The following is a 69,094-nucleotide window of genomic DNA, read 5'->3' on the forward strand; positions in this document are numbered from 1 at the left end:
AATCCAATCTATGCAAAGATTATACTTTTTTAACCATGATAAACCTAAAATGATTGGTTTAGAGGGAGATCTAATTATATTAAAGATTACGCAACTACTATGACTATTTATTGCTCCATCTATAGGAAGTGTTTCTTGAGTAACATCTCCAAAAGACAACGGATGACGATTTATGACTTCTATATGAATAGGTTTAGTTTTTTGTATTAAATATTTTATATGATTTTTAACAAATTCTACATCTAAAAAATAAGTTGAGGCTACTGAATCTATCAAAGCAAAGGCTTTATAATTATCAAGTCCTATATGCACATCTATTATAAAAAAAGGAGATGGTTCTAAGAAGAGAATAGGACCTTAATTAGAAATTGTACAAGATTCCAACCACACGGTCCCTATTATAGCTTGATACATTATCTTCTTTGAAAACTTTCCTCCTCATTTTGTGGTTTTATCGCTTCTTTGAATAATGTTGAGCAGTGAGTTTAGATAATCAATAATATAAGTACAATCCTTCTTGATGGCAATGAGTCTTTTTTTATTCGATAAGAGGTTTAAAACATATTACATTAATTTATATATCCTCTAATTCTAAATATATGTATTGAGGAGATGTTGGTATTGCCATAAAATTATAGTAACGTTGAGGCCCACTTGTCCAACTCTCAGATTAAAATTCAAAAAGTCGATTGTCACACTTCACAAGAAAGCCAATTGCTTCACTCAATGTTTAAGGATTAGGTAAGTTGAGCATCAATTTCTTTACTTCATATTGTAATCTATAGAAAATTTGGTTAACAAAAGCAGCATCATTCCACTTAATATCAGTTACAAGTTGTCAAAATTATAAAGCATATAATGTTACAAATCAATTACCTTGTCGCAAAATATGGATCTTATTGGTTGCAATACGAATTACATCATGTTCTCCATATATGGACCAAAATTCCACCAAAAATACCTCTAGATTATCCAATATTGAATCTCATCATTCAAAAAAAGATGAAAACCATGATAATGCTAAACCTTAAAGAAGTGTACCAATGAATTTAACTTAAGATCCTAGAATTGAATAGCTTTGAGGTTGAAGTTCAATCACAAGTTGTACTTGATTGATAAATTCTTGAAATTTGGATCTTGTATCATCAAACTTCTCGAGCAAGGCAACTCTTGGTTTTCTAACACTTGAACGATGTTCCATCATAGGTAGAAGAACATGATTTGGTATAGATGTTGAAGTAGCTCTAATCATCTCTATATCTTTACTTCTTGACATTCTTGTTGATTCTTGTGGTGGTAAGCTAAGTTGATACATCGCAAGCATCAACTCCCTCAATTGTTCTTATAATTCTGCCATTGTATTCATCATTTCAACAAACTTTGTCATAATAATACTTAAAAAAATATCTAATACTACTCAAAATAAGTAGAAGAAAGGACTTTAAGACAAACAAAATACTAAGAACAATATTAATTTAGAAGAGTGTAATATACAACTTCTAATATGCTTATGTCTTATCATGAGAAAGGACTAATCCACTCTTAATCAAGGCAAGACAAAGCTCTGATATTGTAAGTGTATTCTTATCAATCTATCAAGGACATGAATTGGAAGATGATGCATAAGCCAATGAAATCCATGTCAAAGAAAAAATGACAAAATATAAATAAAAAAAAAATATGTATATTAAAAAAAAACTAGAATGACTTATTATCAAAGGACAAAAAAACTTGAGATTCTTGAAACTAGACTAGAAGCAAGAAAAAAATTGATAAGAGTAAAGAGAGCTTCACTCTTCTTTCTATATATACTATTTAACTAGGAGTTACATGGTAATATTCTATAGGATCTCTAATATGTGTTGACTTTGTAAGACACATGCTTTAGCTTATAAGGAAAGTTTTCTATGTGTAGGCCACATAATTAGCTTGTTCTTGAAGCTATCAACATGTGTGGCACATGGTTAACTTATTGATCAAGTTTCTAACCTAAAAATCAACAATAGATACCTATAAAGTCAAAGCAACATCTATGAAGCATTTATGAAGCTTCTTTAAAAGATATTATAGAATTAATTTACTTTTATTTACTTTTATCTACTTCTATCTATTTATACAGATAATTACTGACTTTCATGTATATGTCTAAGACACTTCTCTAGAAGATATTATAAAATTGATCTATTTTTATTTATTTCTACTTAATTATATAAGTAATTATTGGAATAAATATTTATGTCTATGAAATTATTCCTCTTTCTAGGGACAAATTTCATGACAAGTAATCATCATATGTTGAAAAAATTGAAGATGCAATAAATTATGTTTGTCACATACTTTGATCTTTGTTCTCTTTGAAGATGGTTAATAGGTCTTCTCAACCATCAATAGTATCTCATACCAAGGCACAAAGACCACCCTATTATTTAATCATTGTTAAAGCCTTCATAACTCAATTCAAACAAAATATTTGGAACATTATCAAGAATCATTCCTATTGCTAATAAAATCATCAAACATCAAGAGTCTCTTCTAAAGTTATGATATCAAACACATTATATCTTACTATCTACTTAAGGAAAGACATATTGTTCTTGAAGATCTTCATTTCAATTACATTATCTTGAAGGTTGTAACAATTGTAATATCTTATCTAATAAGTTAGCAAATGATAGCTCTTAAGTTGAATCTGCTCGATATTGATTTTCATTCTTGTTATTCCTACAAATATACAAAAGCTATAAATAAAGATAAAAATTAAAATATTATCTTTCTTGTTTCTTGATTTTGATAGATATTAACAATAAAAAGCTTCAACCTTATTTATTATATTTTCAAGATTCTTTGGTGGCTCCCATGTGCATTCACTAATATCATATCTGTATTAATGAACAAGATATTTTAATCTATTTTGGCATTGTTTTGAATCTAAGATTTCTTCTATTTCAAATTCTTTATAATTATCCACTTCTATAGAAGGAAGCGACATTTGTCTTCTTCTTGAGATATTCACTATCATATATGGCTTAAAAAGAGATACTTAAAATACATGATGGATCTTCATAGACTTTGGTAGATATAATTAACAAGTAACATGAGTGAGTTGTTTACAAATAATAATAATAATAAAAAAAAAAAAAAAAAAAAAAAAAAAACCTATAATAGTTCAATATGTCATAAGAACAAGTAGTCTTAATATTGCAACCATGTAACCATATCTTGTCATCTACCTTGAATTATATTTGTTCTTTATAATAGGCATCCACATTGATCTTTTGTCATTTTTAAGCTTCCATTAATTATGCCTTCATTGTTGCATGTAGCTCTAACAAATAACTTGCCAAATCTTTCATGATAAGATTATTAACTTTTAAAAAGTCAAAAGTATCAAGTTATAAATGATAAGTATAATTTAAAAAAATATATATTTGTTTAGAAGAAAAATATATCAAATTATTGTATACAATTGCCTATATCAATGATAAGAATTTTTGAACTTGAACAAACATCACATGACTTTCACAACCTTCCACATTTGCAGCCACCAAAAATCTCTAGATATAAGCTCAAAAGTCTTGTTGTATCCAAAATGTCCTATCATTGGAAAGTTGTGATGTGCTTGAAGAATATGTAAACATGCTTCTCCTTTTGGAACATATAGTTGACCTTCAAAATAGAATAGGTTGTTTTTGAATTTCAACTTGGAAGTATCATAAGACTTAGAAGTAGTATTTTTGATATTATGAATAAGAAGATGAGAGGACATACTTAATTGAATTTGCTTGACAAAGGTTGAATCAACAATCAATGTTGATTTTATTACTCGAAGATGAAATTGCTCTAGCTTCAAGACAACCATTATTTGTTAATAAAAAGTTGCATCTTCTTCTTTTGGTGCAAGATAAGGGCATTTAGAAAGTATGTTTGACAAACCTTGTTGTTTTCTAGGTCAATATGTCTTCTTAACATCAAATCTCAATAATGACAGGCTCCAATGAATTTAGCAACAATTCAACATCCACATTGACATGAAGTACTTGAGGTTCTTGTAATCTATATGATTAGATAAAAGTACATGTTGGTTACAATATTTTGTATAATATTTTTTTGTATGTTTTATATTATATGAATTAGAAATTTGATTATCTATTTTATTTATTATTAATTATTTAATAATCTATTTTATTGATTATCTATTAATTTATTTATTGTAATATTATATTATTATCATCAATTTAATATTTATTTATTTTAATATTAATTATCTATTATATTTATTATAAAATTTGATTATCTTAATAAGTCTTAATCTTTTCAATCTCAAAATGATTAAAACAAAGATACTAATCAAGTAATGAATAGATATATTTCTCTTTTTTATTTTGATGTAAGTTGATGTAAGTAACACATTATTGTGTATATATTTATAAACATATCAAGACATTCACTTAGTAAACAACAAAAGTCATACAAATAATGTAATGCAAGATTTACAAATGTCATTCAGCAAAAAAGCATGTTAACACTTGAAACTACCAAAATGTTAACTACCAAAATCAAAAGAAAGTTTTAATGTTTAAAACTTCTAATATATTATGTACTTATAAACTATAATCAGATTCTGATTATTTAAAATAACATAGTTAAGATTTTATTATTTTTATTAATGTTATCATTAAACATCTCTATCTATGAGAAACCGTTTTTGTGTACTTCAGCTATACAATAAAATTTTAAAGACACAAAAGAAATGAGGGAAAATAAATAATCAAATAAATAGTACATTTTTAAAAATCTAAAGTTCAATCTCTTACATGGTGGTACAAAATCATCAAAATCAAATTCTTAAAGCTGAATTTTATTTCACATGAAACATCAAATTGTCATAGTAAAATGAGTGTACATGATAAAAAAAATAAACAAGAAAGAGAAAAAAAACAACAACAACAACAACAACAAAATAAAATTACCATTATTTTTCTCTTTTTTTTTCTTTTTCTTTTTTTTTTCCTCCTGGTTTCGTAGATATCGTTGGTAGGAACCCTCCTTTAAAATCACTTGATTCATCCTTTTAACATCAAGTGATTTTTTTTTTTTCATTTTTTTTGTAATTTTAAGTTTTAAAGGAGGATTTCTACCAACGATATCTACGAAACTAGGAGGTAAGAAAAAAAAAAAAAAAAAAAAAAAAAAAAAGGCGGAGTTTCCAAGACGTCGATGTCAATTGCGGGAAACATCACAGACTGGCTAGAGACCCTCTTTCTGTGTGATTCAGAAATGTTCCTCGGCTTTTCAGGAGCTGACGAATTCCCAGCTTTCCTCAAGTCAACCCAGCAGCGATTCAGCAGCAGCAGCAGATACAATTCTCGATAGAATTGCTACGAAGTTCGTAGCAGCGAGGATAAATCCCCTGTGCACAGACTTCTCAAGTTCGTTGGAGTGGAGCCTTGTGTGGGTTTTTCCTGGGACTTGGTGTGATGTTTTCAGGCTTGAGTTGGAAGCGTAGGTGGGCTGTTGACTGTCGATTGAGAGAATTTCGAGGCATTGGTTACTGGGTACCAAACAACCTTCCCTGCAGTTTGCTCTAATGGATGATTGGAGAACGATGGTGCTGAATTGCGCAAGGCTATTGCGATTCTAGCAAATTTAGGGTTATGGTGAGTTACAGAGGTCACTTGGTCCAAGGATTTTGAAATTTGGATTGAACACATGTAACTGGGTTTATCCTAGAGCAGCATGTATAGGGTTTGGTACCGTATGTTTCAGTCTCTGCACAATGTTGGTTTTCTCAATATGTGACAAATTGCAAGTTTTTCAATAGAATTTGGTCGGTCTCAATACGCGAGACGGCAGTTATTGGATGTATTTTCTCTACTTTCTCCCAACCTTCTGATTACCCCTATAGTAACATACACAGAGCTGGATTTGTTATTTGAAAAGAAGATCATTTATCTTTTTATGCTGCTAGGCGAGGACAAGCGTCGAAGTTTAAAGATGAATCCCAATTCGGACCTGCCAGGAAAGGAGGCATACCGATCAAGTCAAGTCAATCTTTCACCGTATGTAACAGTTGTGGCTTTCGATCCTCTCATACCCTTGGCAAGGATCCCAGTACCTGCTGGGCAAGAGGAGGATCCTTCCAAGGGACCCTATGTGCTTGCATTCCGGAATGACGAGACGTGGCGCCAGTCATGGCGAACCTGCAAGGAGAATGTTGTGACTCAATGTGAAGCAGGAGCGAAAGTGGGCTGTTCCATAAGCGCTGCTAAGGCGTGCAGACAACCCTGGTGGAAGGCTTATCTTCCCTTCTTGGGCTCAGGTTCCTACTTCATGCATTCGTTCTCAGCTGTTATCATGTTATGTTATCATTTGCTAAAGTAAGACAAGTCGCATTGAATTTTGTCCCGAAAATGAATGAATATGTGTTCATCTGGTGGCCAAAGGTTTAGGGTTTTAGGGTCTGGGATAGATTAAAGGAGAAAGAGTTGGAGTCTCTAGTTATTTTTTCTCTAGTGAGTCGTCGTCTGCTTTCTATGCAATCTGTACTAAAAAGAACGATTGTTCAATCAACGCAGGGAGCGATGACCCATCCAAAAGGGAAGAATGCGAGAGGAGAGAGATGCGAAGCTGTCTGTTGTCATCTCACGAACGCTGCTTCACGTACGCTCGCGAAACTTGCGTTCCAGTTTACTCCAACATGAGAATCGCAATTCCGGGTACTCCAATTGACCGGCGCTTCAACGGCAGGCCTCTCCGGCGACCCAGAGTGACCCGCCACGACAAGCTCCCTACCCAAGCCTCGTCTCCTAGCAATCCAGAAACTGCTGGTTTGAAAGAAGAGGAGCTCAGATTAGCCAGAACAACGTTCCTAGGCCGAGAATTGATGCAGTATGAGCGTAGAGACGACTCGTGGGAGAGGATGGCACATTGGAGCTTTCATGGAGCTCCACATGAAGATATGATAGGGACGATTCCTAAGGAGGGTTGGGTGGGAGGCCTTGTGCATCCAGCTCTACGAAGTCCCTCCCCTCACATCGAGAAGGAGTATCCAACCTCTAAAGGCCCCATCTGTATTGCATCAGAGTGGCTGCAGAAGCTTCAGAGGTTTGTGATGGACAAGCTTAGCTCGTGAGTGTTTTAACGACTGTAGAAGCGGTGCAAGGTATGGTACATGTACTCCGTCACTCAGATTTGATTCAATAGTATATTGCTGTTTGAAGCTCACTACGAGGATTCTTGCTTGTAGCCCACTGTTTTGCTATCCTCTGGTTGAACTTTTCAGGGTCAAGGGTTCTGTTTTATGTGTGAGGATTGTGGAATCACCTTCCAAGACAGTGATCAACGTTTGCAGACGTTGTAAGCTATTTAAGGTCACGTCTATCTTTTGGGTTAGAAAATCGATCTACAGCTGTGTAACATGTATGTAATTGTACTACATTTGTTTTTGAATCCTGAGCTTGGCTCATTTTTCGTGATACCTTTTCAGTCGTTTCTTTGCCAAAGAGGACAGCCACGAAGGCGGCTTGTTCGTGTTTAGCCAACAGTTTACATACTGAGCGGACGTTATGGAAACGAAATCTGTTTACGCTGGTTTAGTGAAGCCTAATCACATGGAGGTGAACCTCTCAGTTGAATAGTAGGTCACACCTCAGCCTGAGAGCATATTGTACAATTGCAGAGTTAATTGAGAAGAATTGCTTATCCGACCATGTCAAACAAACTTGGAGATGATGGTATTCAACTTGGTACCTGGATTGAAAGTCTGGTTTGTTTAGGAGTAGTGGAAAAATTAGAGCACCATTTGATTATGCAGTCCTAGTTTCCCCAGTTCGCATATAAAAACTGTTGAATGACCATTGAACTGTGCTTATCTAGCCAATTGGTCTGGCATGCTTCTCTCCACTTTCAGCTTGGAATTTGTTTATGGTTTGTGCGAAGGCATCCCTCCAATTTGAACGCTGAGAGGGTTGTCCAGAAAGAGTGATGTCCTGTTTGCTTTACTTTGGCAAGGGGGTAGGGCATGCGAAGTATAGAAGCACGTTCTGACACGCTAGTGTGCGTCATTGGGTGCACGTCTTAGGACATGGCAGTTGTTAACAGGACAAGTCAACAGATACCGTCGCTAAAGACGGTAGGTTGACAAAAACGGCCTATTCATAATTGGGAAATTGAGATTGTTGCCTATGTGAGACTAAGTTAAGGAAACGCACCAACCAATCTAGAAACGGATTCTCACACTTACTCAGATGCAGCGAGTACCAAACCGTGATGCTGTTTCACAATCCACAGGAGTACATTAGCATGAAGATTGCTAAAGATCGAAAAATGGCAACCAGATGAATCTAAGGGCACTGGCTTGTGGATACAAACAGGGGAAGACTGAATAATCGTTCTCATGAGCTAAAGTACAGGGGCGCTTTTCAATCGAAGATTGTAACATGACGCTGGGTTTGGCCGGGTTGCAAGGTACCCTTCACCCTCACTTAGTGCTAGCAACATACACAAGGGTTGCAAGCCATCTAACCTCAGCATTCAGGGCTTCAATTTTTTTAAAAGGAGAAAAAAAATAACAATGGACCCGGGAATGCATGCCTGCAGTGTTTGCAATGATCGAATTGACTTCAAAACATTCCGAGCATGGAGCTAAGTTTTTAGCCATGGCAGGGCTAAGAGATAATCTCTCTAAGATCGCCAAAAAGGCCGATGAACGGATGCGCCCGTCGTCCCTTCAGAATCGCTTTCGGAGAGTGCAACAGAATCTTGCTCCTGCACCTGATGACCTTGCGAATTTCCGTAAGCGTGAGGTTTCACCTTAATGGTTTCTTTTAAAGAAGCAGGATTTGACTTCCTAAGCTGTAAACCGCTCTGCAACATTGGTTTCGGGCCTGCAAATGGGGAAGACAAGCGATATACTGGAGGTGAGGGTCCAGCACAACTCCCCACGCTCTCTTGATCGTTACGCTGCCTTTCACTTTCGTCATCAGCGAATTTGAGCTTCCGGACGCCAAACCCAGGCTTGTTCATGGACAATTCATCACTCATCTGGCTCGTAACACAACTGTCTACCGTGGTGGACAAATCTTCTCGTTTCTTTGCATGCTGAAACTGAGTCTTGTGCTGTGAATCTCTTTGGAGCGGAGTTCCTAGAGCTCTACTCCCATCCCCTCTTTTCCGTGGGGAAGGTCTTGCATGAGATGGTTTTGGTTGCAGCAGACCTGCAGCATGCTGTTGGCGCAGTGAAAGCGGCCATGGATAAGTCATTGGGCATCGGAGATCCATATCTGCACTCCCAAGGTCGGTTGTGCATATCCCCACCGTGCTCTTTACGGAAAGACTCTCACTTACAGGTTCATCTTTATCGAAATCGTTGTCAAATATCCTGTTTGGAGAATTGTGCGCTCCCATTCTTGCAGCTCGCTCCAACCAGTTCCACACCCACCCTGGCTTGTCAGGAAACGTGTTATCAACGATCCATGTTTGAGCTTTTTGAGATCTTGAACCTGTTTTCCAATTCTGCCGCGACATAGCATATTCCATTGCTCTCTCGCGCTTTAGGGCCGCCTCTTGCTTGCTTCTCAAAATTGCTTGACAATCCTGAGCCGTGCGAAGGCTTCCATTCCAGCTCTTGCTCACTAATTCCATCCCGGCTCTTGCTCTATTAGCTGTTTGGCGCTTCTGCGGCCTCGTTCTGGACAGCCGCGTGCTAACGGATGGTGCTTTTTCAAGCTCCTCTTCTGTTAACTCCCCGCTCAGGTTGTTAGCCCGGGCTAACTCAAGAGCATATCTTTTGCGGGCTACGTAACCTCGAATTGCAGCTTGGATCTTTACAGCTGCAAAGACTTTCTCCCTCTCACTGCAGCTCCTACCTTTTGGTATACTAACACTTCTGAAAGCCGGCTTTGCAATTTGTAAACCATTTCCCCTCAAATCTGGAGATGACGGAGTCTTTGCTGAGGCCGTTCTAGAAATTACCTCCGTTGGAATGGAAGAACAAAGATTACAATCTACCCTTGAAGTGCGGGATCCACGTGATCCCTTCCTGTCAAGAACAGGGGTAACCTTCGCCAGCTGTGCGGCCTTTTTCAGAGTTCCTTGCGTCACCATCCCCGGAAGTTTGCTGGTCGCAACAGCCGGAAACAAAGTTTGGGCGGAGGATTTCACTTTAGTGAACCGGTTTGTTGGAGATAGACCTCCAACTAGTTGCTTGGCTTTTCCACCACTGTGCAAAGGCCCTGAAATAAGACTCCTCCTAGCAGCAGGAGGGGATGGTGAGCGACTCAGAGGCTTTCGTTGCAGGCTTGGAAGTGGCCCCGACAGATACTTCTTCATCTTCACCGGAGAATTAGGATTATTTCCAGCTGTTTCCCCCTTCGACGACTGTCTCATCGTCGGAAGCGGCCCAGACTTGTGTAGTACTTCGGCCTTGGGAGCTTCAATGCGAGGAGGTAATGGAAGTGGCAATGGCATGGGCGCTGGCGTGGCCCCTGCAGAGGCTGGGACAAGGTACAGTGAGCTCTTGACATACTGCAGCCGTCTTGGCTTGAATGTTGAACCTGCACAGAGAGGAAGAGCGGATTCGACCGATTTTCGGTGGGGAGTTTGTGGCTCCGGGGTTTTCAAAAGGTTTTTCACATGAGAAACATTGAAAGATTTACGTCTGTAGAGAGACGGGAAAGTTGTATCCTTCACGGGAAAGGAGGTGCGAATTTCCGGTGGAAGCTCAAAGCTTTCAGAGATATCATCTCTGTCATGAGTCTCGAGTGAAAGTGTCTCATGCTGGCAGCAAGTTTGAAACTGTTTTCTCACCACCGAAGCCGCCCACGTCGTCTTTTTCCTCATGGTACCAGACCGCTAATACCTGTGTACGCTCATTTGTTCATGGCCCTCATGTATCTCCTGCATCCTGTTCTGTCTCTTCTTCCTCATCAATTACTGTGGCCTCATTTACTCAAGTCAGACAACCACGAAGGACTTAATGAAAGAGAATAAATTCTGTCTGGTATTCACCACCGATATAGCGACTCAAACAAAACCGTGTCAGATTCTCATCCTGAGTGTCTGCAGAGTTGAAGGCGGAATTTTTTTACTGCAAGAGTAACCGAGCCATTGATACGGCGAGGAGTTCGAGCAAAAATAACAGCGAAATGGGACGTGCTAGATAATCACCTTGATGGTCTATTTTGTTGATCCAGGATCTCTAGAATCAGAACGGTTGAGGTTTTCCTGACACGATGAGAACCTCTTAAGCCAGAATGATGCATTTCCAGAAGACAATTCAGAATCAGAGAAAGTTATGCAAGGACTGTCTAGATTGCCAGATACGGCTACTCTACAGATACACCAACTGTTCAGCAGAATAGGTACTTATTCGCTCTGGAACCGAAAACGGCGTGGTCATGGACGTCCGCACGTTGTACACACTCTAAACAGCTAGAGAGCTCGGAGGACGTAAATTTGCAACAGAGTGTCCTCACCTCTGCCACTGTGATCAGGCGACGAAAAAAGAGAGATGTGTATCAAACAGAGAGAGACATCGAAAAAGATTGTCTCACTATCGAGTACTCTGCGTCGAGATTGGAAAATGGGAGAGAGTAAAGTCTAAACTGAATGAAACGTGAAGGTAACGGCATACCTTATACACTGGAGCTTCATTCTGAAAAGCACCTGTTTCGAACCTCACGGTCGAGGGCATCAATGTAATCATACTGATGTTAACACAGATCTGAAAGAAGAGAACAAATCTTTCACTTCTTTCATGTTTAAAATTTCCTTCGCTGAAAGCTGAAACGACAGTTTGTGCAACATTTCGGGGTCGACCCTGGAGGTAGTACTCTCTCGTGTGACAACGTAATTTGACCATAAGAAAAGGTGAGTGCTAGCTACCGAGTACAACTTCGAGCTCGATCTATGGCGACGCTCCGAATATCGGGAGAGGAGTAGAATAAAATATAAAGTGAAAAACAGTCCAGTTCAACGGAGTGCGCAGGAGTGCAGAAACTGGAAGGGCTTAAAGGGCATACGTTTCCTTCTACAAAATCATCCTCGAGGATAGAAGTGCTAAACAGGAACACTTCACAAGCTCTACTCGCTATGCTCCCTGCAAAGAAACAGAATAGGTATTTCTTTACCACTAGCCCTTTCAACCTGGATCTGCGAAGGGTCTACCTGATAAATAAGCTATTGGTCATATATCAATCCCTCCGCTCTTTCACCTTCGAGTCAGAGACTTATTGCCACACATCCCCCAACTCACAACATTGTCATCGCATACCACGCTGCATCTGAAATTCCTCGCATTCCTTCTATACGCTTCCGTCCTACGGCCTATCCACGTCAACGCAGCTGCGCTAATACACAACCACTAGCTCCAAGTCTCGCACTCCCTTCAGCACACCGCTACTCGACAGAATCTCATCGCCTCACTTTCAGCTGGTAGCGCAACCCCTCGCTAATGAAAAAAGATCCTTCCACACGCACCATCGCGCAACAGGGGAGAATAAACGAGAGGTCTGTCGTCTCCGCGCGAACAGCACACACCTTCTCTCTCCCTCGCTCACTCTCTCTCTCTCGCTCTCTCTCTCTCTCTCCAGTACGCATCCTCGTCAAACACAACACTGGGGGAGAAAAAAAAAAATGTTAAAATTTTTAAATAAAGAAAAAAATCAGTAGTGCAAGGCGTGGAAGCGGACCTTGCGAAGCTATCAATCTGTCCATCAATCTATCTATCTGCGCATCTCCTCTGCGTCGTCTCTGTTCACCAGGCTGGCTACTGCGGATGTCTGGCAGAGCAAGTAGCCTCACCCTGGCCCTCTCCTCTCCCAAATGCAGTACTGTCTGCGCACGCAGTCTGCAAAACATCCAAGGGTATTTGTATGCCGAGCTTTTACGATCTCGATTTACGTATACTATGCCATGTGAGTACAGGGGCAGCAGCAGCAACAAAGTGGAGGAGGAAGCATGGCATGGTAGAGATAACCTCTCACACACACACACCCACTGATGGGAAGCTCTGCAGCTTTTCCTTTCCATTTCTCCCTTGAGACAAAAACAAAAACAAAAACAAAATAAAATAAAGTAAAAAAAACAAAAACACATCCCTGCCCTGCTTTACATGCCTTCCTCTATGTTTGTGTGTGAGCATCCCACTCTATTGATGGCCCTTTCCAAGCCTATTGCACACTGCACCATCCCTCTTGTCATAAAAGTTCATGTTCCATATTCTTCTAGCCATTTTGTGGTCTGTGTTGTTGTTTAGCAACTTCTTCTTTTTGTCCTATGTGTTTATGTTTTGTGCTAGAATTTGCAGGTAAGTTTGTAGTTGTTTACAGCTACAAGTTGATGCATGTTTAGAGTGGGTGTGGGGATAATGACTTTAGATTGATTGTGTGTGCATGTGTATGTGTATGTGCGAGAGAAATTGGAATGATGCTACACCTACAACAATGGATCCATGAGTTTTGGCTAATGTTTATCAATATGCATAGTTTTTCAGTTCACCTTTGAAAAATTCCATTGTGTGTTTCTCTGACCAGTGCATTAGTTTCATGTTATGTCATTCTATTAGTTTTTAATCATGAGTTTTTAGTCAATTCAAAGTACTCTGTTCTACTCATGAATGTGCTTAATGTTGCCAAAATTCTATCAAATCATGACTTGACAGGATCAACTTGTTCACATTTAATCAATCAGAATACAATTACTTAATTACACAAAAAAATCCAATGCTTTTACATTGGAAAATAACATGGTTGACAAATGCACATAGTGTTATTTCAGGATAAGTGTATTTTATAGCCAGAGCTTGATAATGATTTTGAACCAACACCTGCATAAATTTTTTTAAAGATAAATACAAAATACTTAAGATAAATGAACCCCATTTAAATAAAATAAAATGAAACTGTAGTAAAATTTAATTTTTGAATGAACCTTAGAAAGTTGAAAGATGATTGTGAAAGTAAATTTCTAAAAACTAAAATACAAACCCAAATGACAATGTCAAATTATTTATCTATACATCTATCTTTTTGTTTGAAAACCCAAAGCAAAGATACAACAACAAATGTTATGTTTTGTATACTAAACCTAAGGTGTAAGACTTCACATATTGTATGATTTTTTTTTCACATTGGATATGCACTAGCAAGAGATTAATAATTCATGACTTTCATATTCTATATTTAGTAAAACCATAATTAGAAAAAGAATTCAAATGCAACATAATATCTTTTTCTTATTTCATTTTGTAATGTGGACATGCATTACACACTTTGCGCATTAAAATAATCATACAACCAATTCAGCCATAACTTACCCCAAAACATTTTTCGGGGACTCATTCAGAAATAAAATGCAAATAATCCCTCAAGTTAAAATTAGTTAATACTAGCTTATCCTGCACCATCCCAATATTGTGGTTCCAGCTACTTTTACTTTTACGAGTGTACCAGCCACGTGGCATCCCTTGGAGGCACTGCCGAACGGAGAGGCTTCAGCAACCAAGGATCCAAACCATGGACTCAAACATCCGCTGATTCATCCATCCATTCATGGAGGCAGAGGGGGGCTCATTCATCTCACGGGTATGGGATAAAACTTGGTCGTAGGGGGCGGGGTTTGGAAGCTCGACAAGCACATCCCAAGGCCGTCCCCGGCGCTGACAAGTGTCGGAAGCCCATTCGATTACAGCAGAGCCAACTAATGGGCAAATCCAGGGCTTGGGATGGAAAGGGAAAGAAATAGATAGAAAGAAAAACAGGGCTGTGTCACGATCTCTCTTTTTCTTTCTTCTTGTATTTCTTCTTTCATGGGTCCTTTACTTCTTCTGCTGCCCAATTGATGATCCTTTCCCAAGGACATGTACCTGGGGCTGTATGACTTGACACACTCTACCTTCACTTCAATTCTGTGCTTAATGGCCTCCTGGGAAAGGCTGGGCTGGCAGTCATGAAAACTATATTCCCCCTCCCCCTTGCTTCCAAATGCTACTTCCAACTCCCCCTCCCCTTGCTACAAATAATAATAATAACAATAACCATCATATTAATGGGCATGTCTATGTGTGTATGTCTGAATGAAGGAATGAATGACAAAAGGTTGTGTGGGGAGGGAGGAACTTGTCAAAGGGAATCAATGGATGTATCTGTGGGGATTTTGCACTTTCGTTTTCTGTTCCATTCAGTGAATTAAGTATTGGAGACAAAGAGTGGAAGAAGAAGAAGAAGAAGAAGAAGCAGAATGTGGACTAGATCCCATGTTCTTTGCCTTTTTGTGTGTGGCTGAGTGGGATGTATGGTTTGTTGAATGTTTTGGGGTCTCTGTCTCAGTCACTCCTGTTGAGCCCCTAAAGGGAACATATTCCCATTACTGCAAAGTTTGTAGAGAGGGAGTTGGGTCAGACAGATGTCTTTGTGACAACCTCTGTTAGCATTCCCATGCAATAGAACTCCTACATTGGAGTATTCAACCATGTATGTATGTATGTATATCAATATCAATATCAGGATTGTGTTGGCCATATGTAAACATGAAGTTGTATGAAGATAGGGTATTGCTCATAAAACATGTACAGGATGAGACTACTAGTGATTTTGGTTTTTAAAGTTGTGATTTCTGTGACTTAGAATTCTAAAAATATATATAAATTGAAATCACTTCACAAGAAAGTAAATCAAACAGAAAGAAATGGTAGGAGGGTGCATTTAGAATACAATAATATTGCTTGTATTACCATTTTTTGAAAAAATAGTTTTATGTCAGATATATATATATATATATTTATTTATTTTTCAAATAAAAGTTGAAAAAAATCCAAAGAATAAAATTCCAATGTTGATCAAAACTTTTGATGTAATGGAGTGACTTGTCATGCATCCAAAAAAGTGTAACAATGCAGAAAGAATATAAAAAAACAGGAAAAAAGACACAAACATTTTATGAATGTGGAATAAATAGAGCAGAACCAAATGAAATTTATATTTTTAATATTAACCCATTATTAATATAAATATTAATATTAACCCATTATTAATATAAATATTAATATTAACCTAATATTAATATTAACATCTTGAAATGCTTAATCCAATGAAAGTAGATCCAATTTCATGTATTTGAAAAGTTTTTAGAACTTTAGGTTCCAAAATCAAGTACCAAAATATCATTCTGTAACCATCTCATATATCCACCTTCAAATCAACAATCCAACTTTTGCTGAATAGTTTCAATGTCCTTTCTCTCTTGTTTCATGATACTATGAGTAAAAAGAACTTTGCCATGGTCTGTTATTCATAACTTGTAACAAGTATTATACAAGAACCCTAATTGCATTGGACTCCCATTTCCTCTGTTATAACCGAAGAGAGCGATTCAATATATGCCAACTTTCATCAATTGGTGAGTAGGGCTAGGTTAGGTCAGGCATGACCCATCCTTACTGTCAAAATAAAAATTATATTACAGTCACTTACTTGCAAATAAAACTGATGGGTAGGCTTTATTGCAAGGCCATCATTGACCTGATTGGCCATGTGATCTCATAACTTATTCATAATAGAAAATTGCTCCTTCCTCCCATCCCCATTACTAACAAATTAAAGAATTTAAGAGGATGAAAGTATTTCGACCTCCTGCTTCGATTCTGACTTTCATTCATCCACTCTGTCAGCTGACACCACAATGCCATGCACACATGTGTGGATGGATTAGCCAAGTCCACATGAATGAAGGAAAACAAATAAACTTTAAAATATTGGGAAAAGGAAAAGTAGAAAGAAAACTCATTCCTAATCATACAAACAATTTTTGTGTTGGAGATGGGTCACAGTGTGTATGAATGCATTACGAATTTCAATTTTGTGTGTTTGCTGATTTGTTCTTAGCTAGGTTTTGCAATGTTCATGTTCTTGCTTCAAGATGTAGGAGTCATTTGTGTGTACATAGCATGTACATGCAAATATAAACATAATATCATTGAATGGGAACCTCAAATATTATACAATATTAAAATAAAAAAAAATGTCATTACTTTCACAACTATAGACTTTGGTAAAAAGATGACTATAAGTTTCAGTCAGAAAAAAAATAACAATGTATCATAATGGGTTAATATTAAAAATATATTATAATTATAGTATAGTCTTTCATGAGCATAATTTGTAAATTTCTAAAATCATTTACATTGCCTTGTATATGTATAAAAATTCATTATTGGGAATGTAATATACTTTATCAATAATGAAACGATTATTTTTTAAGGAGTACTGATATAATTCTTGATAGTATAAGTACAAGAACTAACCATTTGCATATAAGCTTTAAATTAAGAATAGAAAAAAGATCTGAATTACAATAATGAGATAAAGGCTTCAACAATGTAAAAGAGTAAGAAAAACATAAAAACATAAATAGAAAATAAATAAATAACTAAAAATATGTTGACCACCAAGAAAATCAAGTAATGGTAAATTATAACTTTTAAGATCAAAATGAACCATGTTGATAAATAAAGTTTTCTCACATGAACTTTGTAAGACATTTTATTCTAATTTTACAAAGTTTAAAAATTTACTTACATTACAAGAAAAAATGTGTTACAGTACGAAAGTTTTGATAGAAAAGTTGATTCAAACTAATGAATACATTTGTATTTCTGTCACTGAGGAGTAACAAAACTGTGACATTGTGGTGAAAGTAAGAAAGATTCAAAATGACTAAGCAGTACTGATTTTGTGTAAATGGTTAAGATGTTACCACTTTTAAAAATTGCTCTAGTGTAATACTATGTTTTATGACGATTATTGACATGTTTTGTAGCTTTAAGTACTCATTTTTATTTTTTAGAAGTAGAACTCATATCTGAGCTTAGAACACACAAAAAGTTAAAAGTTATTTCATGTTCTGTTTCTCTTCAAATACCATGTATATATTTAATAAATTCGTTGTTAACAAAGATTTTCTTAGGCTGTTTTCAATTCATCAGATATGAAGTACCTGTCCCATCTTGCTTATTGCAATTATAGTTTTTATTGCTGAATTGAATAATTAAGAATGAATTACAGAGAAAATATCAATGAAAAATAAGTAAATAAAAATATAACTATATATATTTATATTTATATTAATGAACTTCAACCTCAAAGTATAAACACAATTGTAATAAGTAACATACATTTCTTCCTATGTTTGGATTTAGACACAATCTAGAATTCACGTTGTTTATTTTATTTTATTTTATTTTTTAAAACTCAAAACATACAATGTATAGACTTTCTACACTAACAATATTCTTATATCCATACATTATTGAAAATAGAAAAACTACTATAACCCAAATTCATTTTCCACATGGAAATGATCACATATATGAATCGTACCCAAATAGATGGAAAATGGATGATTAGTTTGCCCTCGTAGTCATTGTGGATAACCTTCATCCATATTTGTTCATTCATGGACCTTTTATGTGGATGATTAAATCAGGCAAAACCATCCTTGGGACTGTACATTTTCATGCCTCAGAAAGGTACCACTGAACTCAATACGAAATAAATGGATGAATGATATATGGGTTTTCTCGTGCATGTGCTTGTGTCAACCGGAACATTCATCCAGATTTCCAGGTTCTAACAATATTATCAGACCCCTCCTAAATCACTCAGAGATTTTGATCCAAATTAATCACATGTTTTCTATGCATGAATTAAAATTATTTTTATAAGTAGAATAATTTTAATCAATTTCATATATTCTTCATCCATTGATAACGGTTTTGCATTCTTGAAAAAAAATATATGAGATCATTTATATGCATTTAACATTTAATTTTGAAATTGATAATCCAATCTATTGTAAAAATTATGAGTTATTTGTTAAAATAAAATCACTCCACAATGATTGATTTGGTAATAAGTACTCTGCCATTTAACTGTATTTCTTGCATGAAAATTTCAACCTAAAATCTATCATTTAGAATTTTTAGAATTTACAGGTATTATTCAATATTAAGAAACAAATTGGTTAAGAATCTAAATTTATTGCAAAAATGTATAATATTATAAGAAAAATGATATATATATATATATATATATACATGTATGTTTATAATGTTTACATGGTGGTTTCAACATAGAAGTGAAGCTAATGTTTACTTTTATATTAAAGATGTTAGTTACATTGTGAGCATTTAAAAATAAACTTGTTCAAAAACATCTCTATCTAGGGTTTTTTTTTTTTTTTTTTTTTTTTTTTTTTCCTCAATGCGTGCAAATTGTACAAGAAAATGCATGAGAGATCTTAAAACAACTCTATAAGAACTCCACTTAAAGCATATATGATTCCTTGACCAATCGGAAGTTTTTTTGTTTTTTTGTTTTTTAGGTTTATATTTATCTAATTTTCTAAAAAAAAAATTGGTCAAGTACATTATTTTCAATTTGAGGCTATGTAGAATTAGCATATAATTATTATAAAGTGAAAAAAGATGTTTTTAAAAAAATACTTATTATTAAAAATTTCACGTATGAAGCAAAAAATGAATTATTTACATCATAATAACTGATATTTTAGAATATCCACATTACATGTTAAGAAAAAATATAAAAAACCCTCAACATTTTACACCCTTCTGGATAGTAAATGCTCATGTTGACTAACACATCATTCGACGAAAATTGTACATGCTATTAAAAACCATCTCATCAAGAATAATAATAATAAAAAAAATTATCACATATATCAATAAAAATTAAATTCCAAAGGCTTTATTTTGGCAGTGGTCATACAATACAACCGTATACATTTTTCTTCACCAAATCAAACCAGATTTTTACACATACGAACTAAGAGGGTGGGAACAGGATCGGGGACGAAGAGTACTTCGTACCCATCCGTTCCCGGGAGACGACTCCCTTTACTTTGTCGGGAACGTGTTCCCACGCATACATCGGAACATGGGAGATACGAACCTATAACCGTTGTATTGGTCATAGATACTGCTTGCATCGAATGGACTCCCATCGCCGTGGCCCTATCACCGGTTCTGGCACAGTGCAGTAAAACAGGAATTGCTTCATCGCCATATCGCAGATTGAATTAGGATTTCGAGCTCGAAGGTTTGTGAAGCGAATTGATTGATATTTTCAATTTTAGACTATGTAGAATTTATTGTTGAGATCGATTTCACGGTAGTTGATTACTTCCTGCTTAGAAAGAGACCTTAGTGGACTTGTGCAGGCGGTGCTGGAGCGCGAAGCTTTGTTGCAGGGGCAGCGATGGAGCTCAACAACGAGAAGGAGGCAGTTGTTGCATTGTAGATGACGGAGTTAGTGATGATTGTGGTGAGTTTGGGGACGTGAACAAGTGGGATGAGGTCGGAGGTTCCGCACCGGCAGCTACGAGGAATTTGGTCGAACTTCCAATCTTCTGCTAATGCGAGGAGCAACATGGTCGCGATCGTCTTGATGTCGACTTTGATCCTGGCCTACTTCTTCACCCCTGGCAGGTTTGAACATTTCTCTTGATGAATGTGTGTTTGAATTTTTAGTCATATGATTTTGTCTCTTTCATCTCTTTCGTATGCAAGTCAATGCGTGACACATTATGTCTTGTCTATCCTTGATTCTGAGTGTTCGCCTTGCATTAGAATGTTATTTTATTGAGCAGTCGAGCTTTTTCTGTTCATAGGTTTGAATAGTTTGACATTTCGTAATGTTTTTACTCCGAGTCATGACTGTGAGTAGAAATAGCTGGGAAGTTAGCGAGAATTTTGTTTGCTTGGATACCTACTGTACGTTGCCGCTAATATTTTCTAGTACATGATTTCGATCTTGTCTTTTTAATTTTAGTTGAAACGGAGGAGTTAGTTTTTGTTTTGAAAATGTGTTCTTCCAAGCTTTTGAGGGCTCCCTCTGTAGAAGGGAAGCGAAACCTCAGATCTGAATTATATTCGTCGCTATGTTAAACTATCTGTTGCATCACTGTGAAGTCCTACAAATTCAACTTTTTTCCTTGTTCTTGGGGTTTTTGAAGTAAGCTTTTTTGCTCTGAGGTTCGGTTTGTGCAATAAGACCATCAAATGATGTAATTTTAGAGAGCTCCTTCGTTTCTGAACCAGCTCAGAACATAAGCGCAGAGAGCACTTGACCGAGTCTGACCTGGCTCGATCCACTCTTAACCAAAGAAGACTTGAGTTGAAATTTGATCATACTAATGATACAATTTAGTTGGAATCTTTATGAGTAAGACTGATTACTTGGAATACTTGCAGGTTTTCTATTGAACCGGATGATGGATGGAATTGCAGTCAAGCACTGCGGAATTATCCAGGTGCTTTAGACATTGTAGTTGTACTCAAGGAGGTAATTAGCTTCCTCACATCAGGCGAGGATAATGTGTGAAAGCAAGCTGTGCACGATGGACTTACGGCTGGCATTTTGCTATACGACCTTGGAAAAGTAGATGTTCTCAGCTTGCTTGTGATGTCCGTTGACATCGGTGTTGTTCACCTTGTCTCGACTGTAAAACACGCAGATTACGTAAGGTTATGGCAACAGAACTCTTAAAAAGTATCAAATGCTGCCATCCATCAGGCAACATCAGTTTACCTTTCACTACCATCAAGGGGACAAGTCGAGAGGCTTTCTTAATGAAAGTGTTTAAGTTGTAAACAACAAAGCTCTGGCATGTATTTTAAGAATTATACTTCCAAGCTGCCCATAAGACTTCCAAATCTACATTTCCACCTGAAAGAATTATGCCTATGTTCTTTGTTTCAGACCCCAGATTCTTGGATTTTTTTGATAGTATAGCCGCTAGTCCAATGGCTCCACTTGGTTCTACTGCCAACTTCAGGACCTCATAACACATCTTCGTTGCAGAAATGATTTCATCATCATCAACGGTGACGACCTCGCTTACAAGATCGCGAAGCACGGGCCTGGAAGTTCCAGGAGGCAGGTGGTTCGGTGCAATTAGTAATTAGCAGCAGAGACATTCAAGAGCAGAGAATTTGCAATTTGTCAACAGTGGACGACTGATTATCTCCTGAGAACACACTAGATATGTACAAAGATGACTGCTAGACTACTGCTCATGCTAGCGATACACGCCACAGTATTTGTTGCTTCAAGGAAATGCTGACAGGACTTGAGAGGACAAAGGAAAAGGAAAGCCAAGTTTACCACGTCAGATCCCCCAACGAAGCTCGTAATCCATCAGCAATGGTATTGGGATGCAACATGGGAATTACATATCCTGCAATCTTTGATTGAGCAGCATCATCTGCTCCTGACGGTTCGGCTGCAATGATCTTGATACTAGGCTTGAGAGCCTTGGCAGCCAGTGCAATTCCAGATATGAGACCACCTCCTGTCAATTGGTGTGAATTAAAACTTCATTAGTGAAAAGATGCTGTGCAGCGTCATAGATGAAAGCAAATTTGAGATCGACATCTCACAGCAGATAAACTCAGGATTTTTTTTTATTTTTTTATTTTTATTTTTAGCTTTGTTTCTTAATCATGGCTAGACAAAATAAACTTGTAAGCATGAATGGCTTTGCTATCATTTAGTTGGTGGGCGTGGGCTTCTTCTTGATACCATAACAAGAGTCTGATTACATCTAACACCGGGTATACTCACCACTGATGGGAACGACAATGGCGTCCAGATCTGGAACTTGCTCTAAAAACTCCAGAGCCACCGTGCCTTGCCCACTATTGGTACATGCAATATACCATCAGAGAGAATGCATACAATTAATAATATTTCAGGCCATCTATCGATGTCTAAATATCAGGTAGCAGAATATGGTCAAGTGCAGAAACATGTTACTTCTCAGCAGACGAAAATCCGAGTGCAACTCAATAAGCCAGCACACGCACACACGCACACAGGCATGCAGGTTCCCGTGGACGAGATGTTAAAAGAAGTGTTGGCACATTCCCAAGTCTATTCCATAGTTTAGTGTTAAAAGTTTTCTAGTATTGCCTTAAAAAACAGGACCGACCATTCCAGGATGAGATTGAAACAGCACCTGATGATTCGAGGATCATTGAACGGATGAATCAATGTAGCACCAGTATCTTGTTGCACACAGGCAGCTGTGTACTCCCTCGACTGGAGTGTTGGCTCACATATAGTGATGAGACCTCCATAGCGCTTCACATTATTCAACTTACAAGTGGGTGCATTGTTGGGAACAATTATGTGGGCAGGAATCCCCCTCATTCGTGCTGCCAACGCCACTGCAGCTGCATGATTGCCACTTCATATCCAGTGGAATGCAGTTCAGGTTCAATAATATAATTAAACAAGCCAGAGTAGACTAAAACTTGTCTGTTGTTGCCTAGTGATGAAGGCTTCAATCGGTTGCTTGAACTGAGGCTAAAGCACGAGTAGGGTAGGGTCATGGTTGCTCTTATCAGACTTTATACTGGCGATTAAGATCTTGGGCATTAACAAAAACGATCAAATCTGGGCTTCTTTTCAGCACCGTGCGCTTGTTTCCTTTAGTATCACATTCGAACTATTCACCTCAAAGCTCAACTATGTCTGCAGAGGAAGGCTTCACCTACAAGTTATGTGGAGCGAAAGCACCAGGTTTGAAGGTACAGTCTTACTAAGCACAGAAGCCATAAAAGAAGTGTTGGCTGCAACACTGTAAGCCGTTCTTGAATGAATTACATCCTTCAACGAGTAAACACAAATATAATAACTTAACTTCAATAGAATGCATCAAATTGAGTAATTTAAAATTCAAAATTTGAGTAATCTGACCTGCTGTGGGTAAGAACTCCTTTTCGTGCATCGTCATCAGAAAGTGAAAGAACGGCATTACATGCTCCTCTGAACTTAAAAGCACCTCTGTAGATTCCACAGCCTCCTGAGTTTCTCTTCACAAACGATATGATGCAAATCTTTTTCTAGCGATGAAGACCTTCATATACATTGAGCCACTACCATCCATGCAAACAAATTCATAATACATCAGAACTGAGAAACTGCCGGAGTTGGTGTCCAATTTCAGTGCAAGCGACCTTCCTGAGCTACAACATCGGTAAGATCCATCGAGTAAACACTCCATTTTCAAGCTACAGTAGTTTCTCCTGTGATGATTAGCAAGATGAATTTTGCAATATTCATGGACGATCTCGCAGTAATTTTCTGCTCAATTGCTTGAGAAAAAAACAGAAAGTCTTGAAACCTTAACTCTGGACATGAACATGACATGTATTCATCAAACACTGAAGTCATACCCTTTCTGCAGAAGCTCGCATTTAAAGAATAGCTTGCACCCAGCAAGTGCATCCAGCGATGAGGAGGTTACAACTGGCGTAATATGAATATGAGGCGCAATACGCTTACGAGCTTCCACGATGGATCCCAAGTCGGCCGCATATGGCTTGCTCGCAGACGTGCCATTTTGATCCATCGCTTTCAAATTGTCGGTTGAGCTTTCGAGTTGGCTCAAAGCGTTTGAGTGCGGGACATTCTCCTGCACATCCATGCCTGCAACAAAAAATTGCAAGGTATATGTGAGTACTGGATATTGCCATGGCATGAAGCTTAAAAACTAAACTTTAAGATCGTCGAGGACAGAGCGGGGGGGGGGGGGGGGGGGGGGGGGGTATTCCAGGTCGAGCCTATTAATTGCTACAAGCAAAGAAAGAGGTGACTCTTGACGAGGGAAAAGAGCACAGAGCACTTTCGCAGCAACACCAAAAGGTGCCGTAACAGCAAGGATGCTCCACGGGATTTTAAGAAATAGAAACCAAGCACCAATATATCAAGGGCCCTTCAATGAGGATGTCAGAGTGTGTTGCGACGACGAAGGATCGCAAATTCCTCTGAATTATCCATATTCAGATATCAGAAAAGAGGCAGAGGATATGACCGCCGATCTCAATCGAGCAAAGAACAGCTTACACAGAACCAAAACCTTGTCAACTCATACCGCAAAGCTCAACAAAAGGAAGTCTCTTAAAATTGCAATGTCGTCGACCAAAACAGGAAAGAGTCGCATAAACCGCGAGCTCTGAACCCTGCAGTCTCTGACCTACACAAAGGATTGCGCAATGAGGCCAACTCCCGACCACTCTCACCGCCAATAATTCTTAACAAGACCAGTCGTACAAATCAGACATCACACAAGAGGCCAGACAAAAGAGAATCATACAAATGGACGATTCCTAATTCTGTGAACCATAATTCGAGCTCGGACGATGAAGAACGAGTGAAGCCCCGTCACAGGCGCAATCCCGGAAACCACACCAACCTTGACAAATTCCGAAGATGAGAAATAGGCTCCCGCGTCCAAAGCTAGCATTGGAGCAATGAATTGTGCACACTTGCACGAGTTCCTCCAAGTTCAGGTCAGGCTTCGTCGCTAGTGTTATCGTCATCGTCGTCGTCGTCGTTGGCATCAGGGTCAGATGAATGACTTTTTGATGAGCAACGAACCTCTCTGATTATTTCGTTAGAAAATTAGTTGACAACTGGCCCTGCTAAAACAGAGCTCGCAATCCCTGGCAAGGATCTAAAGTTATTTCTCTACACAGTTACGTGAAACTAATAGCATTTCACCTGAACGGAAAAATGTAGGTTCATTTCCACCCGTGAGTGTTGTGATCCGAAAGCCAAAGCAGGAAGACTGGGTGGATTCAACTACGATGGGAAAACTGGAGGAGATCTTCTGCCATGTGCAGAAGTTTACAATTCTTATCGCTCAGTTTACTCAACACAAATGCATTCATTAAGTATACAATCGCTGGGGACTCGGAAGTTCCCAGCTGGATTTGGACGTCTGACTCTCTGGATTTGACGCTTTAAAGTCGTGAACCCACCACTTTAGGGCAAGTGTACATTTCGCTAGTTAAAATTCTACCACCACATCAATGTTGCATCCTTGAATCTCACCACAAGGAAGGATTTGGGGGTGGGGGGGGGAGTATATGGGAGCGTTAGTCAGCTTTGCCTTTGCTGCTATCACACCATTGCTGCGCCGAAAAAAGTGTACAGCACTGATAATGCGTGCATGTGTGTACGATGAACATATCTTGAGCGATATGTCACGTATGGCTGAACATGAGTGGGCAAGCAGCAAATCTCCCGTCATCTCACAGATACGTGCTTTGGCGCCGCATTTCGGGTGAGACAAACCCTCGAAAAACCAAGGAACTGCAGTGGCAATGCCCAGTTGTCACAGATTTCTTGCAATTTAAAAGAGCTGGAGTGGGCCTTGGAATTGTAAAACTCCTCACGAAGGACTACTACTATGCACTCACCCATGATTCAGACTCAATTCAGCGATTCCAGGGGAATCGGGAAGGATCCTCCTCGTCCTCCATCGCTCATGGAAGCGAGATGTCTCAGCAATAGTGGAATTGGAAATGGAATATACGTCCACAGGGAGAAGCACAGAAGGGCTCTCGCACTTCCCGGTTCCTTATGCAGGGAGCGTGGGAACACCAGCGTTCTCCAAGAACAGTTGTGCCGGAGAGACTCGTCTGGGCTGCAAAGCCAAATTTGCTCTCGTCTTGTCAACGAACGAAGCAAGGGGCTGGGGAGAGGGGTCCGGCAGGGAGAGAGAGTGTGAAGGGGAGGGGGGTCTCCTTTCTCTAAGTTACATCAACACGGTGACGACTGGCTCTATTCTTCGTCTTTCTTGCTTCTGGTGTCCGCGCCCGCACGTCCGCTAGCAGCTGCCATTCTGTGTCATTCCTGTTGCGTCAAGGCTGCGCTGCAGCTCTGGAAAGGGGGGGAGAGAGAGAGAGAGAGAGAGAGTGTGGAGGGCGCTTCCTTTCTGCATCTGCGGAGTTCTTGTGAGGTGGAGGAGGCGACGTTGATGAAGAGGCAGAGGAGTAGTTTTCTCCGTGCGTAAGTTGGTCGTTTCTTTACTGCTGCGTTAGCGTTAGCTACTATGTTTTATTCATTGCCCTTTCTCGCTTCTCATGAACGTCAACCCTACCAGCGACGCATCTCTCGTGCATTCGAGTCATTCTAGTTGTAGTATTTTGTTCCCCTGTCTCCCTGTTTCGTGTTGGTTTTCTGCCATGCGAAACGGTGCGTGCGAGGAAGAATTTTTATTGCTGCGACCAGCGCTTAATCCATCTGAGAGTGCTGGATTGGGAGGCGGATGTGAACCGGCGCCTGTGGTAGGTGGAGTCATGCCTTGAGGAGACGAGTTCGGTATGTGTTGGTGAAGATTTTCCCGGTGTGATGTCGATTTTATATTGTCCGTATGACAGGTAGGGATTCCGAGCATTTTGGAAGGTCTTTCTCTGTTCATGAGGCTGATAGGCAGAAGCGTTTTCATGTTCACGGGAGTTAGCGAAGTAGTGCATGAAGGAGCTTCTTTTTGTTTAGTTCCGTGTCGTCTATTTTTGAGTTCGGATGTAAGAAATGCTAGAAGAAGCGATGATTGGGGAAAGAACGGAAGAGGATTGGTCTTTGTTGAAGTCGCTTTTGAAGCAAGCTGAAAAGATGGTCGGATAGGGGAGCGACATGTAGGCTGACGCGTAGAACAGAAGATTAGGCAATTTCAAGTTAGCTGCGCAGGAAAATTATATACCTCGTTAAATTTTGGATGCGGTCAGTTGAAGTTGTCTTGAATGGTAGAGAACGGAGTTGGTGTTGGATTTGGATCTTGGTGCGATACGCGTATGGTCTGGTAGTGCTTCAAATTTTTTGCTGTTTTAGGTGAGGAATAGGTGTTGCTAATAAAGATGAAGAAACGGGAGAGAGGAGAATATGAGAACGGTCCTCCGCAGGGGAAGCGAGCTGCGGGATCACGGGGAGTCGAGTCTTCGGAAGCCGCCGCTTATAACCATTCGGCGGCCAATGGCCAACGTCTCACCACGGACGATGCGCTCGCGTATCTTAAAGCCGTCAAGGAAAAATTCAAGGATGACAAGGAGAAATATGATGAGTTTTTGGAGGTCATGAAGGATTTCAAGGCGCAACGGGTCGATACGGCCGGCGTGATTACTCGCGTGAAAGACTTATTCAAAGGTCACAGACAATTGATACTTGGCTTCAATACGTTTCTTCCGCGAGGCTATGAGATCACCCTACCATTAGAAGAAGACAAGAAACAGCCTGCGGTTGAGTTCGATCAAGCAATCAACTACGTGAATAAGATCAAAGCTCGCTTCCAGACTGACGAGCATGTATATAAGACATTCTTGGAGATCCTGAACATGTATCGGAAGGGCAACAAATCCATCAACGAAGTTTATCAGGAGGTAGCATCGCTATTTGAAAACCACGGTGATTTGTTGGAAGAATTCACCTACTTTTTGCCTGGGTCGACCGGACCACCCATTCATGCTATTGCTAAACCCGTGCATCTAAATCCACGCCAGCGAGACGAGAAAGGGTTTGGAGTAGCCGGCAAGCCCTCGAACGAAAGACTTCTAATACCGAAGAAAGAAAAGACTGTAGTTGTGCCCGGCGAGCGAAGCCGTGACCGTGAGGCAGAACGGCGAGCAGATAAAGACAACAAGAAGTCAGACAAGGAGAAGGACAGGAGAGAAATAGGGTAAACTTCTGGCATAATCATCTTGCATTATATTGAAACAACAGGTTAAAATATAATGTATCGAAATGTAGGATAAGCTCAAGTGTCTTTGGGGTCATTGGATGTGGTCAAGAAACTTTGCGCCTGCAGTCAGTAGTAAACAACATAGCTTCAGACCGATTAACGTGAATTGTATGCAGAGATAGGAAGGAAACTATCGATCGAGAGGAAGGAGGTCGGGACAGAGAGAAAGACTTTGCGGAACAGAAGCCTGCGAAGAGAGCGTCTGCTCGTAATGCGAGTGATGCCATCAGAAGACAGTCCCAGGCCGGCGAGGTAGGTGAGGGCTTTTCTGGGTCCGTCCCCCAAGCGTCGACGGATGACAAGAAAGCGGTGAAGGGCGTGATCGGTGTGCAGTACCCGTTTTTCGACAAAGTGAAGGCTCGGTTGCGTAGCCGGGACACATACCAGGAGTTTCTGAAATGTCTGAACATCTTCAGTCAGGAGATCATTAGTCGCGATGAGCTGCAGAGCCTGGTGGGCGACATCCTCGGGAAGCATGCGGATCTGATGGAGGGATTCACCGAGTTCCTGACGCACTGCGAGAATGTGGAAGGGTACCTGGCAGGAGTTTTCAGCGGGCGCAAGCTAGGGGATTTTGCGGAGGGTGCACCGGCGAAGGACGTGAAGACTGAGAGGGATGGCGAGCGGGAGAGGAACCGGGAGAAGGAGAAGGAGAGGGAGAGACAGCGGGACGCGAAGGAGAGGGAGCGGGATGTGAAGCCATCTCAGGCAGCGAAGGAGGGGGGTCACAAGGTGGTGTCGAGCAAGGACAAGTACATCAACAAGCCAATATCTGAGCTAGATTTGTCGAATTGCGATCGGTGCACTCCTAGCTACCGGCTGCTGCCGAAGCATTATCCTCGGCCTGTGTCGAGCCATCGCACGGCATTGGGGAACTCGGTGCTGAATGACAGCTGGGTATCGGTGACGTCAGGGAGCGAGGACTACTCGTTCAAGCACATGCGGAAGAACCAGTACGAGGAGAGCCTGTTCCGGTGCGAGGACGATCGGTTCGAATTGGACATGCTGCTGGAGGGGACGGCTGTAACGGCGAAGCTGGTGGGAGACTACATTACGAAGCAAGAGGAGCAGAACGGGAAAGCGGAGGCATTGCCGCCGGTGGACGAATTTTTGTCAGCGATTAATTTGAGGTGCATCGAGCGGATATACGGGGACCATGGACTGGACATGCTGGAGGCGGTTCGTAAGAACACGAGTCGAGCGATGCCCGTGATACATTCGCGTCTGGTACAGAAGGAGGAAGAGTGGACCCGATGCCGGGAGGAGATGAACAAGGTGTGGTCGGAGGTGTACGCGAAGAACTGCTACAAGGCCCTAGACCACCGCAGCTTCTACTTCAGGTCGCAGGACAAGAAGGCGCTGAGCACGAAAGGGCTGCTGGCAGAGATAAAGGAGGTGAGCGAGAAGAGGAGGAGAGAAGACGACACGATGCTGGCGATAACAGCCGGAAATCGGCGGCCTCTGATGCCGGATCTGCGGTATGAGTTTAGCGAACTGTCGATCCATGACGACATGTACCAGATCATAAAGTACTCGTCTGAGGAGATCAGCAGCTCGCCGGACCACACAGAGAAGACAATGCGGATGTGGAGGATGTTCGTAGAGCCAGTGCTGGGCCTATCGTCGCGTTCGCAGGGGGTGGAAGACGTGGAGGAAGGGGTGAAGGTGAAGTCGTTGGAGGGCGAAGGCAGGGACGGGGTCGGTGGAGAGAGCGGTGACAGCGGAGGGGATGTGAGGAGCAGTCTTGAAGGTGGGGACACGGGTTTGGAGAGAGAAGGCACTGTGGGCAGAGGTGCGGAGGTGGTGGGCGTGGAGGGGTCCGAGGGTCGGGTGATGGCATTCACGACGAATGCAGCAGCGAGTGGCGGAGAGCGAAGCGTGGGAGGTAGTTTGGTTGTGGAGAATGCACGAGCAGAAGCGGATGATCGGGGATGTGACGAAGTAAGGGAAGGTATGGCAGTGGAGGGTGGGGAGGGGACAGCTGCGCGAACGGAAGGGTCGGGGTGGTTACACGGTGGAAGCAACGGGGCGAAGCTGAGCAGTGGGCCAACGGAACGACGCGAAGTGGGAGCGCGGGCAAATGCGGGTCTTGGCGAGAACAGGGGTAGCAGATTGGTGGCGGACGGCGGCGGTTCGGTGACGAACGGCAATGGCACTGGCGGTGGTCGGACGGTGGATAGAGAAGAAGGAGAGTTATCGCCTTGTTCGGAGCAGGAGGAGCGAAAGAAGCCGAAGTACAGTTCGCGTCGGGGAGGGGAAGAAAATGGTGCAGTGAAGTTATTCGGTGGTGAAGAGGAGGATGCAGAGGGCGTGGGTGGGAGAGAGATGGAACACGAACAAGGTAAGCGATTACATGGCAGTACGTTATGGTATATGTGTGTGTGTTCTTTGCGAAGTTGCACACAATTGGGAAATGGTGGGTCTAAGATTTTGTGCGGTGAGGGTTGACATGGGTATCTGCTTGTGTGAGTAGACTTGTGTGTTGTGTGCAGTGGTTTGATGTTGTGGAGTGGCGGTCGATGTGTGATTTTGGCAGAAAATTAGAGTTATGTAGGGCTGTGGTTCACAATATTGGCATGTGTGTAGATGCAGACGACGAAGGGGAGGAAAGCGCTCAGAAGTCGAGCTCAGGCAGCGACACTCCGTCGGAAGCTGGGGAAGAGGTTTCGGCAAGCGAGCAGTCTGGGGACGAGCAGTCGGAGCATGAGGAGGAAGAGGAAGAGGAGCAGGAAGGGAAGGCTGAGAGCGAAGGGGAGGCAGAGGGTATGACAGATGTGGACGATGGAGACGGGGATGGGAACTCATCACTGGCAGATTCGGAACACTCGTATGCACACTGCAAGCCGCTGGCAGCTTATCCCGGGTCCGGTGCAGGCTTGGCGGGGGTGTCGAACTCGAGGAAATGCGGAAGGATATTTTATGGGAACGACACGTTTTACGTTCTCTTCAGGTTTGGCTTGGAATCCTTGGAGGTTTGTTGGCATTGGTGGAGTGCGAGTAAGTTTTAGATAAGCAGAGGCCGTGTTAAGGTAGTCATTTTGGGTTGGGGAGGAGTGATTGAGCGCAATTAGTTTTGTGAACGGAATGTTGATCCGAGCGGAGATTGTTGCATGATGCTCTTCGTTGTCCTCGGTGTGACGTTTGGTGCAAGGGTTGGAGTGGAATGTGTGTTGTGTTTGTGGTGAAGAGATTGTGTGTGCGTAGAGGTTTGTGGTAAAGAGGTTTGTGCGTGCAGGCTGTACCAAACACTGTACGAGCGTCTTCTGTCGGCGAAGGTGAATGCAGAGCTGGCAGCTAAGAAGAAGGGTGGCGATGGCGGCAGTCCTCCGAACTTGTATTCCCGGTTCATGCAGGTGCTGTATGGGTTGCTGGACGGTTCCGTGGACAATTCGAAGTTCGAAGACGAGTGCAGGGCAATCATAGGTACGCAATCGTACATACTATTTACGCTGGACAAGCTGATTTTCAAGCTGGTGAAGCAACTGCAAGCGGCAGCGACGGACGACGTGGTGCAGAAGCTGCTGGCTCTGAATGCGTACGAGAACGAGCGGGAAGTCGTGGACGCGGTGTACTACGCTGATGCTTGCGTGGTGCTGCACGATGAGAACATATACCGTTTTGAACAACGGTCGAACCCAAGCGAGTTGCTGGTGCAGCTGATGGAGCATTCCGAGGCTCCCGGAAACAGTTTGGAGAGCTCATTTCAAAAGTACTTGGATGGGTTTTTGACGTCCATACCCTCGAGCAAGCGCGGGCAGGTATTTTGTGTGCGAAATCTAAAGCGAATGCGTGTTGAAGACGGTGAGGATTACGGGAGCGATGTGAACATACTGAACGGGTTAGAGATAAAGATGTCATGTCGGACGTCAAAAGTATCTTACGTGCTGGACACGGAAGATGTATTTTGGAGGTCTGTGCCTGGGGGCAAGAGACGAAAGGTGACGGCGGAGTCGAAGAGGAGGGGTCAATTTCACAAGTGGATGCAAGAAATGGAGGGTGTGAGGGGTGCATAACTGATCGCGATTCGATCTTGGTGCTTAGGTTTCCCATGGGCTTGTTGTTTTTTGGGGGTATTTGTTTCTCATTCTAGGCCCTATGGACCTCTTCCTCAAGCTGCCATTTGATCGTTGTTGCAGTTCGATTCATATACTTCTGTAGTAGAGTTTTTGGGAGTCGGCTCAAGTGTCTTGCTTGACTGTAAATTATTTTGTTCATTTTTCATCCGACAACTTTTTTTTGTTTAAATTTTCTAGACACAAGTGTACGTCCTGCTGAGTCTGTTTTATTCGGAGGGTAACTCTCTCTGTTCTACCTTCGCAATGCCGCATGTTTCTCAAACTTGTTCATTCTTCACCCGACCCTTTGTTGAGTTACGCCTCTTTGCGGTTGCACAGAACTTTTAGCATTACTGTCATCACTTGGTGTGGACGTATAATCTTGTCAGTGAATCGTTGCGCATATATCATAGTGAGCGGAAGCTTTTGCTTCACTTAGCACCACTGCCCACTTTCATGAGATCGTCCAGGAGTTGGCAGAGCTTTCACTGTTTGTACCATGGGCTATTTCAGTGAGTGCTGCCAGTTTTTGCACAACTGCTAGCATAGCCAACAGAGCAGACAGTGCAAGGCTCGTCCAACTCGTAGATGATCTACAGTTCTCAATGTTGGCTATTCCGGGTAGCACTTACTGGGTTGATGGGTTGATGTCTTGGGGATAGCATCCTGGTGACCTGGAAACATCGGTAATTCGCTTTTGTGCAGAAGATGGATTGTGCCGCTGACTTCGATTATGTATTGGGTAAGGAGCCACGATCTCTTGGATGACCGGTCCCTGATGTACGACACCCTCTGCTTGCTTTAACGCCTTGGATGTATCCAGATGTACCCATCTGATAGGCATCCTGAAGTTCCGCTTGTATGTAATAATACTGTCTGTAGACAATGTGTTGGCAATGTTTACGATTAGTTCCACATAATTACACAATACTAGTGCAGCTTATCGCAGTGAGTAAGGGTGTGACTGGTATCCTCTTTGCATCATGCAATTTGGCTGCACTAAAAGCAGTTTTCTTGACACTAAGATTGGAACCCCTATGTATGATTACAATACTAGCATTTGTTTGATTTGTGATTGTGCCCAAGGCTTATTAACTCCATCAATGTCAACCTTTTCAGACATTTGAAGAGGGGGTGACTATGATTGTACCCAAGGCTTATTAACTCCATCAATGTCAACCTTTTCAGACATTTGAAGAGGGGGTGACTATGATTGTGCCCAAGGCTTATTAACTCCATCAATGTCAACCTTTTCAGACATTTGAAGAGGGGGTGACTATGATTGTGTCCAAGGCTTATTAACTCCATCAATGTCAACCTTTTCAGACTTTTGAAGAGGGGGTGACTACAATATGTTTTCTCAAATTCAGGTAAATTGAAAACGAGTTTTTTAGGTGCTTAGACAAATAGTTTTTGACAAAGATTTATTTTCAAATAACTATTTAAAAAACATATATTTATAATAAAACTTACAAGTCAATCTACTAATATTTTTTGAATGCATTAACAGGACATCTTTCTTGTGTTAGTAAGGCATTACTTCTCTACTATTGACAACATTTTAGATAAAAGTGTTCAAAGATTTTATCTTCCATTCAAATACAAATATCATCAACTTAATCCGTCACTCCTATCTATGTTGCTCTCATTGCCTCTTTTATTGCCAATACTACTAACTCCACAAGATTTTGTATATTTGCTAAAAAAAAACTCTATAAACAAGAGCCTTAAAAAAAAAAAAAAAAAAACATTAATTAATTTGCTTTTGGAACAAAAATTCTACAATGCATTTGCAACTAAGAAATACAACTAATACAAGAATTAGTTGTTTCTGTCAAAAGATCCTTTAGAAAAATTTGGAAACAAATCATGGTTGAGATTTCAAAATTGTGAATACTTGCCTTTCTCACAATTTGGTTGAAAACATTGTAGTTTATTATGTAGTATGGAAAATGAATAAAGATCAACAATAAGTGATAATTATGTTGAAAGCCAATGATGCCTTTAAGATTGTTGCAAAAATCCTCCACCTCATTGATTGGCTAACTATATATTAAGACATTTACAACCAAAGGAGTATATTGAAGGTAAAAACTCTTACTAATAGATCACAAATTGAAGTGCTACTAAATATCCTTGTTAAAAAAGAGACAAAATATGACATGAGAATTAATAAAAATGGTAGGACTTATACAATTCATATATCAAATTTTATTGAGGAGATTGCTAAAGAATACTTATTAAAACTTTGTCAATCTTCTTGATTGCATGTAGAAAAAAAAAAGAAGAAGAGAAGATTTTGAAAGATAGTATTATGCTTATTGTTTTACTTATTTTGTTAATCAATCCTAATGGTTGTTTTACTATATAAATATCAGATGTTGTAATATAGAATGGAGTTTTTTTTTACAAACCAATCTTTTTTACTATTTTATTACTTTAGAAGTGATAAAGAAAGATTTTACTATAGATAGGCCTTAATACAAGCAAAGAATCATTTTTAGAATCACTTTTTTCATAATTGATTGATTTATATTATAGATTAAAAATTGGTATTAGTAATTGCTAATTCTAAGTATATTCTATAATGTCAAAGTACCCCTTTATGTTTGGCATATTTAAAAGAATGCCATTCCAAATATAAAATCTATTATCAAAAAAAAAAAAAAAATAGTTTGATAAGTTCATGAAAATGTGGTACAATTTGTGCTATTGTAAAAAAAAGACATGTAGAAAGATATATGGACCAATATTAGACCATTGGTGGTACCAATTTTTAAAGACAAGAACTCAAAGAAGCAAGGTAAACAAGTGAGATGTGTATCAAAGAGATAAAAAAATAGAAATAAGAAAGTATATATATACAAGAAGAAATTGGAATAGCTAGTATCATTGTTAATGCGTTTATAACATCTTTTAAATAAAATATTTGAAAAACCATCAAGAGTGATTTTTATCTTCAATTATATCATCAAACATTGAGAGTCTCTTCTAAAGTTGTGGTACCTAACGATTTGTATTTTGATATCTATTTGAAAAAGAACATGTTATTTATGAAAGTCTTCATTTTTGTTATATTATTTTGAAGGCTATGACAATCTCAATTCCTTCTTTAATAATTGAATAAATTATAGCTCCTAAATTGAAAATATTGGTTGTTGATTCTCTATCTCTCTATCTCTACATGTATAAAGAAATCAAAAATAATAATAAAAATATAATGCAATATTTATTGAATATATTTTACTTTATAAAAAAAAATTATTTAACTCTTCATCTTAATTTTGATGGATGTGGTCATCAAAAGAATTAATCTTTTCTAGTGCATTTAGAAAATTTGTAGATGGCTCCCATGTGTGTTTACTAGTATTATATTTGTACCAATGTTTCAAATATTTTAATCTAATTTAACGCCATATTGAATTTAAGTCATCTTTAACCTCAAATTCTTAAATGTTATCAACTTCTATAGAAGAAGATCGCATCTATCTACTTCTTTGTATATCAACTATTTTATATGGCCTAAAAAGAGATGCATGGAACATAAGATGGATCTTCATAGATTTTGGTAGATATAATTAATATGCAATTGAATTGGCTTGTTCACAAATAAGAAATAGTCTAGGTCTATGGTAATCTAATTTGTGATAATGATAAATAATCTTGATATTACAGCAAAGTAATCATACTTTGTTGCCAATGCAAAATTTAGGTTGTTCTTTGCAATAGGCATTTGCATTGACTTTTGTTGTTCTTGAGCTTCATTTAATTATTTCTTCATTTTTATATATAGCTTTAACAAATAATTTACCAAATCTTTTGCTATAAGATTATTAACTTTGAAAAAATTAAAAATATCAGATTATAGATGATAATTATAATTAATATAAATTAATAATTATTAATTAATAGAATATATTATATTATTATAAGCAAACTTTGCTAAGGACAAAAGAGTTGTTAAATCATTTTAATGGTACTTAATGGTGCATCTAAGATATTGCTCTAATACTTAATTTATTTGTTTTGCTTATTGATCAATTTAAGGATAGAAAGTCAAAGATAGTTTTATGTTTATCTTCAATATCTTGAAAAAAAATATTTTAAATCTTAATATAAATTATGTCTTTTTATCTAATTTAATATTTTTTAATAATTTATGATAGCAATAAATATTATTGATTTTTTTTTTATATTTTTTTTACATGTGAAATTATAAATGTGAAATATATATGCCATTTTAGTGAAATAATCTACTGTTATTAACATAAATTCATAAGAACTTGAAATTAAAGATTTGTAATAAAAATCCATTGAAACAAAGACTATGATTGTTTTGGTATAGTGGTTGGAGAAGTCTATAAAATTGATGACAAGGAATTTTTTATCTTAAACATATATTACATGATTGTGTAAATTTTTTAATTGCCTTCTATGTTTGAGACTACTAAAAATCTCTTAAGATTATTTCTAAGATCTTATTATATGAAAATGTTATGTAGCTAGAAAGTTGTAATGAACTTGAACTTGTAATTGTACTTCATTATCTAAAATATCTAAACACCCCTTAAAATAAAGTAGATTTTACTTGAATTCAAACTTTAAAATATTATAATATTAAGATGGATTATTCTCAATATCATAAATAAGAAAATCTCAAGGCATACTTAATTAGACTTATTTTAGAAAGTTTAAATTAACAACTAATATTGATTTTATTACTTGAAGATGAAATTACTTTAGTTTCAATATTTTTTTCGTTCTTGTTGATCAAAAGCTATATCCACTTTTTTTGGTACAAGATAAGAATATTTAAAAAAGATGTTTGATAATTTTTATTTTTTTTTTAGTTGATAAATAATAAATATAAATCTCAATAAGGACATACTCCACAAGGCTTGGTAATGATTCAAAACATGTCTTGATATGAAATATTTAAGGTTTCTATGATCTATATAAAAAATTATTATATTAGAAGTGGCTTTTAAATAATAACGCCTTCTTGAAATGAAGCAACAATTACAAAAAGCTCTTTGTTATAGATCTTGTAAATTATCTCAATTATTAAATTTCTTTTTGAATGAAAAACTACTAGATAAAATTTGTCATTTATTCCCATTTGTGACAATATTGCACCTTAGACAAAGTTTGATGTTTTTTTTCTATAAAAATATGCCTAAAAAGTTGATGTAATATAATATTGGTACAAAAATAAAAGCTATCTTCAAAGCTTCAATTGTTGCTTTAGCTTCTTTATTCTATTTAAGTTTGTCTTTATAAATCAAATGTATAAATGAAGCTACAAATTGAAAAAAATTCTTAATAAAATTTTATTAATAATTATCAAATTTTAAAATATAATATAGATCTATTATTATTTTTGGAATCTTTCAATCTATAATAGTTTGAAATTTCTTAAGATCCATTATAAGGCTTTCATTTGAAATAATGTATCCTAAAAAGTCAACTTGAGTTTTATAAAGTACACACTTTTCTATTTTAACATATAATCCTACATCTTTAAGTTTTTGTAACAAACATGAAGTTTGTATTTTAATATATTTTTAAAATATATAAAATATTATCTAAATAATAATTTAAAAAATCATCTAAAAATTCTTTTAAAATGTCCTTTATTAGATGTTAAAAAATAATTGGCACATTTTTGAATCCAAATAGCATGATATCATGATATTGTATTTAAAATGTTCATATCTTATTTAAAACATTGTCTTTTACTCATATATATATATATATATATATATATATATATATAGCACATTATATATTCTTTATAGATCTATTTTTTTGTATAGATCTTAGCTTTATTTAAATGATTAAAAAGACTTAATATTAAAAATAAAAAGTATTTCTTTTTAATGATAATTTTGTTAAAATTTCAATAATTTTCATTTATTTGCAATAATTCACCTTTCTTTTTCACTAGTAAGATAAAAACTCTTTCTACAAATTTTGAATAGCAAATAAAATTCTTGGCCATGCTCTTTTCAATGTACTTCTTGAGTTCAATCAATTCATTTTATAATAAAGTATAGAATATCAATTGAATTTCTTTTAAAAGGTCAATTGAAAAATCACAATGACAATAGTTTAAAAAAAACATCTGCAATCTTTTTTTCAAAAATATCTTGATATTTTAGATATTGAATTAAAATATTATTTAAAATATTTTAACTATTAGAAATAGATATAATATAAATAGCAAAAAATTATCCTTTTTTTTCAGCATGTATGAAAGTTCTTGCATTTATAAATGATAATTTGATTGTATTAAGCTCATGATTTTTTATTTGGTTTGTAAAATTATTTATTATATCTTATAAAAAATCAAGATTAAGAGAAATTTAACCTATCTAAAGATTATATATTTTTAAATAAAATAAATCTATAATAATTAGATTAGAAATAAATCTAATTATATTAAATATAACTAAGCTATTATGACTATTAATTACTATATCTATAAAAATGGTTTAATAAGTAATATCTTTAAAAGACAATAAACAACCATCTATGATTTTTACATGAACAAATTAATTTTTCTTTACTAAAGCAAAGACTTTGTGATTTTTGAATTGTGAACAAACATCTACTATAAAATAAAGAAAGAGTTATGAAGAGATAATATCATCTTTATTAGAAGTTGTATAAGATTTTAGCCGTACAATCTCTATTATAGCTAGACAAACTTATTTTTTAACATATTGTCTTCTTTAACAATTGTATTTATTATTTTATAATTTTATGATTTTTTTGGAAAATATTTAGACTATATTTAGATTCTCTATAATGTAAGCACAATTGTTTTTTTTTATTGTATTTAGTATTTTCTTACTTAATAAAATATTTGAAATATATCATATCTATTTTTATGACTTTAATTTTTTAATATATGTGTTGAAAAGATATTGATGTTCCAATAAAATTGTAAAAATGTAAAGGCTTACTTCTATGGCTTTTAGATCAAAATTCAAAAAGTTGATTGCTACACTTCATAGCAAAGTCAACTGTTTGATTCAATGTTTAGGATAAAAAAAAATTAGCCTCAATTGTTTTACTTCATATTATAATCCATAAAAAAATTTGCTAATAAATGTAACACTATTTGACTTGATATTAATTATAATTCATTATAATTTTAAAGCATATAATATTAGTGATCAATTGCCTTAATGTAAAATACAAATCATATTAGTTGTAATATAAATTATATCATATATGAATAAAAATTCTACCAAAAAAAGCATCCAAATTATCTAATATTGTATCATATAATTTTTTGTAAAAAAATTAAATTATAATTTAAAAAAATATTTAAAAGATAAAGAGATAACAAAAAATTGATTTTATTGTTGTATTTTTGAAAAATAAACTTCAACTTACTTTGTAGGATTATAAAGCAAAAAAAAATTAAAAAAATAAAAAAAAGAATAATACAAATATCTTTAAAAGAATATTAAGAGTGGTTTTTAATTAAAATTATTTTTAAAAGATAAAGATTGATACTCAAAGAAGACTAATTATGAACTAAAGTCAAAACCAAATTTTAAAACATAAACAAGAATAATACAAAATTGTGCCACAAAAAATAATAGATAATTACTTGAAGATGGTATAACATTAATATTTAATAGCTATTTCTAAAGACAAGAAGACTAAAGAATTTATAACAAGACTAAAAACTAAAAAGACGTTGATAAGAATGAAGAAGACATTGTTTTTATCTCCATATATACTATTTAATTAAAACCTATGTAGCAACGTCCTATAAGACCTTGAATACATGTCCAACTTGAAAAATACAAGTTTAACTTGTAAGATTTTTTTTTATATATATATAAACTATATTATTAACTTATACCACAAATAACCAATATATGTAATATGTGTCTATTTTATTTGCTAAGTTTTCAATCTATCAATCACCTAAAAATATATATAAAATCAAATCCATGTCTATAAAGCATTTAAAAAGCTATTCCATAAGATATAGAAAAATTTACTTAGTTCTATTAAACTCCTTTAATCTAAATAATCGTGTATATTCATGATCCAATTTTTCGTTCTCTAATGTTTGAATAATGTTCCAACATAAGAGAAGTAATATGATTTTTTATTAATTTTGAAATGGCTCTAATCATCTTTATATCTTTACTAGTACTTAATCTTTTTGCTCTTTGTAGTGGTAAATTAAGTTGATGCATTGCAAGCATTAATTCCTTCATTTTTTTTTACATATGTGCTATTGCACTTTTTACTTTAATAATTTTTTTCATAATCTTATAATAAAAAAATCTGATATTACTTAAGGCAAGTAAAAAAGAAGAATTAAGAGCACAAGAAGTTTTGGAAAAAATGTAAATTTAGATGTGGATAATCTATAACTTTCAATATGCTAATGCCACATGTTGCATATGCAAAGAGATAATATATTCTTAATTTAAAAAGATAAAGTTTTTATATTATAATTATATTCTTGTTAATGTATTAAGTATAAAAATTTAAAGAAGGTACATAAAAAAATAAAATTTATATCAAAGAGAGATGAAAAGATAGAAATAAGAAAATATATTTATTCAAAAAAGAAATTAGAATGAAAATTTCTAAAGACTAAAAAATTAGAGACTCTTGAAACTAAACAAGAAATAAGAAAGAAGTTGATTAGAATAAAGAAGGCTTCACTTTTGCTTATATATATATATATATATATATAGATGTTGAAGCTATGTATCAATATTTTATAGGATCTCCAAGAAGTGTCCAACTTATGGAACACATATCTAAATTAAAAGAAAAATTTTCTATATGTATACCATATTTCCAACTTATACCACAAGTGGCACGCATATGCAACATGTGGCAATCTTGTTGGTCAAATTTTCAATCTACTAATCACCTACAAACACATATATAATCAAATCCATATCTATGAAGCTTCTCTTTAAGATATTATTAAATTTATCTACTTCTACTTATTTTCAAATAATTCATATAATATAATTAAAGATATTTTTTTATAAAATTAATTATATGTAAATATCTAAAATATCTTTTGATAATTTCTATTTTTTTTATAGAAGCTTTAATTAAGAAAATTCTTTATTAATGCCATGTTTCAATAACTTGAATTAAAAGAAGTTATACAATTGTCAAGGATATAAATTTCAAAGAACTAAAAGATTAATAAATTCTTAAGTCACTCAAAAAGATTAGAAAATTATTCAAAGATGGTGTAATATTAAACTAGAATGGCTATTTCCAAAGACAAGAAGACTAAATAGTTTTGAAATAAGAATAAACATTAGAAATGCATTGACAAGAGTGAAAATAACTTCACTCTTGTTTCCATACATACTATCTAATTAAGAGTTATATAGCAATATTTTATAGGACCTCCAATACGTGCCTAATTTGCAAGACATGTGTCTTAACTTACAAGGCAAGTTTCTTATATGCACACCACATCATTAACTTGTACCACAAGTTACTTACATATGCAATACATGGTTAACTTTTTAGTTAAGTTTTTAATCCATTAATCACTTATAAACATAATTAAAGTTAAATACATATCTAAGAAGCTTCTAAGAAGCTATGCCATTAGATAATATCAAATTTACATATAATTATCTTCTATCTAGCACTATATATATATATATATATATATATCTGTGATATTACTTCTTTTTCTAGGGATGAGTTCCACACAAAGTGATCATCATGTGTTGAAAAAGTCCAAGATGTAAAAAATTATATTTGCCACATATTTTAATCTTTATTTCTTTTAAAGGTGGTTAATAGGTCTTTTCATCTATTGATAGTGCTCTATATCAAGGTAGAAAGATTACTTTATTATTTGATCAATGTTCAAATATTTATAATTTCTTTCAAATAAAATATTTGAAACATCATCAAAAGTTGTTCATACCTCCAATAAATTTATCAAATATTGAAAGTCTCTTCTAAGGTAGTAATATCAAACACATTATATCTCACCATCTATTTGAGGAAGAATATGTTATTCTTGAAGATCTTCATTCCTATTATATCATCTTAAAGGTAATTATAATTACAATATCTTGTCGAATAAATTAGAAAATAATAACTCTTAAGTTGAATTTGCTAGTTATTAGTTTTTTATCTCCTTAATGCTATAAATATACAAAAATTAAAAATAAAGTTAAAAGATAAAATACTATCTTCTTTGCATCTTGTTTCATTTCATAGCAAAGTTTTGTTATTCTTAAACTTAATTTTAATAGATGTCATAGATAAAAAGCATCGACTTTCTTTCTTGCATTTGTAAGATTCTTTGTTGGCTTCCATGTACATTCACTAATATCATATCCATATCAATAAATAAGATATTTCAATCTATTTTGGTACTGCCTTAAATTTAAGACTTCTTCTACTTCAAACTCTTGATTATTATCCATTTTTAAAGAAAGAGGTGATATTTGTCTTCTCTCCAAGATCTTTACCATCTTATATAGTTCAAGAAGAGACACATAAAATATAGAATGGATTTTCATAGACTCCAATAGATATAATCAATAAGAAATTGGATTGTTTTGTTTACAAATTTGAAATGGTCCAAGCCTACAATAATCTAATTTATCACAAAGATTATTAATCTTGATATTATGACAAAGTAATCATATTTTTTTGCCTATGTGGAATTCGTATTGCTCCTTGTAATAGACATCCACATTGGTCTTTTGTCATTCTTGAGCTTTTTTGAATTGTACCTTTATTGTTGTATATAGCTCAAATAAACAATTTATCAAATCTTTCAACACAAGATTATCAATTTTTATAAAATAAAATTTATTAAGTTATAAATAATAACCATAATTAATAAATAAAAAAATTATTAAATAAAAAAATGTACTATATTATTATAAGCAAATTTTTTCAATAGTAAAATAATTATCCATTTATCTTATTGGTAATTGATGGTATATTTCAAATACTACTCTAAAACTTGGTTCACTTACTCTATTTGTCCATTGAATTGGGAATAATAAGTTAAAGATAAATTTATGTCGACCTTTAGAATCTTGAAAAGGATTTTTCAAAATCTTGATATACATTGAATCATCCTATCCAATTTAACATCCTTAGACAATACGTAATAGCAATAGATATTTTTAAAGAAAAATATAATTATTTCTTCAACTATGATAGATTTTGTATATAGTATAAAATATTTCATTTTAGTAAAAAAAATCTACTATCATTAATGTAAAATAATAAGAACCTAAGACTAGAAGATTTGTCATAAAATCTATAGAAACAAAAGACCATGGTTTTTTTAGAATAGGTAATGACTAAAAAAGTCCATAAGATCAATCATGAAGAGTTTTTGATATTGAACAAATGTCACATGATTGTACAAAGTCTTTAATTACCCTCCACATTTGAGGCTATCAAAAATCTCTAGACATTAGCTCTAAAATCTTATAATATCTAAAATATTTGGCTATTAAAAAATTATGACAAGTTTAAAGAATATGTAATTGTACCACTCCTTTTGAAATGTATAATTGTTCTTTAAAATAGAGTAGATTATTTTTTAACTCAAACTTAAAAGATTCATGAAAATTGAAAGAATTATTTTTATTAGTATGAACAAAAGGATCAAAGTAGATATTCGATTAAATTTCCTTGAAAAATGTTGAATTAATAGTCAATGTTAATTATATTACTTAAAAATAAAAATACTCTAGTTTTAAGAAATTTATTCTTTATTGATCAAAAGATGCATCTCTTTTTTTTTGATGTAAGATAAAAATATCTTAAAAGGGTGTCTAATAAACCTTATTATTTTCTAAGTTGGTAAGTAATCTTAAAATCAAATCTTAATAAAAACTTGTTCAAACAAGCTTGGCGGTGATTCAAAACATGTAGTGACATAAAATATTCAAAATTCTTGTGATCCATATACAAAGTGATTGGATTGAAAGTGCCTCCTAGATAATGATGTCATTCTTGAAATAAATCCACATTTTGCAAGAAGCTCTTTGTAATAGATCTTGTTGTTGATCTTGGTTGCTGAAAATTTCTAGGAATAAAAAGCTACCAAATGGACCTTGTCATCTACTCCTATTTTTGAAAATATTATATCTATTAAAAAAAATTGATGCATCTATTTCTATAAAAAATACCTTAAAAAATTTGATATATATTAAATTGGTGCAAAAATAAATACTATCTTCAAGGCTTCAAAAGATGTTTTGGCTTTTTTATTCTATTCAAATTTTTCTTTAGATACCAAACATGTAAGATGAGTTCCAATTTGAAATTTTTTTTGATGAAGATCTGATAATAATTAGAAAATTCTAAAAAAAATTGAATATTTCTAATTAATTTTGAAATCTTCTAATCTATAATAGTTTAGATTTTTTTAAGATCTATAATAAGGCCATTGTTTAAAATGATGTATTCTAAAAAGACAACTTAAGTAGTATAAAATATATATTATTTCAACTTGATATATTATCCTATATTTTTTTAATTTTTTAACATACAAAAAATATGAATTTTTTATTCTTTTGTATTTTTAGAGAAAATTAAAATATCATTTAGATAATAGATAAAAAAAATCATCAAATAATTCACAAAAAATATCATTGATTACATGTTGAAAAGTAGCTAGTCCATGCATGACTTCAAAAGGCATGACATTATATTTAAAATATTTATATCTGATTCAAAATATAATTTTTTATTTATTTCTTTCTTTAATGCATATAAGATTATATAATTTTTATAGATCTATTTTTTTGTATATCTTTGCTTGATTCAATTGATCAAAAAGTCTTGAAATTAAAAGTAAAAGATACTTATTTTTTATGGTGATCTTATTGAGTTCTTCATTGTCTACATATATCCACAGAGATCTATCTTTTTTCTTCATAAATAAAATAAGAGCCCCTACTAGAGATATATAATAGTGTATAAAGTTTTTAGCCAAATTTTTATGAATATATTACTTGAATGCAACCAATTTATTTTTGTGATAAGCTATAGATTGGTCTAAGTGGTAGTTGAATTCTTTCTTAAAGATTGATAGAACATTCATAAAGATGATGCTTTAGAAGAATATTTGTATTTTATTTTTCAAAAATATCTTAATAAACTTGGTACTTACTTGAAATATTACTTGAAATTTTTTCTTCATCAAAAATAAGTATGGCATATATAGCAAAAGTTGATTCTTCTTTTGCAACATACATGAAAGCTCTTACATCTATTAATAAAGGTTTGGATGTATTAAACTTATAGATTTTTATTTGACTAGTAAAATCTTTGGCTAAACCATAAAAAAATTAAGGTTACAAGAAATATAGTCTATTTGAAGCTTATACTTTTTTAGGCACAATAATCCTAAAATAATTAGATTATAAAGAATTTTAATCACATTAAATATTACTAAATTATTATGATCTGCAAGTACTATACTTAAAGGAACTATTTCATGGACAATGTCTCTAGAGGACAACAAATGACCATATATGACTTTTACATGTAGAAATTCATTTTTCTTAACTAAAGATATTTCTTATTTTTTAACAAAGGCTTTGTCTATAAAACAAGCTAAGGCTCTTGAATCTAACAAGGCAAAGACTTTGTGATTTTTTTATCTTAAACACACTTCTATTATAAATTAAAGTAAAAAGTATTAAAATTGAGTAAGGCCTTTATTAAGTATTATAAAAGATTCTAGCCACATTATTTCTATTATAATTGAAGAAACTCATTTAAATATAAAAATATAAAAATATGATATAAAAATATATATATGATATAAAAATATATATATGATATAAAAATATATATATGATATAAAAATATATATATGATATAAAAATATATATATGATATAAAAATATATATATGATATAAAAATATATATATAACTTGACTTGTACCTCTCCATCCAAACCTTTGTTCTTAGCATCTTTGAAAGAATCAATTATTGCATGTAATGGCTTAAGCAATAAATTACTCCAATGAATCTACTCTTGATATTATCAATAATAAATCTTTGACATTATCTTTTAATCCAAATTTAAATTGATTAATAAAAGCTTTGTCATTTCAATCCATACTACAAACAAGGTTTTGGAATTTTATAGCATATATAATGGTTGAATGTGATCCTTATTATAAAGATAGAAATTTAATCTTTGCCACCATTTTTTAATCACTTTTTTTAAATATAGCCATAAAGACTTATAAGAATAAATTTAAATCACAAAAGAGTCGTAATTCTTTTTTATCAAAAGTACAAATCAAGAAAAATTATTCTCAAATAATAGTACATCTATAAATCTAACTTAAATAAACTCGTTAAGATATTAAGAAGTATGCAATTTTGGAAAGAACTTGGCTTATTGTAGAAATCTTCAAAACTTTGATCTTATTCCATCAAACTTCTTTAGCATACTTATCCTTGCCTCCCTCATACTTGTAAAAACAAAGCTTCTTAAATTCAATTGTGAACTTGATCTACTTACCTCTTTCAATTGCACAACTTCTTGGTGAGGAGTCTAAACTTCATTGTTGATTTTTTCTATAGATATAGAATTAATACCTCTATGGTTCATATTAAAAATACATGAGATTTCAATCTTAAGAGTATTGACAAGTTCATAAAGATATACAATAGTTATAAATTTATTCTTACTTCTGCCATGAATACCATCTATAATATTTTTTTTTATAAAATATTCAAATAAATTCACAAGTCAAATTAAAGAAGGATAATTTACAATCTTTAATACCAAATAAAAGTTTTTACAAAGAATGATAGTCCACTTTCTTTAAGAAAAACAATCAGTGTTTAGATAACTAAAAATTAGTTTAAATGTAAATAGTTTGCAATCTTTAATATACAATAGTAGAAGTGGGATAATTCATTCACTTCTAAAACAAATCAAGAACAATAAGTTAATATTCTTATCAAACTTATCAAGGACAAAGAACTAAAAGATTAATAAATTCTTATGTCACTCAAAAAGACTAAAAAATTATGCAAAGATGGTATAATATTAAATTAGAATGGCTATTGCCAAGATAAGAAGACTAAAAAGTCTTGAAACAAGATAAGGATTAAAAAGGCATTGACAAGAGTGAAGAAGGATTAATTCTTGCTTCCATATATACTATCTAACTAGGAGCTATGTGGCAATGTTCTATATGACCTTTAATATGTATCTAATTTGCAAGATACATGATTTAACTTGTAAGGCAAGTTTCCTATATGCACACCATATTGTTAGCTTATACCACAAGTTATCTACATATACAATACATGGCTAACTTGTTGGCTAAGTTTCTAACTTATCAAGTAACTATAATCATGAATAAAGTCAAATACACACCTATGAAGCTTTTAAGAAGCTTTGCCATAATTTAATATTAAATATACTTATATTTATCTTCTACCTAGTACTTCTTATCTAAATAAATATATATGTCCATGACAGCAACAATAAAATCATGGATAAAGGTCTCAATAAGAGATCTTTTTGTAGTATTTGGGAAATTATAACTTGTAATTTTTTAATAAAAATAAGCCATCATCCAAGAATTTTTGAATCAAAATTTATATCTCTTGAATAAGTAAAAAATAACTCCACATAAAAAGAAGTGTTGTTGAAAGTATTTCATTTTGCATTGAATCAATTCCTCCTTTGATATGTAATTCTTTGATAATATAGATTTTTGCAAAATTATATTATTAAAAATACTTGGCATACCTTATACACATGCCTTTAAAAAACTTTATAGTAAATAATACAAATTTAAAGTAATAGATGTTTCTAAATAATAGTTTTCATGCAAATCTATTTTTATTTTTTCTAATCTTATTAAACAAAGATAAAAATAAAAATAAAAATAAATGACCAATACAAACTGAGAAGAAATTTTTATTACAATTGAAGAAATGCATAACAAATTACTTCCATAAAATCAAGTTAATCTAAAGTAAAAAATTGTTGCACTCAATTCTAATATTTTGAAGAAAAAAAAAATGATTTTGCACCAATCAATATTTATAGACAATCCTTAAGAAGTTCAATATGTAGAGATCTTTTTAGATTTGAATTAACATATAGAAAAAACAATCTAAAGTATAGAAAGAGTGGAGGTTGTAATTAAGTTGCTACCTATAATGTTTGGTTGTGCCTTATTTGTAGAACATTTGTAACAAGTGTGCAAAATCTTACAAATAGCAATAGTATTGGCAAAAAAAGAGACAATGATAGTAGCATAGGTAGAAGTGAAAAGTTTAAAAAAATATATTTATTTAAAAAAAAAAAAAAAGAGAAAGTCTTAATGCACTTTTATATAAAAAAATTGTTAATAGTAAGAGGTGATATTATACTAATACAAGGCTTATGACTTATTAGCACATCCTTCATTTATAATAAAAGAAAAGATTCTATCTCCTTTTCAATTAACGTAATTTCTTTACAAGATAAGAAAATGGAAATGAAAAAAAACAAAAAAATCAGCATTAACATGTTTTAAGCAATTCATTCAAATATAATTGTAACTAATTTAATTTCAATATCCAAAAGACATTGACCTGAGTTCTTGATTGAATAAAGTATCATGCACTCCTACAGAATAAATACATTGGCACATGTATGAAAACAAAGGCAGAATTTACTCTTGTATTCATCTTGATGGCTTTTGCTCCAACAGAAATTAAAAATCCCCATTGGACAATGGCCTCCAACGTGTACATCACGATCCCGATACCACCCGGGTATCAGAAGCCGTCAACTGGTGTCTTCTTGTCGGTATCCACGTGGGCATGAAGATATTATCCTGTATGTTGAAAAACGAATATAAACAATTCATCCCATGAACATCAGTTCTTTCGGAAAAATTCAATCCTGCGAGAGTCACTTTCAGCTGCCTTAACTCTTGACGGAAGACCAGATTTTTGTTAGAAGCCAGACTGTTGAGTATGTTGGGCATGTTGGGTGTATTGTTCGGATAGTTACATTTCCTCTTAAACAAGTTTTGATCTTAAGGTAACTTGCGGCACTTATCTGTTTTCGTGTGGATATGAAGCATATCTGCACATAGTAACATCAGCAACGAGCCTTATTACAAAACACGTGGGCACATCGATACATATGTGGGCTGAGCAGTAAACATTTAGTTGAACAAAAAGTGTCCAATGTGTGCCATCATCGAAAAGAAGAACCGAATCTAGCTTGGACTCGCTGATTCTAATTGGGTACTTAGTTCATAAAGAAATGCGAATATTTCGAAATTTGGCCGTGTTTTGAGAAGTGGCTGTAACAACTTGTAAGCTTCGCCAGGCATTTCATGAAGGGAAAGGGAAGCCAGGAGATGATCTGATGCTACAGAACAGAACCTTCTCTTGAATGCAGTAAATTCTCACCGTCATGAAACATACTACAATGAATTATTTCAGCATGTAATTTGAGCAGTTGGTAGTTTTCGTGACAGAAAGGATCGTCGTTTACAGAAGACCCTAAAGCCAGTGGGATGGAAGCCTGTGGAGTAATTCAAAATATGGTAATAAATGTAGAGGGAACCAAGAGAATGGCAACCATGTAAAGCCACACAAAGGAAAGCACTCAGAATCAAGACACACAATTTCTTTCTTTTTCTTTGATTTTTCAGAGAGATATTGTTACAGTCAATTCAAACCACCACATTCCAGGAAATGAAGGCTTTCTTGGATAATTGGACTTCATGGATAATGCAAGAAACTGTCTAGTTTCACAGAGCAGTGTCATTTACTGTTTGGTCATTTCTCCATCAATTTACACATGATTTTGATACATAAACTAGTTATTGCTATGGTACATCTTACGTGCTCGTTGAAGCGCTCATTTCTAGAGTGCGCGAGACGGCGTCTTCAAACTCAGCAGCAGCTTTCTCTGTATCACCATCTTGGAAGAGCTTTTCAACGACTGGCACTGGAATGGCAAAAGACTCTACACCTCTAGCAGCAAGGCCTGTAATCTGCTTTACGTCTTTGATGCTCGCTACAAGTAGTCTCATGTCACTTTTGACTCCTCCTACCATTTGCTGCACTCACCCACACGATTCTTCTATAAATTATTGCCAAAATCAGCCTAAAGCTTGAACCATTGTAAGTAGGTCGGATACTTCAAAGCCGAAAGCAGGCAACCTTAAGTTGAGTATGCGCTTCAGTATTCTTACAATTAAAAGTCACCATACCTGCATTTCTTGGATATCTTCCATGCCTGGCTTTCCGAGGGCTACCATGCGTCCAAGGTACGGGGCTGCATAAGCAGCACCAACCCCAACTGCCAGTAGCGCCTGTGTATAAAGAAGACGAATCAATTGTAGGATTCTTCAAAAATAGCGGAATTCAGAGTATTTAGGGGTTGCTTAGCCAGATAAGCACCCCGAGTAAATCGCTAATTTATATATTAGCAACTGCAGGTGGCGAAAAAGTCTAGAATTGACCATGAAACTTAATTACACACTCCACATAAAGATATGGAGGACATATGTATCTCTAGTAGCTTACACATGCCTACCTGATGCACAGAATACACTCCTGTCATGGTCACAGGAATACCGCTCTTAGCCAGATGACTAGCTGTAACAAGGCCATTCTTAGTTGTGGGGATCTTGACCTGGTGAGTTGGAGTAAGTTACCGCAATGTAAGTAATCGCTTTCAAGATATACATTCAACAAAAGCACTAGAATCCATGATTTGTTCTACTGTAATTCGAGGTCAGGGCATACCACAATGGCACCTGGGTTGATTTCTGCCAATTTCGACCCTGTATTGACCATCTCTTCAACAGTCTGACCCCATGTCTGAATTTGTACTTCCTCCGCTCCCTAACAAGCATCATGCAGGCAATGTTCGAGACATGAACGTTATTTTTTAGTTTTGATCACATTTTTGCTTTAAGAACTGCAAACAGAATACACCATTTTCATGTTTACATACCAGATCGAACGCACGATTTGCAAGTTCTGACAGAGTCTTCAATTCGCATCTTACATTTGCCCTCTCCAACAAGAGAGGATTTGTTGTCACACCTGCGACGAAATATCACACGATTAAGCTTCTCATTCATGTACTTGACAGAGACGCCACAGACACAATCTGGATGGGAGAGAAATACGTAAGTGAATAGGAAAGGCAGAATTACCGTAAAAAGCACCAGAAGGAAGCCAGCGCTGCCACGACTTAGAGTCAGCTGTGTCAATAAAGAGCCTCAATCTCCCTTTATAATTTTCACACACATTCTGGGCAGCAGAATTATCAGCATGTTGAGCTGAAGCCCACGCGCCCACCAGTCTGCACATTCCAGGTCAAGAGAAATCCTTAGAAAGTGAGACTTCTTGAGGCAGACCAATCTTGAGAAATATTGCCATGAATTTGCTTTGACATTGTATCAATCAGATATCTGTACAAGGTGTGCCGCTATCCCGACCTTCATGTAGTCCACTTTCCCATCATACAGCGTAAACAGACATAAATCCCCTACGCACTTCTATCAAGCACATCTCGCGAAAAAGCAATACCATTTTAAGAGGTGCCATCGGAAGAAAGGTCTTATCACGTCAATTCAAGACAAGGTCAAATCACGCCGCACAATTTTCCTTCAACAAGAAATGCCTTAGAAGTTCTGCTCATTTCTTAGACCTTGAAGATCAGACAGACACAGTAGCAGAATCAGTTTCTTAGCGACCAGAAGTGCACTGCGCCAAATCGGAGCACTCTACGTCTGTGCTAATCAACATCACCTATGGAAACTGCAGCACAATTATTTTCACATTTTTTTGACTGAATTTGTATCGAGTCCCTATGAAGCCTCTTCATCTTCTTCCTGAGGAGGAGGAGGAGGTTTTATGAGTTAAGATTTCATGAATAATAAAACACAACTCTCAGCAACGAAAATCTTGGCTCTTGCAACGATGAAGAACGCAGCGAAATGCGATACGTAGTGTGAATTGCAGAATTCCGTGAATCATCGAGTTTTTGAACGCAAGTCGAGGCTCGTTCCTGCTAGAGCGTCATCGTGACACCCACCAATTCTCCTTATATCTCAGGGAGAGTTGAGTAAAACTAGCCATCTGAATCTGTTAAAAAGATTGAGTTGGCTGAAATAGAGGGGAAAATCCGACCGGCGTGGTGACACAGTCCGGGATCAGGTGATCCAAGCTTGCCTTGGAATTATTTTGAATGTGTGATTGTGTCCCCCAGGTTTGGATCCCAAAGCAGGCCCTTCCTTCTCTTGTTTGAAAAGACAAGAGCAAGAGGAAGAAAAACGTCCCGCAGCAGACCTCTGATCAGGAAAGACTACCCGCTGAGATTAAGCATATCACTAAATCGATGAGAGAAATCAACCTAATCACCCTGCAACCAAGCGTTTCCTTGTTGCACACGGCCACACTCACCGTGTACGTCCCGCAATGCTCACAAAATCTCGCCCTGAAGACGACGCGGGCTGCAAAACCAAGTTAGCAGAGTTACCGGCGAAGAATGAGCTTGAGACTTTGCTGTCCGGAAGCACTGCTCCAGGGACATGCAGCATCGCTGACGTTGCCATGGCGCTTGAGAATTCCTACAATGAACACGAAATCCCAAACCCTAAACCTTAAAGGAATGCGCGAAGGTTGCAAATCCCCAGAGCTCAAATGAGCAACAATTCCATGATCTCGGTATTCAAAACCTGGTGTCTCGGCGCTTTGCTAAGGCTTGAGAATCATCGCAGAGCGGACCCCGCGGCTTCCTTTTTGGAGATATGGATGAATTCTTTTCATCCTCGTTTTCGACGTCGCATCGCCATCCATGTGTGGATGAACTCAGTACATCCGCGTGCACTCCATCGCCACGTACATCCACGTTTGGATGAACAGAGAAAACCCCTGCACACTCCATCGTCTCTTCCGAATTGAGGGCTTTGGTGTTGGGTTTAGGTGATTTTGATTATTTTGGTTATTTTGAGTATGAATCAATAAAAAAACGGAATCAAGTTGTGTTGTAATTTATTACGACGACCCTGAATTTTTAATAGATATTTTATTGTAGACGATCTAGCTGTCAAAACGCTTGGAGTTATTGAAACCTCTGAGGCTTTTCCCAAACTACTGGTTAGTTTCTTTTTTAATAAGATCCAATGAATCATGGAACTTACAATGCACTTATGAAGGACGCAATCTAACACATCAATAAGAGTTCATCTTTTTTGTGAAAATAACCAGAATAACAATGATAATAACAATGATAATAATAATAATAATAATAAATAAATAAATAAATAGAAATACCAAGATAAAATAAAAGACCACATAGTCATAATATCAATAACAATAAACTCAAATATTTAAATATTTCTAAAATGTTTAAATTTATATCTTTGTTATAGTTCTTGTGTTTTTGTCACACATCAATTAAGTTTGATGTTGTCTTTATGTACATTTGTTCATATTATATAGTATAAATGCACCAAATATCTTAATTTGTTAAATGGTAGTTTAAAATCAAATATTCATTCCCTTTACATTTCTTTAAAAATATAAATTTAGTGAATGTAAATACAATTTAATTTTTTATTTCTTCTGAAACTATATCAAAAATATAAAAATATAAAAATATAAAACCTACATTAATATATGGGCATACTATCTAATATACATTTAAGTATATTATTTATCTAGTACAAATAATACACATAAATATTATTGTAAACCACTATCTAATATTTACCATTATACTCTAAATGTGATTATTTTGATAATTTTTTATAATTTATCTTGTTATTCTTTCTTTGAAAATTGATTTGTTGTTGTAAATAGAATACTATTGGAATTTAATAACATGAGATTTTTTATTATGTTTTTGAAATAAAGATACATTGTTGTTTTGAAATAAATAGCAATTGCAAAAATACTTAAGGAAAAATTTTAACATTTTTTTATTAGGTGCAAATATTTCATTATATATCTACATTTGGTTGAAGTTGCAAATAGTCCCATTGGTTTGAGGGTGGTAAAACCTCGTTATTACCAAGTTACTCGACATCAAAGGATAGAATGGGCTAAGTTGACAACAACTGTAGATCGGGATGGACTAACAGGATAGGTTGGGCTGATGACAACTAAGGGTGGAGATAAAATGATGGGATGGGCTAAGTTGACAATGGCTATAGGTCAAGATGGGATGACAAGATGGATCAGGTTAACAGCGGCGGCAATAACAAATTTGATCCACATTTGACTGATGTGGTGCCATTTTATTTTGTTTTGTTTTGTTTTTTTTATTAATCATAGTAAGGGATATTAATTTGTATATTGTATGTATATGTATGTGTGTGTATTTTATTTTATTTTATTTTATTTTTTTCATTGGTTACCAAAACATACTTAGCGTTGGGAAATCCAATAGTTTAACTACTAGTTTATCTACATAAAAAATTGATTAACCTATGTTTGGTTGGAGTCGCAAAAACATCCCATTGGTTGAAGGTTGGAGTAGTAGGGTGGTAAAACCCAATTATTGCCAAGTTGTCTTGGATCGAAGAATAAGATGTCGGACTAGTGACAGCAACAAGCTGATAGTGGTGGCAATGGCAAACTGAATCCATACTTGGCTAATGTGGCAATTTGAGAAAAAATAAAAATAAGACAATTCAAATCACTAGGAAGTTTTTATCTACCATGGGCATGTTCAAGAATCCTACTAATTGTTTGCATTGCAACCATATAAAACTTAAACAATTAATACATGTGTTATAAATGTATATTTTGAAATAGAAAATAAACAATACTAAAAAGACTCCGCTACATACTTAATAATGCTAGTTTCTTATGGACTTGCTTCTTGTAAACAACATCCTTAATGTAAACAGCATCTTGTAAACAACTTAATTGTTTATAACATTAAGGATGTAAACAACATACTTAATGTTATAAACAGTTGCCTTCACTCACAACATTTTTTAAAAAAACAAAAAACCAAAATAACATATTCAAAAAAGGCCTACAATTCTATATTCATACTAACTACACAAACGAATTCTTCATTAAAAACATCAGAACTTACTACACCAAATCCTCCAACTTACATTAAAAGCGATACAAACTCTGTCCCACTTAATCTCATCATATAAGCTTACTATCGGCGTAGAAGTTGCTTCCATATCCGTAAACCCCTTGAAAAACAGCCTTCGGGAACCGGATCAAGGGCTTTTTGAATTTCTACTCAGGGAGGAGTCGCGGAGCCGGCATTAGCAGCAAGCAAGCCAAGCGAAGCAAAGCCAAATCTGAGCGCGAAAGAGGCCGCTTCGATCCTCGAAAGAAGCTCTCGTATCGCATGGGATGCGCGACGTTGCATTGCAATGCCATGATGTGAGCGAGGAATCTGTAACGCAGCGCCACAGGGTTGTGTTGGTTGAAGTAGTTTTTTGTTCGGATTCGAGCTGCCTGTTTTTGAATCAGGGGGCAACGAATGACGACGACCCCTGGCCAGGGTGAGTCGTGGAGTGTGTCGCTTCGGGGATGAGATTGTGCGCGAGTTGGAGGTTTTCTTTTGGTTTAGGTTAGCGGCAGTTGTTGATTTCTTTGTCTAGTTTTTCGTTTCGCCGGTGGTTACGAGGAGTTCAGCTATGAGTGAAGACCTTCTGCGGTCAAGCGGACGGTTCGCGTGCGGCAGAGTCATTACTCTTGTACTCTCTCTGCGTCTGGATGTGTGCAGATTGCACAGAGAGATCTAGTCACTTCATTGTACGTTCTCATGGTGGCAGCAGATTAGTCGAAATCCGCTCATTGGTTTGGTTCCTGACTGGCTTGGACTTGGACTTTTCTTTCTCGTCCCGTCCGTTTAGATGGTCTGCAGTGCGGAGTGGAGTGATGTGAAAGAGCAGAGAAGAGTAGTGCCGCGTCGTCTCTGAATCACTGCGTTGAATGTAGTCCCTCCCTCTCTCATCATTATTGACCTTACTGCTTTTATACGCAGCTGGGGTTTAGTCTTAAGGATACTGTGTTGGAAAGTTGGCATGTGCCTGCAGAACGCAGGCTGTTACATTTGTTCGTTTATGTCAGATGTCCTGCGATCTAAATAATATTTTACAATCCAAGTGTTGTCTACAAGTATCTACCAAATCGAGAGGTTTAGGTCATGGTTAAGTTGTAGTTTAGTAGCGAGAGAGTAAGAGAGAGGAAGAGACTATGGAAGGAAACGTAGTCTCTGATTTAGTGTGGCAGCTCGCGGTGCGCATCTTTCCTAGTGGTGGCAAAAGTGCAGAAAATGGTGGTCATGGGCCGCAGAAAAGGCTGGGTGATCCGACTGTGCATCGGGCTCACGAGTACGCAATGCGCATTATTGGAAGCAGAATTTCTCCTTCTCTCGCTAATGACGAAGCTGCAGTGGCGGAGGCAATTAAGAGACAACTAGTCCAAGAGAATCGGTCCGCGGACGCCCTTAGTTTTGCAGATTTGCATAGGAGGTTATCATCTTTTAGTGGGCCTGGTTCTATTGAGAGTCGATGGGCTTTATTGTACCTCCTTCGTGCAATTGTGGAAGATCAGAAAAGAGAGAGAACGGGAACAAGAGGCACCGCTATATCATTCACGTCCACCTTCTCAGGTACATATGTTTCTTTCATTGTGTTTTGTGTATCTGTTTTGTGTATTTGTTTTGATTTAATATAGTTTCTCTACCTGTGCTTCATTATTTCACCTTTCGTTTCTCGTTATGTTCGTGTTGTCCCGCACTTGATTTAATTTCCTTAATCCAACTTCAAGGTCAGTTTACTATGTGAATGTGGAGGTTCCAGGGGGCTTAAAGCGTTGTGTTTCAGGTGCTGCGGCCCACGGAGGCCTCCCTTCATTACCGACGAATAGCATGCACCCCAAGTTACCAAGTTACTCACCGGAGCACGATGTATCATCTGGCAGGTCTTACTCTTCCAGAAATGGCACCTCTCAATCTCAGTCATTGTCGCATTCTGTGCGCGCACAATTACCAAGTTCTCCTGGAGGTGTTCTCATTCTGACAAAAGATGACGGAAACGCGAAGTCAGCTGCAATGAGAGAATATCTTGAAATTATTCAATCAGAATCAGATGTTTCAGAGATGGCCATAGTGCGGGATGTCCTCTACGCATGTCAGGGCATTGATGGCCGTTATGTGAAATACAATGAAGATGCCGATGGGTACATGATTGATGAATCTATTAGGGTGCCGAAATCGACAAGAACTCTAGTTCGGCGTCTTTGTGAAGTAGGATGGTTGTACTTGCGAGTCAAGAATCATATTTCCGAGAGCCTTGAGAATGGTCCATTGGAAGCAATAGGTACAGTAGGCCAAGCATTCTGTGCCGCTCTTCAAGAAGAGCTTGCAGACTTCTACAGATTGATGGCAGTCCTTGAGAGTCAGGTTCATCATCCCATTCCCCTCATGGTAGGAGCTGACTCCGGGAATTCTGTTGGGAACTATTTATCTCTCAGAAGATTGGTGGTGTGGCTTGGCGAACCGTTGGTCAGAATGCGATTAATGGCTGTATTGGTAGATGACTGCAAGACTTTGAGGGGTGGAGCGATGGCAGGAGCCATCCATATGCACGCTCAACACGGTGACTCATTGGTTCGTACTTTTTTAAGGCGTCTTTTGCGCCAAGTCTCCTCTCCACTTTTTGAAATGGTTCGAAGGTAGGGTAGTTTCTTACATCTGAATATATTATAATTCGTTTGTGAGTTGCTGGAAAGTGTAGGTACGATTTTGTGGGAAGCATAATAGTTAATGCTTAGAATTTGTTGCACGAACCCAAGAATCCAATTTCGATAATGTTTTGGACATCCAACCTTGCTTTATTTGTCGGGTTGTAGAATATTTTGATACACCACGATATGTCAATCTTATTGTAGGAAGTTTCTATGTGAAGTAAGATATTGTGTTGATTGGGATTGACTCCCTGTCTCGAATTTTGTAGGTGGGTACTTGAAGGTGAGATTGATGACTATTATGCAGAATTTTTTGTTTCGGCCCAGTCAGTAAAAGCAGAAGCACTGTGGCGGGAGGGTTATCAACTTCAGACTGCTATGCTACCGTCTTTTATCCCGGAACCTCTTGCTCAACGTATTTTAAGAACAGGAAAATCTATCAACTTTCTTCGAGTCTGCTGCTCAGATCAAGGATGGGCGCAAGCTGCCTCTGAAGCAGTTGCTGCTGCAGGGGCCTCTGCTAGCGGCGGTATTCTTGGTTATGGTGAAATTGAAGTGCTGGAGGCTCTTGTTGCTGAAGCAGCTGGCAGGATTGACAAACATCTCATACAAATCATGTACAAAAGGTACTGCGCCGCACACCCTGCCATCTTCAGTACTTACTAGTTACTTATTTTAGTTGTGCCCCTCACCTCAAGCCTTTCTTTGTCTGGTTGCTATCTATCTGTGTGTATCTGTTCGCTTGAACTTTATACCCGTGGTATGCTTTTCTTTTAGACCATGGTTGAGACTGTCGTTAAAGAAACTTTGGATTTAACAGGTATCGATTTCCGGAGCATTGTCTGGCTATTAAGAGGTATCTCCTTCTAGGGCAAGGCGACTTTATACAATGTTTGATGGATCTTGTTGGACCAGAGCTTGCTCAACCAGCCAACACCTTAAGCTCTTTCAAGCTGTCTGGGACTTTAGAGAGTTCTGTGCGTGCATCTAATGCTCAATACGATGATGGAGACGTACTTGATCGGCTCAGGGTGCGCATGATGCCGCATAATGATGGGGACAGAGGATGGGATGTCTTTTCTCTTGAGTATAATGCTCGAGAACCTCTAACTACACTGTTTACTGAAGTAGTGATGGGCAAGTACCTGAAAGTCTTCAACTTTTTGTGGAGGCTTAAGCGTGTGGAGCATGCTCTTTGTGCAACTTGGCAAACAATGAAGCCAAATTGCATGATTGCTCGGTTATGGTCAAATAAAGAAGGTGGGGGGCAGTCTCAGCTAACCATAGTTTTGAGAAGGTGCCAGACCCTGCGGAATGAGATGAACCATTTTGTGACTAATCTTCAGTATTACATCATGTTTGAAGTTCTGGAATACTCATGGTCCAACTTTCTCGAAGAAATGGAGGAAGCACATGACCTTGACGAACTCATCGCTGCCCACGACAAGTACTTGGGTTCCATTTTGGAAAAGGCCTTGTTGGGTGAACGTTCTCAGTTGCTTTGCAAGACGCTCTTCAGCCTCTTCGATCTCATTTTGCGATTCAGAGGCCTAGCAGACAGGCTGTATGAGAACGCACGTGAGGTTCAGACCAGGTACTGTTCTTCAAACATAATTTAAGTTTAGGCCGAGTCGAATTCATTTCACTGTGATTTTAGAGGGTTTATTCACTCAATATGAGCGGCTTCCAATGCTACAAAGAGCCGTATTCATCAAGCGTACCTTTCAACACCATCATTCCTCAGGATATATTAAGAGGCGTTAACCATTTCTGTGGCAGGGGGGATCCATCATCGAGGTCAAGGGTGAAGAGTGATACACTGTCTAAACCTCGCCCTGGACAAAGGAAATTGTCTACTACACAGCTATCAGGTGATTTTCTAGGAACTCTTGGAGAAGAGATGCATGGGGTTGCTGTGGAATACTCATCTCTGCTTGAAGGATTCATAGCGCAGTTGCCAGTGCAACAACATGTAGATTTGAAGTTCCTGTCGTTCCGACTCGACTTTTCTGAGTTCTACACTCGTCAGCATATGAGTACATCTACCCCTCCGATTCGGCTGCATCGGACTCCTACCAAAGTGCAGAAACCCTCAATTGGGACAGATCCTGCCTGAATCTGAAGTAGGATTAGGGTAAGAATTTTGAACACACTTTCAACTATCCACTGAATTTGTGAACACACTTTCAATCTGATATCTGTCATATGTGGTGGGAGCTCTTCATCGTAGTTTGGGCTCTCCTTTTTGAAAGCCACTTCTCGCTGAGGTCTTGCTCATGTTGTAATATATAAATATACACAAATATACAGTATTTACTTATCATTTTTGTATGAGCAAATCTTACTTTCTTTGAAATAATATCGATAGTTTTACTAAATGAGAGCAATGACATTAAGAAGTTCAAGTGCACTTTATGCCATATAAATATTTAAAAAAATAATAATGGTTAATGTTGCCTAAGTGAGACATTGCTTAATAATTACTAATGTAGAACAATAATCTGATTTCATCAACTAGTGTAGGCATTTCTTAGAACGTTTGCTTACATCAAGCTATAAAAAATATCTACTATTTCTAATTAGTGTGATACTTCAAAGACACCTTTTGTGAATTGTTTTTACATGTTTTAAAAATAAGTAAATATTTAGAGATGTAGTTTTTGATTTTTGATTTTTATCTAATTGTAGAAAAAGCTTATTGAGATAGAGGTATTTTCTTGTTACTATTTTAAAACTTTCTTTCTAGGTTATTTATTTTGAATTAAGGTCTTTAAATTTTATTTTTGAATAATGTATAAAGGTTTTTAAGTATATTACAAAAGTATATCAACCAAAGTTTTTAAAATGTATATTTGTGATTCTTAATAATATTTTTTAAAAACTTATTGTATTATATAATTATGTGATTTATTTTATTATTTTTAATTAGTTATATATATTATATATATATAAATGTTAAAATGACCCACCCTATTATAACTATCATTATAGAATAAATCATCTCCAAAAACTATTATTACAATCATGGCCTTCATGCCCATCCCTCGTGTCCCCTTCCAATGCTTCCTTCATTCCCAGGCTTCTTCATCCTAAGCCCCCCTTGTTCCCAACCCCCTTGTATTATAAAAAATATATGACTTACTGGTTGCAATTTAAGCTGGGTTTTGTTTAACATATTTAAATCCAGTCTCATGCAAAAAAAAAATTGATTTTTTTACAATTTTCATATAGGGCAACAATTTAATCTTCAAAAATTCATATATTCATACATATCATACAGTTTTTTTAGTCAAATATCTACCGTACACAGCCACTTAATGCAAAATTGGTTGTGGAAGACATCCATGCTTTTATCAACATATCCAACATGAATTTTCACTTCCCGTCATTAAACATAACATCACTGTTCAATATCCACACCAACTTCTCATTAATCACACTAACATCCCTAATCTGATTTGCAATCTCCTTATTTAGTACAAGTCCAACGTCAATTAATTGTGACAAAACCTGATAATCTTTTCAAAGTAAAAAGAAAAAAAGAAAAATAAGGAAGAAATCACCAGCGAAATTATGTACATTCTGAGATTCTCTCATACCGGTGTCGGTAATCGTTGACACGCATCTGTGGTCGGTAATCGTTAACCGACGAATCTTCGAAGCAACCACATGCGACCTCTGCCGCTACTTCCCGTAGCTCACCGATAGAGCGTACCAGCGGCGCTCGTACATGTTGAGCCAGTCGATGTAAGGCTTGTGCGCGGGGTCGTAGCAAATGGCGTAGAACACATGATTCAGCTCTCGATGCTGTATGACCAAGAGGCGCCCTGCTCTGGACGTGGCCAATGCGCACAGCGAGTCGAATTTGTGGTATAAGCGCCCAGGTTTCACCGGATTCCTGGCCACCATGTGATCCACGCCGCTCACAAGCTTGCCGTCCCACTCTAGTATGCGGTTGTACTCGGCGATCTGCTGGGGCTGGAATACCTGCACCCCATTTTGCATGAGACTGGACTCAAAGTTTGTCACACAAACTATTCAGTCTCACAATGTCGTCGTTTTTTGTGCACCGAATTATTGTTTATTCTCACAATATTTTTAGTTTTGTGCACAGCATTGTTCTTGTGAAAACATGTGCCACTGAGTGACACAACTTATGTCGACTTCTTAGCGCGATCGCACTCACCTTGCAACCGTTGAGTGTCGCTCGGATGTGCTCTGGCAGTTGGAGGATCTTGGGGGTCGTATGGTTCGGGATGGGTCTGAACTCGGCTAGGCGGGATGCTTGGATTAGAGGGCACTTGCGCCAGGAGGGGAGGGGTTTGGGTTTATAGCCTTCGCCGTGTATCATCTGCGCGACCTCCGGGTGCATCAAGTCGGTCGCTGATGGTTCAGTTGCTGATTGCTGGCTGCTTTCTGCCGATTTCTGAAAATCATGAAAAAGAGATTCTGGTTGATTGAATTTTACAGAGAACTGAATCAGTAGATAATTTTTTGTCTGGATTAGGTGAGCGAATATTAAATGCGTTTGGTGAGGTTTTCCACTTCATGAGGCGCACAGATTACAGAGAAATGCGTTCTATGAATCCCGCTCCAACATGTAATGCTATGTACTCTTTTCCGTCCAGTTTGCACACGGCTGGATCAATTGAGCTCTATCAGTCCCTGTGCACGTGGTTGATCCCCAAATGAGCCCTGAAGTTCTGGTTTATGAGCAGCTGAGTTGAGTTTCTGAAGAGGATGCGAGACAAGCTACAGAATGGCCTCGTCTAAGTCATTGTTGGCTGGGCCCTAAACGAGATGGCTGATGATGTGCAACAAATCTCGTTTAGGGAATTGATTCTTCGTAGTTAAGATCCATGCTTAGCCGAATGACACTCTGCAGTATTGTCCGCTCAACAGCAGAGGCTGTATGAGTGGACGACCTCCACAAGAATATCTAAAAATATGCACAAGATAAATCATGAAACGCTTACCGACATTTCTTCTGACATTTCTTCTGACATTTCCTGAGCAGCAATGACCAAATCTTTGAATGTATGGTTTCCGAAGTAGGAGGATTCGCAAAGCTAAAAAAAGTTTTCAGAGGCAATCTCTGCCTTTCTGAAATGTTGGATTCGATGATGAATTTAAGTACAGGATTGACAACTAAGACAAAAGCGGAACGTCCGATTGTCTATTACTGCGAGGGATACACCGAATCCTCAAGGACCACGCCCTGAAGAATCGTGCTTTGTTCTTCGAAAAACTTTCTGCAAGACAAGCCCCGGTTTAGTCAAATTTCTGTAACGTGTTGGAAGCTTAATATTCTGTATACATAGAGTTTCGCACATTCTGAGTGGTTTTCTTTCCTGCTACACACGCTATCTACCTCGTGTATAGTCAGAGAAAAGATGTGAGGTTGATGAGTTGCGATGGAGAAACCAAAGGTCACTCTTTTCCAAGCATGAAGATTCACGACATACATGTGTTCACACAGCACACCTACTGTTAAGAACCAAAATAAACGTTACCTTCATGGACCTTCGCCAGTGGCAGGTCAAAAGCTGACGCCTTCGTGTAATACCCTACCAAGCCTGGGAAATCCTTCATGACCCAGTTTCGAGTTTATGAATGGTGTTGGAGGATGAAGAGACCATAACCAAACGTAATGCGTCGTGTTTGTTGTGATGAACCAAGACCAACCGTCACCTCCAACAATAGAAAAAAAAAACTCACTGTTCGAAGCTTCAGAATTCCCGGACCATGTCCCAAGCTCTGTTGGTCTTTCTTTAGATTCATGCTTTGCTCCCTACAACTCGCCAGAACAGTTGATTCATGACCCACGACAACATTTCTATGTTGTTTTATTGTGTTGATTCTGCAGTTTTCTTGCCTAATGTTGGAGGATGTTTGTATCCCCTGGAGCTTCCTCAACCCACTGAGCAAAAAAGTTAATGTCGTGTGTGAAATAACCTCAGAGAGATGACGATTTCACGTAAGACGCATCAGTTTTGAGGTTTTTCATGTTCCTGATATGCCAGTAACACTTCCTCTAGTTTTCAGTTTTTAACTTTCTCCTGGAAAATTGTAAGAGAATAAACAGTAACAATATTTGATGTATTAGAAAAATGTGAATGTAATTGGAACTAGATCCAAGTTGACACAACACTCGTTGGGTTCATATCGTTATGTATGTTTTCTAGATGGACGTATATGCATTGTTGTGGCAACTTAATTTTTATGGGGGGAAACTAAATAATTATTAATGAGAAAAGTGATGGAATTTTTTTTGTTGATTTTGTATATAACTAAAAAAAAACTAAAATAAAATGAGCATACAAATATTCTTAATTAAATTTAAAATTATTGCAAAAATTAATGGATGTTACTTTGTGGACATCTAGCTAATAATATGTCTCTTTATTTTATGTATTTTTTTCTTTCTTTGTTTTAAGAAATAGTGGTGGTTAAGAGTGAGTTAGTAAGTATTTATTAAACAAAACTTATTTTTGATTTATTCTATTTTGGGTTAATATTGGGATTAAATATTTGGCTGCAAAAATGTGCCTTGAGCATAGAAGTACACTTTTTAGACAATTTAAACCATGTAATGGTCATGTGGGGTGTAGCAATATAAATTGGGGATGTAGCATTAACAATTCTCTCTCTACAAAAATATTACAAAAAGCAAGAGGTTTTTTTTGTAATATTCAAATCAACTAGTCAAAAAATATCAAGATTATAACATAATTTTTTTTATTATATAAAAATGAAATAAAATAAAATAAATCCACAATAGTAGAATATCAATGAAATAGGATCATTAAAAGTTGTTAAATATCTTCACAAACTTTAAACGTAGATTTGATTTTTTTAATTTAATTTAATTTAATTTTTATTTTACTTTTACAAAGTAGTTGCTACAAAAAGAAAATTAAAATGTATTTTATTAGAAGATTTATGACAATAACTTGTTAAAAATTCTGCAACCCCAAAGGATACAAAAAGTAATTAAGAAGAACAATAGGATTATCAGAACATTATATTGTAGAGTAAATCTAATTTTTTTGTCTGAACTTTTTTTTTTAAAATTAGATCAATTTAATCAAAGATAGAACACAACAAATTCAAGTACATAAAATATAACTTGTTACTATTAATATATTTATGAAACATTATTGAATCAAAGAACTATCTAATTAAAAATTACATAATTATTACCAAATAACTATATAAATTGTTAATTTCTGATAAGTGATAGGAAAAAAAAAAAAAAAAAAAAAAAAATCATATTGCACAAGCAACACAAATATTTGGAGTCATTTCCAAAATAAATAAAATAAAATAATACTCCTTGCAATTATGATCCATGAAAATGAACATTGAAAGAGGAACAGTAAAAAATACTTCTACAACACTCTCGCCAGTGATCAAGCATCAACCTCTAAACTTGGTGTAAAAAAAGATAAAAACATTTAAAACATATTTGAGCTTTGTATTTATCCAAGTAAATAGTTTGGACAAGTACGATCTTTTAGAATATGCCTACTTTACTATTTGAATTTGGAACCCCAATTCAAGAATAATAATAACAATCAAAATAAAAATAACTAAAAATAAGGAGGCTAAAGCAACTCTCAAGAAGATACAGTTCCCCTAAAATTAAATATAGAGATCAATGCATCAATTGGAATCAAATGTGAAACCATAAGGATTACACCACCTCTTACCAACCATGTACAGAAGCCTCCTAGAACTTGCCTTGGAGTATAAGTATAGAAAACATTTATATAAAGTAAATCAATAATAGAGTACAATGAAATGAAGAGCATTTACGAGAAAACGTGTACACTCAGTTAATTCCACGTTAAACACTGCCACGAGGGATGGGTCGGTATTGCGCCCCCAAATACACGGTTTTAGGACCCGGTGAGGGCGATTGGGGCGGGGTTCGGCGTGATGGTGCTGTGGAATGAAGCGACGAGGCCGTCGTCGAGGATTTGCCGCGTGTGGGGATTGTTCACGCACCGAGGAGGCTTGTATTGCGATGGCGAGGCGCCTCGCGCCACGGCAGAATCCATCACGCGATTGAACGTCCCCTCCTTCACGATACGCAGCTCCAGTGGACCGATCTGATGGCCGGATCGCCACCGCCGGTAATCGCTGTTGAAGTTCGCGTCGAGCGTGTTGGCGCAATGTTGCAGCACGTCGTAGTCCAAGTCGCTGCTATCCACCATCTCCCAGAAGATGACGTACCGGCCCGGCAGGGTGGATACGTCGGCCGTGCTCGTGTAATCGGATAGCTCCATGCCGGTGCCCGCTAGCGCCTCGGTGGCTAGGTTCACCACTGATTGCAGCTCCTTCTCGTCGGTCTTGTCCGTGTGTACGCTCAGGATTACGTTCTTCCGTCGCACGAACTCGAACACGGGTGCCGTCTTGTGGAATCTTTTCATTGTTAGTACGTCGCCCAGGCGGTACCTGTATAAACCTGGATCAACTCACAGCTCATTTTCAGGGGCCAGTTGACAAGGAATCATGTTATTTATTTGTTTTGATCTTAGGCATGTTGCAAGTGAAAGCAAGTGAGCAAGGTTTGCCGGTAGAAAACTGGGTTACGGTGATTTACCGATAACGTTTGTGACCACAAGCTCGTATTGTCTGCCGACTTCAAGGTCACAAGCCTCCACTGTCCTCACAACATCGCCATCTTGTTCCGGATTACTATCCTCATCCAGCGGGATAAACTCGTAATATGCAGTTTCAGGCCACAGCATGTAGGTGATATCCTCGGGTGCGCATTTCATAGAGGGATTGAAGCCAATGAAGGAGCACTCGCAAGCTGCGTATGCGAGGGAGATCGTCGGCAAATGGCCTGAGAAATGCTTCAACGCAGGCGCATATTGTAGCATGCTCCCGGAGATGACACAGCTGACGAAATGCGCGTTAGGAAATAGCCGCGGGAGAATGCCCTCCCAATTATCCTTCGAGCACTCTTCCTCGATCCTACTTGCAAGGTCTGGGTTAGGATGCAGCATCTGTTGAACCGCAGTTCTCATCTCCGGCTCCGTGATCTTGGCGTTCAGTGTGCCGGTTCTGATGTCCTCCACGATCTCTGACCAATGCTTTTGAAGTGCGCGGACTGCAGAGACAATGCTGGCTGCAGCAGAACCACAAGAGCAATCAAGATCAGCATCCACATGACCCTGATATAGCCAACGATGACAACTGCAATCTTGCTAGCAGCACAAAGATTTGATTGAATCATCATCATCATCATCAATTACCTGCGAATGTCCCGTACACTTTGACGATCTCGGGAGCTTGAGCCAGCGCGCAGAGAAGGTGACAATACATGCTCTGAGTCGTGTCATCGGACAGAATCACCTCGTCTGGGACGCAATACTCACGGTTGGCGTTCCTAACTCGGTTCCGAAACATTGGACCTCTGAAGTGATTGGTGCTCTGTGCGCCGGCTTTGATCCCCGAGGGTGTATCAATCTGCTTTCCAGCGAAGGCCAGAGTAAAGCTCGTGCCATCCTTGTACCCTGGAAATTCTCTGTTACACAAATCACCTTGCCCGTCACACACCCGAATAAAATTGTCATTGGAATGTGTGTGAAAGTCCATTAAGCCGAAACTCGTATTCGGAAGGGGGGGTATTTTGCAAACCTGCGATATATGGAAGTTACAAAGGTCTGTAGGAACATGAAATACTCATATGCTCTCGTTGTTGAGGGAATAAATTTGGGTTTCCCAGCTGTAGTTCCTGAGCTGCATGCATGAGCAGAAGTGGAATTGCGTCAAACGATTGAGAGGAATGACGCAAGAATCGACTTATGTCGAGATGAATAAAAAGTGATGGATCAGCAGACCTCAAATTCAGGGTGACGATGGGATCAACGGTGAAGATGGGCGTCTTCTCACCGTTCACCACTCGCATGATGTCAGCCTCCAAATCACCATAACTCACAATGGGCACACACTTTCTGAAACTTTCGACGTCGGTGCGCCCGTTCAGCCCGACACGTCGCAAGTATTCGACGTCTGCCTGCACCTCCAAAATCTCCCGGAGCTTTTCATGCTGGATAAACATCACATCCTCTGCCAACAAGTCCAGAAAATCCTGGGGGTCAAAATCTGGAGCGGTAGTGTCAATCCCTCGCTTGCTCGGCATAACGAACGGAACTCCATCTCGGTGAAGCTTCAACAGCTCCGAATTGCTAGGCTTAGTCGCAGCCGGGGCGTCGAAAGACTGCTCAAGTTTGGGATGGATTCCATTCTCCACCGGCTTCGCGACCTCAGATGCCATAGCAGAGCCCCTCAATCAACCTAATTCAGAAACCACATCATTCCGTCAGTCCAGCATTCCAACATTAAAACGAAATTAACCAATTCAAACCCAAAGCTAAAAAAGAAGAAGAAGCAGGAGGAGGAGGAAAAGAAAAAAATAAAACTTACAATAACCAAGATGCAAGCCAGTACGCCCAAAATCTAAAAGCGCGAAATGTAAAAGACCAAGAGCAGCGGTAACCAGAACTCTCCGCCGTAAGAAGAAGGGAGGGGGAACAAGGAGAACAGCAACAACAACAACAACTGCAACACTAAACAAGATTAGATAACATGGGTTCAGACGAGAAGTGTGACCAAACTACGCGAGGGAAGAAAAGCAGCTCATGAGCACGCAGCGGCGACGCGACTGGTCGGGAATGGTCTCGATTCCCGAGCT

The 69,094-nt window shown here is 36.8% G+C and overlaps 8 protein-coding genes, 1 long non-coding RNA gene and 1 pseudogene across 23 annotated transcripts; 5 read left to right on the forward strand and 5 right to left on the reverse strand.

The window, feature by feature from the left end:
• Window positions 1-5,252: 5,252 nt before the first annotated feature.
• Window positions 5,253-7,701, forward strand: LOC112276304 (uncharacterized). 3 transcript variants are annotated; one of them, XM_090246921.1, is made up of 4 exons: window positions 5,280-5,657; window positions 5,969-6,319; window positions 6,576-7,162; window positions 7,487-7,701. In XM_090246921.1, exons 2-3 carry the CDS (start codon window positions 5,995-5,997, stop codon window positions 7,130-7,132), a joined length of 882 nt encoding a protein of 293 aa, XP_090103047.1. In that variant the 5' UTR covers window positions 5,280-5,657; window positions 5,969-5,994; the 3' UTR covers window positions 7,133-7,162; window positions 7,487-7,701. The 3 variants fall into 3 exon arrangements, with proteins under 3 accessions (XP_024363224.1, XP_090103047.1, XP_024363223.1); XM_024507455.3 differs by having other exon boundaries at window positions 5,531-5,657; window positions 5,944-6,319; XM_024507456.2 differs by having other exon boundaries at window positions 5,253-5,657; window positions 6,576-7,701.
• A 655-nt stretch (window positions 7,702-8,356) lies between these two features.
• Window positions 8,357-12,499, reverse strand: LOC141044902 (uncharacterized). The gene is made up of 2 exons (XM_073531075.2): window positions 11,633-12,499; window positions 8,357-11,223 (listed from the first exon to the last, which is right to left on the reverse strand). Exon 2 carries the CDS (start codon window positions 10,837-10,839, stop codon window positions 8,683-8,685), a length of 2,157 nt encoding a protein of 718 aa, XP_073387176.1. The 5' UTR covers window positions 10,840-11,223; window positions 11,633-12,499; the 3' UTR covers window positions 8,357-8,682.
• Window positions 12,500-20,070: 7,571 nt separating this feature from the next.
• On the forward strand, window positions 20,071-21,672 carry LOC141044873 (uncharacterized). 2 transcript variants are annotated; one of them, XR_016500741.1, is made up of 3 exons: window positions 20,071-20,111; window positions 20,233-20,500; window positions 21,266-21,672. It is a non-coding gene; the product is annotated as an uncharacterized LOC141044873 (long non-coding RNA). The 2 variants fall into 2 exon arrangements; XR_012216615.2 differs by having other exon boundaries at window positions 20,095-20,111; window positions 20,220-20,500.
• Window positions 21,617-25,426, reverse strand: LOC141044872 (serine racemase-like). Of its 4 annotated transcripts, none has more exons than XM_073530831.2 (7): window positions 25,273-25,426; window positions 24,254-24,506; window positions 23,775-23,861; window positions 23,032-23,262; window positions 22,638-22,711; window positions 22,179-22,365; window positions 21,617-21,934 (listed from the first exon to the last, which is right to left on the reverse strand). In XM_073530831.2, the coding sequence occupies exons 1-7, from the start codon at window positions 25,418-25,420 to the stop codon at window positions 21,688-21,690; spliced, it is 1,227 nt and encodes a 408-aa protein (XP_073386932.1). In that variant the 5' UTR covers window positions 25,421-25,426; the 3' UTR covers window positions 21,617-21,687. The 4 variants fall into 4 exon arrangements, with proteins under 4 accessions (XP_073386932.1, XP_073386933.1, XP_073386934.1 ...); XM_073530832.2 differs by having other exon boundaries at window positions 25,174-25,313; XM_073530833.2 differs by lacking the exon at window positions 25,273-25,426 and adding an exon at window positions 24,952-25,167.
• Window positions 25,427-26,595: 1,169 nt separating this feature from the next.
• On the forward strand, window positions 26,596-32,844 carry LOC112276618 (paired amphipathic helix protein Sin3-like 4). Of its 2 annotated transcripts, none has more exons than XM_073530829.2 (4): window positions 26,596-28,536; window positions 28,716-30,940; window positions 31,192-31,549; window positions 31,835-32,844. In XM_073530829.2, the coding sequence occupies exons 1-4, from the start codon at window positions 27,722-27,724 to the stop codon at window positions 32,610-32,612; spliced, it is 4,176 nt and encodes a 1,391-aa protein (XP_073386930.2). In that variant the 5' UTR covers window positions 26,596-27,721; the 3' UTR covers window positions 32,613-32,844. The 2 variants fall into 2 exon arrangements, with proteins under 2 accessions (XP_073386930.2, XP_090103350.1); XM_090247224.1 differs by having other exon boundaries at window positions 26,597-28,536; window positions 31,186-31,549.
• A 17,584-nt stretch (window positions 32,845-50,428) lies between these two features.
• Window positions 50,429-53,351, reverse strand: LOC112276454 (uncharacterized). Its single transcript, XM_024507788.3, has 7 exons — window positions 53,122-53,351; window positions 51,870-52,018; window positions 51,665-51,756; window positions 51,454-51,552; window positions 51,242-51,340; window positions 50,916-51,017; window positions 50,429-50,762 (listed from the first exon to the last, which is right to left on the reverse strand). Exons 1-7 carry the CDS (start codon window positions 53,271-53,273, stop codon window positions 50,541-50,543), a joined length of 915 nt encoding a protein of 304 aa, XP_024363556.1. The 5' UTR covers window positions 53,274-53,351; the 3' UTR covers window positions 50,429-50,540.
• Window positions 52,604-52,740, forward strand: LOC112277063 (5.8S ribosomal RNA; annotated as a pseudogene).
• A 2,505-nt stretch (window positions 53,352-55,856) lies between the features above and the next one.
• On the forward strand, window positions 55,857-60,706 carry LOC112276873 (gamma-tubulin complex component 3). 4 transcript variants are annotated; one of them, XM_024508654.3, is made up of 5 exons: window positions 55,857-57,310; window positions 57,501-58,374; window positions 58,656-59,012; window positions 59,207-59,980; window positions 60,166-60,706. In XM_024508654.3, the coding sequence occupies exons 1-5, from the start codon at window positions 56,893-56,895 to the stop codon at window positions 60,500-60,502; spliced, it is 2,760 nt and encodes a 919-aa protein (XP_024364422.1). In that variant the 5' UTR covers window positions 55,857-56,892; the 3' UTR covers window positions 60,503-60,706. The 4 variants fall into 4 exon arrangements, with proteins under 4 accessions (XP_024364422.1, XP_024364424.1, XP_090103120.1 ...); XM_024508656.3 differs by having other exon boundaries at window positions 55,888-57,310; window positions 57,622-58,374; XM_090246994.1 differs by having other exon boundaries at window positions 55,910-57,310; window positions 57,474-58,374.
• A 91-nt stretch (window positions 60,707-60,797) lies between these two features.
• Window positions 60,798-64,053, reverse strand: LOC112276875 (uncharacterized). Of its 5 annotated transcripts, none has more exons than XR_002968187.3 (4): window positions 63,363-63,751; window positions 62,573-62,812; window positions 61,986-62,373; window positions 60,798-61,475 (listed from the first exon to the last, which is right to left on the reverse strand). XR_002968187.3 is itself a non-coding variant. In XM_024508657.3 (4 exons), exons 2-4 carry the CDS (start codon window positions 63,390-63,392, stop codon window positions 62,071-62,073), a joined length of 573 nt encoding a protein of 190 aa, XP_024364425.1. In that variant the 5' UTR covers window positions 63,393-63,638; window positions 63,900-64,053; the 3' UTR covers window positions 61,735-62,070. The 5 variants fall into 5 exon arrangements, 2 of the variants coding, with proteins under 2 accessions (XP_024364425.1, XP_073387199.1); XR_012216702.2 differs by having other exon boundaries at window positions 60,798-61,485; XR_002968188.3 differs by lacking the exon at window positions 60,798-61,475 and adding an exon at window positions 61,735-61,789.
• Window positions 64,054-66,106: 2,053 nt separating this feature from the next.
• Window positions 66,107-68,947, reverse strand: LOC112276731 (jasmonoyl--L-amino acid synthetase JAR4). Its single transcript, XM_024508355.3, has 6 exons — window positions 68,827-68,947; window positions 68,241-68,697; window positions 68,038-68,139; window positions 67,653-67,924; window positions 66,995-67,525; window positions 66,107-66,856 (listed from the first exon to the last, which is right to left on the reverse strand). Exons 2-6 carry the CDS (start codon window positions 68,675-68,677, stop codon window positions 66,288-66,290), a joined length of 1,911 nt encoding a protein of 636 aa, XP_024364123.1. The 5' UTR covers window positions 68,678-68,697; window positions 68,827-68,947; the 3' UTR covers window positions 66,107-66,287.
• Between the last annotated feature and the right edge of the window lie 147 nt (window positions 68,948-69,094).

The sequence above is a fragment of the Physcomitrium patens genome, chromosome 24 (assembly GCF_059467195.1).
Source record: "Physcomitrium patens ecotype Gransden chromosome 24, ASM5946719v1, whole genome shotgun sequence".
NCBI lineage: Eukaryota > Viridiplantae > Streptophyta > Bryopsida > Funariales > Funariaceae > Physcomitrium > Physcomitrium patens.

Excerpts from the sequence above, each read along its gene's own strand:
- LOC112276873 (XM_090246994.1), top strand. The coding sequence starts at position 56,893 with ATGGAAGGAAACGTAGTCTCTGATTTAGTGTGGCAGCTCGCGGTGCGC. Across the intron at positions 57,311-57,473 it reads ATTCACGTCCACCTTCTCAG|TTTACTATGTGAATGTGGAG; the intron begins GTACATATGTTT and ends CTTCAAGGTCAG. Across the intron at positions 59,013-59,206 it reads ATACAAATCATGTACAAAAG|GTATCGATTTCCGGAGCATT; the intron begins GTACTGCGCCGC and ends TGGATTTAACAG.
- LOC141044872 (XM_073530831.2), bottom strand. The coding sequence starts at position 25,420 with ATGCCAACGACGACGACGACGATGACGATAACACTAGCGACGAAGCCT. Across the intron at positions 23,862-24,253 it reads TGCGAGCTTCTGCAGAAAGG|AGGTGCTTTTAAGTTCAGAG; the intron begins GTATGACTTCAG and ends TGGAATCTACAG. Across the intron at positions 21,935-22,178 it reads TCGTTGGGGGATCTGACGTG|GCCCGTGCTTCGCGATCTTG; the intron begins GTAAACTTGGCT and ends TGGAACTTCCAG.
- LOC112276304 (XM_024507455.3), top strand. Across the intron at positions 6,320-6,575 it reads TCTTCCCTTCTTGGGCTCAG|GGAGCGATGACCCATCCAAA; the intron begins GTTCCTACTTCA and ends CAATCAACGCAG.
- LOC112276731 (XM_024508355.3), bottom strand. The coding sequence starts at position 68,677 with ATGGCATCTGAGGTCGCGAAGCCGGTGGAGAATGGAATCCATCCCAAA. Across the intron at positions 67,925-68,037 it reads GTAACTTCCATATATCGCAG|AGAATTTCCAGGGTACAAGG; the intron begins GTTTGCAAAATA and ends TTTGTGTAACAG. Across the intron at positions 67,526-67,652 it reads AGTGTACGGGACATTCGCAG|CCAGCATTGTCTCTGCAGTC; the intron begins GTAATTGATGAT and ends GTTCTGCTGCAG.
- LOC141044902 (XM_073531075.2), bottom strand. The coding sequence starts at position 10,839 with ATGAGGAAAAAGACGACGTGGGCGGCTTCGGTGGTGAGAAAACAGTTT.
- LOC112276875 (XM_024508657.3), bottom strand. The coding sequence starts at position 63,392 with ATGTCAGAAGAAATGTCAGAAGAAATGTCG. Across the intron at positions 62,813-63,362 it reads AAATGTCAGAAGAAATGTCG|AAATCGGCAGAAAGCAGCCA; the intron begins GTAAGCGTTTCA and ends CATGATTTTCAG. Across the intron at positions 62,374-62,572 it reads CGACACTCAACGGTTGCAAG|GTATTCCAGCCCCAGCAGAT; the intron begins GTGAGTGCGATC and ends AATGGGGTGCAG.
- LOC112276454 (XM_024507788.3), bottom strand. The coding sequence starts at position 53,273 with ATGGCAACGTCAGCGATGCTGCATGTCCCTGGAGCAGTGCTTCCGGAC. Across the intron at positions 51,757-51,869 it reads TCCTTCTGGTGCTTTTTACG|GTGTGACAACAAATCCTCTC; the intron begins GTAATTCTGCCT and ends ATTTCGTCGCAG. Across the intron at positions 50,763-50,915 it reads AAGATATCCAAGAAATGCAG|CAAATGGTAGGAGGAGTCAA; the intron begins GTATGGTGACTT and ends GGGTGAGTGCAG.
- LOC112276618 (XM_090247224.1), top strand. The coding sequence starts at position 27,722 with ATGAAGAAACGGGAGAGAGGAGAATATGAGAACGGTCCTCCGCAGGGG. Across the intron at positions 28,537-28,715 it reads AAGGACAGGAGAGAAATAGG|AGATAGGAAGGAAACTATCG; the intron begins GTAAACTTCTGG and ends AATTGTATGCAG. Across the intron at positions 30,941-31,185 it reads AGAGATGGAACACGAACAAG|ATGCAGACGACGAAGGGGAG; the intron begins GTAAGCGATTAC and ends GCATGTGTGTAG.